Here is a 72,089-nt window from a genome sequence, read left to right as displayed (position 1 = left end):
ACTGACTTATGCTGTATTATGCGATGGAAAAGAAAACCAAGCACATGTCTTTTTTGTGTTTTCTATAAGCTACAGAAAGATTTTGTAAGAGCAATGCTAGTGATAAGTAGTTTTCTCTATTTGACATATTAGAAACTCATTCTCATCCACAGGGATGTTTACCATGAGTAGAATACAGGGTAATAGATGACATGATAATGTGGAAGGATTTTAGCAAGTCTGCAGACAGTCTAGAAAATGTGAATGCTGCACATCACAATTTAGACTGCAAATCAGTTCAACAAAGCAATTGTTATTCAGGTTCTTCCTTGTATGAGTCAATGATTTGTACTGTGACTATTAGTACTGAATGTACCATCTAAAATTCATTTTGAAAGATTACTGAAGCATTAATGATTTTAAAATGGGTTCTACAAGTATTTTTTTTTTTATCAATGAGAATCCCAAACACTATCAAGGCTAAAGAGGATTTTCACAAGGATTTTCAACATTGCAGCATTAAGGGGTTTTTTTATGTGCTTTTACCTTGTTTTTTACTTCCTAGTGAACAATGACTATATAATATTTCGGAAATCAGGGTCAGTAGAGTAAACGTTTCTGTAGCAATGTGGCAGACACACCTTTCATAACTCATAAAGTCACTACTGGAAAGGCACAACTGGGTCACAGAAGTGCATGGTGGGATGCTGCTTTCCAGTTATGCAACCAGGGTAACTAAAGGTTAGAGCAAGCACTTGAATAACGAGCTTTTTGCCAGAAAGAGTGGAACAGAAAAACACAGTGTTTTTAAATGCTGGCTTCTGAGCAGCAGCCGCCTAACGTGTCTAGTTGGGAGTCATCAAACCGAAATAGAACCGGATGCGTCAGAACTTTGAAGAATGGCAGTTCAACATCCCAAAAGAAAAATACATCTGCTCGTATTCCAAAAGCAGATCCTACCGGTTCTCTCGTTCCCACAGATGATACTAGAGACATTTGCAGCGTGCTGCTCTGCTTTTTCTCCTGCCTCACTGCAACTGGCTTTATCACTCTTCTCATCCTTTTGCTTTCCCCATCATCCAGCAACATCTTAAACTTTAAGGAATTCCAGTTTGCCTCTGTTCCCTTCCTCCTTCTATTCGTATGTTGCTGGATTACTTATAATAACCATAATTATTGCAGAATTCTTACCTAACTTCTGACAGAGGAAAGAAGAGAGAAAGGAATCACTACAATGATTTTCCAAGGTTTGGAGGGCTTGGACATAGCCCAGGGCACAAATTATGACATAGCTAACAACTCACTCCCATCAGGTTCGGGGATATTAGTTACAAAAACTGAAGGCTATGGCAAAGAGACTAAATAAATGGTGTTCTTTTAATCACAATCACATCTCCTGTTACAGCTGCACACCAGATAAATATATTAATCAAAATGACCTCATTTTAGGCATGCGTAGCAGTGTGTTATGTAACCATGTTAAGTATGCTATTTTATTTTCCTCCCGCCGAGGAGAAAGGGTGTTTGTCTTACAGGAGTTCCAAATAAGTCTGGGTTTAAAGTGATGGGGAAAAGAACAGGAGGGAGAGACGAAAGTGAGAGCATTAATAAGCAAAATGACTCATTCCCCAAGTGCAGAGGTGATGTTACACTCTGCTTCTATCTCAGGGGCTCTGTAGGAAACTAATGTTGTCACCAGCAGTCTCAGCATTCCTAACGTGCCCAGTATTTCTCAGGATGGGAAAAACAGATGTGTGACAAAGATGGAAAGTACGTCTTTTCAGACCTCATTGGTTCACAGCACTCTTGGTTTATTTTCAAAGCTGTTTGTGAACGCTGCTTCCATAAACAAGGAGTTTGCAGAATCTCTGTCACTCTTTTTGTTCTGCACTTCTTTGGTGAAAAGTGGCATTGAATTAATTCTTTTCTAGTGCTACTAATGATGCTTTAAACAAGCTCAAAAGCACCCTTAAAAGTAGAATACATCCCCCCACACACATATAACAAGGCTGAGGCTCGTCTAGATTTATACTGCACTACAGAAAAAAGGACCAAGAGGCGTACATTTTTGCAATATAAGATCACTCAGCCAGAGAACTCTGATAAGTGCTGAAAATGTGAAAAACAAATGGCAGGGTATGCATTTCCCATTTGCTCAATACACACACATAAAAGAAACACTGTGTAGGCTTCTCTGCAGCATACCAGTGCGTCCAAAACTCAAAGGTTAGTTACATAAATGATAAGGCGTGGGCTTAAATGCTTCATTCAGCTTGTTAATTACTTGCTTTGTGGCCTGAGCCAATGTTCTGAAGCAGGTTCATCCAATATTGTGTTGCTTCCTCTGAATTTTCATTTATTGTATAAGGCTGAAGTGCTGGGAACAATTTGTTGCAATACCTAGGAAGAGCCTGTTTTCTTTTCAAGCCATTCACAGAACAAACTTACTCAGACTAATCTACAGATGCACTTTAAATGTCCTTGCTATTTCAGAAAATTGTGAGATTTAATTCTTAGAGCATTCTCTTTAAACAAGGGAGCTGCTGGCTGCATAAATATGCATGTGTTATTGGTGTACATTTTGAGGGTTCCTTTTTTTGTGTGCTTTTTAATCTACACAATCCAATGCGGGGAAATGAATGGCAATGTGTTAGAAAACTCTGAAAATACTTGGTATGTCTCTGGCAGAATACAAGTAGATTTACTTTTTAGTAGCAGATGGAAATATTTCCACCTTTGATTCACTTCACTGGGACTCCTCATTGATGAGGCTCTTTAATGCCTCATTGACCAGCCCATCCCAAGCCAGACAGACCAACCAACTATCCATTTCATGAGATGTGCAGGCAGAAACTGGAGGTTTAGAATTCCTTACCTTTGTGAAAATAAATCATATTGTATTTGGAGCAAACTGTAGTTTTACTTCAAGATCTCTCATCGAGATCGTACCTGGGAACCCCAAGATTTACATCAAGCAACAGAATTTGTTTTAAAATTAAAACTTCATACCTTGTTCTGTTCTCAGCTGTGCACACTTGCAGACATCTTGATTTGCAACTCAGACAGGGACTAAGAAGCCTATGGAGACCTTGAATTTAAAGGCAACAATAATGTAGCAGCAAACTGAATGCAAACATCTCAGAAGCTCTTGACTACATTTTAAAAGATTAAGAAACATCCTTCAAACCTCACCTTTCTATTTCTACATGAAGGTTACATCTTTTTTTTTCCCTTTTGTAAGGATGTCACTTAGAGATTTCTGAGTCACAAATGCAGATTAGCATTTGGATTTGATTTACAAGTCAAAAAAAAGGAGGTTGACTGAAACAGAAACCTCATCTGGTCCATTATACGGACCCACTGCAAAATACAGATTGCAGCTGCCAATCTGGACTGAAAGGTGATAACATTTTCACATTTGTATTTCTACATCACGCTCCAGTATTTTCAGGAGTATTACTTCTAAGGTTACTCATTCCCTTTGGTTCTGCATTTCATGTTATTTTCCCTACTTGTACCAGCTTGCTTTACTTCACACATTTCGTTATTTCCTGCCCATGGGCCATATCACATCATTTCATTAATATTTCATCAGAATTACTTCCTACTGGAATCAGTACGGATTTCTGCTTAAAAATTGATGCTGCAATATGGCCCCACATTTCTATCCTCATGCACCTGTTCCTCTTGAGTTACAGTCCCTCTGTGTCTTAATACTTCCACTCTTCACATTGCTTAGAACATCAGAGTATTCTAACTGTATTAAACCATCAAATGAATAACATTTCTAAGTTAGAACATGTATAAAAATGCATTTTCTGTTAGCAAGTGAGACTCAGCCATGCTATTTAGCTGATTTCACTACATAGCTCACTTTTGTCTTCAGGCTAAACATTGTTTCTTCAAATTGAAGATAAAACCTACAATTAAATATAGGCCACAGATGTTCAGGATGCAGAGGACAAAAATATAGGTTTCATAACTCGACAGTTATGCAACCAGTTGCTTTTCACAAATGAAAATGAACATTTAATTTTATGATCTTATTTACCGTTAATCTAAACACGAATAAACCTGTAAGAGATTCTGAAAATGGTGAGACTTAAAGAAAGATTTTTCTGATCTCCTGTAATCTTAAATAATACTTTCCTCAAGATGTTCATTGTTTTCTAATTTAACTTCAGATCCCCAAATACTCAGACATCCAGTTCTCCACTGCATTAATGAGACACCTAAATAACTTTGAGGATATCAGTCTTAATTTTGTCACAGATCTGGCAAAGGCTAGACTATTTTAAAGTCATTATCTATAAATGTTATTTAACATACCTACTGCATCTTATTTAAAGTGTCTACCCTGATAGTCAAAGTCCTCTCTGGGCCTGGCTGCATGACACTCTGCAGCCTGAAACTCTCATCTAGTAGAGCACAGTCATACATGCAAGAGACATCATTTTTATAGCAGCTGAATCTAGACTATGGAATTTAAACCCATAGCAGATAAAAATGATCAGGGGAATAAGCACTTTCTGTACTTACATAAAAATCCTTTTCTTCAACTTAGCTTCCCTCTAGTAAATCACACATATTAATTCTCTCACTCAAAAATAAAGCAACAAACGAGTTGTTTTGTTTGCTGATTGTAAATGGAAAAGGAATGTATAAGTGAGGGAATGTTCTTCTTACAACTATTTATACTTTTAGCCTGGCTTTCTAGGGAATCTTCACTGACAGTGTGATCCTGCCCATCCATCACCTCTGAAAAGTTTTCAACCAGGTGGCTGATTTTTAACCAATTTATTTGCCACTTCTACCATCTCCTTTCAAATCTGAACCTGCCAGCCAGTCACTCAACATGCAGGTGCACACACACAGAGAAGGTGGTGAGCTTCCAGGTGGCTCTGGACTATCAGCAACGTGGAGTGGAGAACACAAGGAATTGGGGACAAATGTGGTAGGAAATACGGAAGAGAAGGTGCACAACTCTGGATGAGAGCAAAGTCCTTCAGCTTCAGTATTCACAGAATTAACTTCTTAAATACTCAGGAGACACTGGAATACTTTGGCAGTACAAACACAGTTCAGAGAATGAGAAATACAAACCGAAAGTCTTGCTTGGTATTTCATCATTTTTTCAAACTAAGGCCACAAAGGATTATCTTAGTAATAAAAACAGTAACAACCAAAAGCAGGATAGGAAGACAACAGGTTTGCCCAGAGTCAATAAAGGCAATCATTCCCACAATAAGTCTTTTTTTGTGATCAATTTGAGATGTAGATGTGTCAATTTGTATTTTACGCCACAGTGTGGATATGCAGAACTGTTATGCTTTTATTTTTAAGGTAAAAAAAGCTTAATTCAGACACAGAGCCTCACAATACCATTTTGCAGCCATTTTAGAAGCAAAACTGCACTTTGGAGAATGCCAATCAGAAGAACTAAGAGCCTAAGGTTTCTTAGAAAAAAAATCCATGTAAACATCTAGGAGAGCTCTTGACCCTTTTGCAATGTGTGAGGAACTGGAAGGCCACACAAACAAAACACAATAAATTTGAATTGCAGCTCCTGGTATAAAATCCCAATGTGTGTGTCTGTTCATTCTGGATCCCTACAGCCTTGGAAAGGCAGAATCAGCTGTTCCCAACTTCTGAAGAAAATCTTCAATAATCTTTTCTAAGAATCTGACACAAGTCTGTTGGGTTTGTCAGGTTCAGCCAAGCTGCATGAGTCGGGCCACACGAGTCAAGAATAGAGTTTTACTGGTAACTCAGAAAGAGAGACAGAGAGATGGTTGTTTTAAACCCCCTATAATAGCCAGTCTGAATCTGGCAGGCCAGTTCCTCTCCACAGCACAAAGCAAGCTTCTCACAGTTTCTAAATGAAGCACAAAGTCCTTAATGCAGTTACTAAATGAGAAGTGGCATCTCAGTGGGCTGCCTCAGTGGATTAATTTTAAATGCATAATTCAATATAGACCCACATAAACCTTTATGAATAGAAATAGAGGTTATGTAAGCATGTTCTTACAGCATATATTGCAAATTTAAAGGCCAGTTTGAGTATAAACCAACTATCTTTTATTAATATTTTCACCTTCCCATTGGTTCATTTCTCTAGCAAATGTGCTAATCAGATTACTTCCTCACTCATACATTGAGATACCTAAAATAAAAATGGCATTTCATTGCCAGAGACCAACTTTTTTCCTCGATCCTCTAAGAGAAGTTTGCATGGGGTTTGTTCTGTGGAGGCAGTTTGCATCAGTGGCAGTTCAGCAAAGGCACTGAACCATCATTTCACATGGTGAGAGTTAACCATCCACAAAGCCTTGTCTCACCAGAGCATAAAAGGCGCTGCACGAACTTCTACAGAGAACTGGTGCTCAAAGGCAAACTTGCAGAACTTCCACATTCCAGGAAACATCTTTGGACAAGGTAAAAGGTAAGAGCAAAGTGGGATGTCGTCTAAAAAACAAGGCAAAAGCTCTGTGTCTACTCCCTGCCCTCCTTGGAGCCATAACACACACTCCTCTGGGAGACCAGAATGGAAACCAACTTCCTATTTTCAGCCCTTCCCAGCTGGACAAAGCTGACCTGTCAGCTTTAGACACACAGGCATTTTGCTGCTTCTGTGGCAATAAAAGGTCACAGGTCTGCCAGTTTAGCTATCATTTCTGTGCTTTAAGCACTCAGCTCTTAACTGATCAAAGACTTCAGAGAGCCAAAATAAATCAAGACCTATCTCAAAACTATTTTTCATACGGTAGATGAACCATTCCCCATAAATTATTTTCTTTCAAAGGAAGAATAATATACTAAAAAAAAAAAAAAGGAGTTAATTTGACTATTCCAGAAATACAAAGACAGTAAAGATGGTCATCTTTTTAGTCAGGGATTAATATTGCCTTCAAGCAAGGTAAATCCCTTGCCCAGTGAATGCCAATTTTGCAAAACTGATTAGCAGCCTCACCACTTAAAAAATATGTCCAAAGCATTACTACAATTTATGATTAAACATAATCAGATTAATTAAGTCAGAATGTCAGGCTTGGGCTACTAGCAGCAATATTTATGATTATGTGTTGATAGCTGCTGCTATTAGGCTGTATATTAACAGAGTGAGTCCAAAATGAACACTGCTTATAAGAATGAGAAGATTGCTTGGATTTAAAACCAAAAACAGTCCTCCAAATATCCCCAAGCCTTGGGGGAGTTCAGATCCAGATTTGGACCAGAGCAGAGCATCGAACTTAAAGTTCCACAACACACAGAACCACAACCTCAATTCTTGCTGAACTCTGGACAGCTTTCTATCTAACTCAAAATGTCCCTTTCTACTTGGGGTCCACCATCCCTGCAAACAGAACTGAAGGGGTGGGCTGTGGATGCCCATGGAAAAGCCTCCACTCTGTCTGGCAGGGAGATGGGAGTTTGCTGTCCTTGCTCTCGGAGTCAGGTGGATGTTGGTCAGTTCTGACCTAGAAGCCATTACACCACAGGCACCACATCCCATCAGCAAAGCTGCAGGGCAGGTGACATGTGGGGGTGCCCAGCCTGGTGCCACCACACTGATTTAATTGCGATTGGTCTTTGAAATCTCCCACCTGGGGAAATTTCAGGGAAGAAATGTCTGCAGTGACATACAGGGAGTCAAGGAAGTCAATAAAATAGTATTTGTAGTAAGACACAGCTGTAAATTACAAGTCAAGTTCTGAAAGGCCTACCTAGGAAACACAGGTAGTTATTCAACAACTTTTCACTGTGGACTATTATCAGGCAGTGTGAATTTGGGGAAATTTCCTCCCGCTTCAGCACATTTCTGGCATAGCTAGGAGGAGACTTGGCCTGAAGTTGTTTACTGAAATTTATTTTTGAGCAATGCAGAAACAGAATGGCTGAATTATAATCTTATTTAGACCAAACTAATTCCACTGGCTGTAGCAGATTTGTTCCTGTCTGACAGAGATGTTCCTAAGATCTGAAAGAAAGTCCGAAGTGTCACTTAGCACTGAAATCCTTCTTGTTATTTTACATTTCTTTGGAAAATTGCATAAATCAGTTGTTGAAGTTCAAGTCACTCCCTGAAATAAAAAATCTCTGCTGCAGTACTGTGGTTACAGACTCACACTGTTAATAAAAACAAATGCAAAAGTTCAGTAAAAGTATGAGTTCTGTCTGGAAAACGTTTTTGTGTGTTCACTCAATACAGAAGTGGGTGCACACACTTCTGAAATTGCCGTTATTAAACAGAGGGAGCAGAGTGACAAGCTGCCTCTTGGAGGAGAAGGAATCAGATGTTCCAGCAGCTCTGGCTCTGGACACCGCCAGCATTGCTGGCTCCACTTCTTTCACATGGTAAAAGCTATGAGAAAGTAATTTTGAAGACTGGGTTATTATGCAATGGCCTCGGTTACGTCAGCACGGCAAGGGAAACACTAGGGGAGAGTAAATAAATGTCAAGGCTCTGTGCCTGCGAGACGCAGCCGCCTGCAGGGAGTCTGCAGGAAGCCGAGCCACCGATCCTGGCTGGGAAGAGCACGAGTGGCTCCCGCTCAGCACAGGCACTGCTGGTTCCCGCAGCAGGAGCTCGAGCCTGGCTCAGGCCGTGGGACTCCAGGGCTGGACACACCACCCTCCTGGGTCACCCCATTGCACCCAACACAGGTTTCAGATTCCTGGCCAGGGCAGAGAAGGGGAAGCAGGGAGGGGAACAGGCTCTGGCACACCTGAAGTCCCCACAGAGGGGTCCAGGCATCCCACCCGTCCACCCCAGCCCCTATGCTATGCCATCAGTTTTCCAGAGATACAAACTGTCCTTCTAAAGGATTGGAGTGCTCTAAAAATGAATTAGTCATGGCAGTGTGTCTGTATGCTCTCACTTTTGAGATACTGCCTTCAGAGGAGAAATCCATAAGAAAAAGGATGAAATAAGATACAAACCAGCAAAATCAAATTACATTTCCACCCAATTCCTGTCAATTCCAGTGACTTTGGTGAAATTGCAGATGAGACTTTTGCTACATATGAACTGAACACCTTGGGCCATACCAGAGTAAGTGGTAAGACCCAACTTTCCCCCCATCCAAGGGTAGTTGGATCTGAGATTGCAACATTACACTTTGTCACATCAGCCCATGCCATTTCAACCCCAAGTTATGTTGCTTGAGTTTGCATGACATGGTTGACTATCAAAAAACCCCCATACTTTTCTGAAAGTTTTTGTTTCACTTTGCTTCAACAACTCAAAAGGAGCCAAATCCAATTTCCAGTGTGTCCAGTCAAGAGCAGGACTAGACCTGCAGTTTACCTTTCTACAGGTTCCATGGGGTCAGTCCAAGCCCTGATACTGATCCATGATAGAGGATTTTGCAGAATTTGTGCTTTAGTAGCCAGTCATGCCCTGAAACTATTAAATAAATAGCAAATAAGAAGTGATGTTGATCCTTCTAGCATTTTACATGCAATGTGCATATTCCCCATAATTATTCCACCACAATATGTAGCACTTCTAGTGGCCAAAGCTCTTATTTTATAAACAGTGCAAAGTAAGGAGACAATTATTTTTTATAAGGGATCGTAACACTAAGGATGCTTAAGTAACAAATTGTTCTGTCAAAATGGAAATTAAAACATAAAATGAGATGCTGTTCTGATTCTTTTTCGTGCAACTACAGATCAGGTCACTCATCTTTGGGTAGGACTCCCTTTACGAATTAAATGCTCTACTAAAACAGATATTTATTCATCCTCTTTGAAATATGTATGACTCAGGATCCAAACTGAGTAAATGCTTCTTGTGTTTAAAACACAGCTCTAGTTTAATGTAGATATATCCTAGTTTGTACATCTAGCTGTGACAGAAATGTCACTTTATTTACTCCTGTATGAATAAAACATACCTCCACAGCTCACAAAGTCCAGAGAAGTTACTTCATCCCACAGGCACAACTGGTAAAATGCAGCACCTTTGGGGTGCACGTCACCCTTCCACCTCTTCTCCGTGACTGTCACTTTAGCCCTCTGCCCACGTCAGCAGCGATGCTGGCATTTAGCACAGCCTGAAAGACACACAGAGCCAGCCAGCAACATCTCCTCCTGCTTTGTCAGCTCTCAGCAGTGCCAATGACACCATTAGGGAAGGCTGCTGCATGGAATTTAAACTCTATGGAAACACAACACAGCCCCAGGACTTCAACCCTTTCCCATACATTGCTGCAGTTGCTACGGTGAACTTATTGTGTAACTTGGAAAAAGTTACCTCAGTGGCACAGAAACATATTCCTGAGCACCCTGTACAGGTTCTAATTTTAAAGCAGCCAACCTCATCCTTCTGTGATGGAAAAATACCTGCAAATCAAAACTAATTTGGAGTCAGAATGGTATAACAGGGAAAATGAGGCTTAACCACGTAGGTTGGGATGAACTTTGAACAAGACAGTGTTGTCAGTATTGACAGATATGTGATCATGGGCTTGTCAGCTTTTCATCCAAATTCTGTAAAATATGGCTGACTAAAAAACAGGTTAAGTTAAAATGGGTTTTGATGCCACAAATTAAAAGTAAGAATGCTTAGAGAAGTGAAATATTCTGAGGCAGAGAGAAGAAAGGCTGGAATGAGAGTTTCAGATACCAAACAACCTTTTCCATGTGAGTTATTTACATCAATCAATCCTTTCCTGCTGCCTTTTCATTTATACATCATACAAAATTATATAAATAAAATACTCCACACTTCAGCCATTTCCATACCCGTTTCTTGTTTAGCGACTAACTTGGTTTAGATCGGTCTAAGAATTGACAGTTAATAATCCTGTTTAGATACTCTGCCTCTAGATTTTTCTTCTTTGAACTGCCTCTAAAAAATAAACAGCTATTAAAATAGCTTCTTTTTAAATCACTCCTAGCACAATAAGAATAAAAATAGCATCCCACATTTTCCAGTCAATAATCTGCCCCTCAAGACAGAGGAAGCTGCTAAACTTTGGCTTAGCTCACTCCTGAGAAGCTGCAATTTTAACACACAGATTACACAGAAATTCCATTTAAAGTGTGGACTTGACCAGCAGGTCAAAACCAGTTTTGATTTGCAGTGCAGTCATGGTGCTCACCTGCTTAATGTGGTTCAGAGCAAGGAACAAGGTCTGGTAAAGAAGTGTTACCTCTCCTGGACCGAATTAAGTGGAATTATATGGACTGCATCAAATGAAAGGAGAAAAAAAAAAAAAAACAGGCTGTGGATGGTAGTGGGCACCTCTGATGTATTTCCACTCATTTACAAGAACACTTCACATTGCTCCCTCACGTGCAGAGAGAAGAGATGTATGAAGAGCCATTACTTAAAAGCCTCTTTCAGTACCTTTCCTTGGGCTCAGACCTGCCCCACTATGGAAGAATAACTTGAATTGCAGCTTCCCACTCTCAGCCTTTTGTTTCTCAACTTGGACCGTCATTCACTGTCATCCAGCCATGCCCCTTCAACCATCCAGCTGGAAATACCTGAACAACCTTTTTGTTCTGGGCAGATGAATGTGTTTGTGTTCCAAGGTCAGAATTTACAGTTTATTTCACCTGCATACTTCCACAAAAGACATAAAAATTCATTTTCAATGAAAAACAGAGGTTTAGGGAACCTCCGCATCAAGAACTAACTCAGGCTCTAGCCTGTAACAAATATTGATACTTTGAGTGCAATACTTCCTGACAGCACAGAACAGGCAGAACTCAACAACTACAGCAAGCCAGAAGTCAAGGTCAGAATCCTAAACAGGTGTTCAGATTCCCCAAACACAAGAGGTTCCACATCATTATTAATATTATGGTGATGGTTGATGAGAGAATTCTGTCAAAGTTTATAACCCGAACAGATCTCTAACAAAATTGAAGGTAGGTTAAGACACTCTGGAGGAAAAGACAAAGAGAAATGTTTGCCTTCTTTAGTAGGCTACTAATCACATCTCTCAGTACCTGTATCCTTCAGATGTATCATGTTCCAGGAGCAGTTCTAAAGGACAAAGTATCTCCACAGGCTAATATCTTTCCTGTATTGATCTCAAAAGCACTTAGCAGAGCAGGTGGCACGAACTCAGGAGCCACAGCCTTCCTAGGCTTAGAATTTCTGCTGTAATGCTTCAAAACAAATTACATTGGCTATTTTAGACTTCAGCCCTTAAAAAGACATAATGTAATAAGTTTAGGGGGGCCCTCTCTATCCAAACTTTAACATGAGAAGGGCCAGTCTTTAGTGCTCTCCCCTTACTTTAACAGTGCACCTGCAACCACACTGAAATCCGCCTTCTCCAACGCTGAGCAGCTCCTGTGCCGCTCGGGGAAGGCTCCAGCACCCTCTGCTGTCACACAGCAGCACCAAAGCCAAGCCCCAGTCGCCGGACTGTGCACAGGGAATTTCAGGGACAGATTTCTTCATCCTCCGCTACAGATCCCGAGCCACAAAACCTCACAGTGACGTTCGGCAATGAACTCCGCACTTCAACACAGTTTATTTTCAAAGACGGAGACTGTGTCTAGAAATAACCACTCGAAGGGAGCTTGTTATGTTAGTTATTTTTACTGATCAAGCACCTGAAAACTACACTAGGACAACAGGAAATCAAAACCCTGCTGATAGATCTGCCAACTTTTATAAATGCATCAATAAATCCCTGATACTCCAGAGACTCAGTTTTGATGTTTCCTCTACACGTTTTTTGTTCCCTCGGTTGAAGAGAGAAACTTGAAAACATTAATTTCAGAAATCCAGAATGCAAATTAATTTCAAATGTAAAATCACATGATTCTCTTGAGTTCTCCTTCTTTTTTAAAGCACCCCCAAAAAGTTTTAGAGTACCTTGTTTGAACACATTTGAAGAAGTATTTTCAGGGCTTCCTACAACCAGGAGTGCTTGCCTTCAAGCCAACCCTGCACTGGAGGAGCAATAACCCCAGAACAAAAGGAGAGCCATCAGCTCTCCGGTGATATTTTCAAACTGCTAAATAGTTAGATTTAGATAAGTTTCATAGTCTGACCAGCCATGCTGACCAGTTTTAGGTCACACAAAATCACCTCAAAACAAAATCTGTGCAGTATAACTGTGTATAGAGTCTATGTTTAACAAAGACCTCATTTTTTATTTTTTTTCCTCAATGAATGAGGGCCATCCATCCCTCTTTTTTTTCCCAGAAATTATACCATCATCACTGGCAACAGCATTTAATAATAAACCAAATATGGGAACGGAATACAAATGGGGTTCCTTCAAGACAAGGATTACAAAAACATATATACATACCAAACATAAAAGACAGGAACAGTATTAAGATCAAAAGCAAACACAGGGAAGGAGAGATTATAGTATCATTTGCAGTACTTTGGATGAAGGATCACAATCCACATTAATAAAAAGAGAAGAGAGTTTGCTGAGTATAGAAATGCCTGTATTTCCCAGGGTCGGTAAGCTTGGGATGGGATGGCAGCTGTACAAAACTTCAGGAATCAAAGCTGAGTATGTTCATTTACATTACACTCAGAAGTTTCAGAGAAATACAAATGTTTCAGTCCTTTGTAAGAGAAGATATGCTTCCTAAAGCAGAGAAAAACAAGTAATAAAACAGGCATTGATTTCCAAGCCAGTGTGAAACTCCAACTCTTTCTGGTGTTAGAGTTGGTGTCCAGAATAAAGAGTATACCTACTTGGGTAAGTTTCCACCTATATGAAAAAAAAAATTAAAAAATTACTGTCTACCTTCCAATTAATACTGTTTTCAAAAATTGCAGGCCAAGACTGGAAGATTAAAGTCTTGCTTGAGCTGATCTGAATCCAATTTTTTTCATTTTGCAGTTAATACTATCAATAGATAATATTATCCTTAAAAATACCTACCAACTTTCCAGCTAAAAACAGTCCATCAGCCAAGTCAGCCTTCAGATTTTGCACTGACTGTAAGCAAAAGCTCTATAATGTGCAATGCTGCAAGAACTGAAAAGGACCATTAAGTGCTACTTGCCACTTAAGCCACTAATATCATTTTACAAAGCTTCTTTTTCAAATGTCTGTGTCTTTCAAAGTCAACAGCAAAACTTTTGTCAGTTTAAGTGACTGCAAGGCCAGGCCCTGACAGAATAATCCTGCCCCTGTTGCACATTCTCAGACCGATGCTGAGTTACTGGTTAAAGATTGAGGAGACAAGAAGGAAAGCAGATGCCCCTTGTATTAATAATATTAAATACAACTGACTAAATACATATCCATATGAACATGGAGAGTGGCATTTCTTGAAAAGAAGATGCCACCTTCTAAGGAGCAGAGAACTCTCATCCCCAACACACTCTTTAAGAGAGACAATTGGCTGAGGAATCTCTCACACACACAAAAAAAAGCACTATTTGCCACACTTAAAGAAAGGATGGATTCTTTTAGCAGGATGTCTAAATTACCCCAGGTTTCCAAAGGTGGAAGCAAAAGCAGAGTATACTCTACAGCATGATGGTTTTCCAGTGCATAGGAGAGAATAGATGTGTGGCTCTGGGTCATTCCACTGGGTGTCTATGAGCAAAGCACCAAGACCACAGCGTTGGGACTTCAAACCACATAAAAGCCAGAATTGCTCCAAACTCATAATGTGTTTAGATCTTACAGCTATCACAAAGCAGATTCATTAACAATCTGAAGCAAAGTCAGACTGCCCATCCCAAAGCATTAGAGAAAAGAGTGATGACATCAATGCCCATGAGTCATGATGCGTCAGTGCCCAGCATTGTATCTATTTTATAGCATACATTAACTTCTTAGCTCAAAGAAACTGCACAAAATACTGTATGGTCTTTAAAAGAAGGAGTTTCTTTAAAAGAAACTGTAAAAACATTTTGCTAGAGAAATGTTTCAAAAGCCTGCACCATGTCCTCTTAGAACATCACCATTGATGTGTAAGGATATAAAAATTAATCAAGTTCTCCTAGTGTTTGGTAGTAGGAAATGTTCAGCTTCCTAATACATCAAATTAAGCCTGCAATGGCATTTCTTCATTGTATATTTACATACAACAGTCTGATCAAAAGCTTTAAGGCTCTAAATTCTCCCAAAAATGCTCACAGTAAAGAAGGGATTAAACGGAGTTGACGCAGCTATTGGCAATACAAAGAAGGATGCTCCTGTCATCTGCTATTGTACAATCTGGGGCATTTCACTCCATGCTTTGGCTTTCTTCTTGGCCAGGGACAGCCAGGGCGGTTCAGCAGGACTGCAGGGTGTCATTGGCAGGTTAGAGGAGTGCCTCGCTTCCTTTTCAACAGCAGGAATCACAGATGCTTCCTGAGAAAGAGGTTCAACTTTACCTGCCAACAAGAAGATATCCATCACTCATCAGAAGGCTAAAGACTCCATTTCTGCCAGTAATAGTTCCTGGTCTCTAAAGCAACTGTTTTACAGTCCAAAATGCTTGTGAATCACAAATAAGTCAGAAGACTTGTTAAACTGGTTATCTCTGGCACTATCTGGTCTGGCTACTGCAATGGCAAGGAGCAGCTATTGCAATGGGAAAATTGATAGTAAGCTGCTAGTGAGTAATGTGCCTGTATAACGTGACTGCTCTTCAGTCCCAACAGCAAGTGTCTAAGCCCTGATAAATGAAGAAATTCTTCAAAATTCTTCAAGCATGTAGAGACTATAGCACCAGTTATTTTTCTAATTCATATTCTTGGCTAATTAATTTCTTAATCTTTTCAAACACTTGATTTCCATTAAAATGCACAGCAAGGAGTTTCACAGACTAATTCTGCTCTGTGAGTGCAGGAAAATCTAGGAATAAGACTCCTGAGTACACAGGAAAATGGAAGTAAAATATCTTCAGGCCAAGGATCACCCCAGGCTTGCTGTGGAGTTAAAAGTAACTGGTATATATTTTTCAACACTGAGAAGACTTAAATTTTATTTTCCAGTCTTCACTGCTGGCACAAATATTGCTGCAGCAATGTTATTAAATACTAGGTAGAGATCAAACCATTGCTTTATATTCTTGGACTTTTACACCAAAAAGGTGGGACTAGGTGTTCCTCTTGATGCAGCCTAACAGAAGCCTGCCATCCTCACAAAGGAAAGAGGAATACAGATAATGCTCCCTGTATGGCTTTGAGTGCCTGTTTGGAAAAGGCCTCCTGCATTCATTTTGTTTGAAATTTTTCAAAATTAATGTCTTCAGACAGACAGCCCAGAATGGGGCTTCAGGGAATGCAGTTCTCATTCTTGAGATATGGTTCACAAGTCAAACTAAGAAAATTCAGCCTTTTTCTCCTGCTTGACTAGTCTGTGTGTGGTGTGATGAGGCATGATGAGGCTGCTGTGCTCCAGCACAGCAACAGAGGCCACATGGGGACTTAAGCCATGTTAAATACAAGAAGCTTGATCTTGATTGAGCTGAAATAAATGGAAAGTATCCATCAGCTCCATCAGTCACACTCCTGAGCAAAGCCAAAGTAGTTCTCTATTTCCACTCAGGAGGTCTCTGGTCTTTCAGAAATTCTGGCTGGTTGGTAGTTCCTGCAGGAGGCAAACTGTACTTAGGAATACTGGAGGAAGTATACTATCCATTAAAAACAGGCTGCAGCTCTACATACACAGCAAACTTTCAGAAGTATCTAAGAAGATGTAGAAATTTAGGTGTTACTGAAATTTTGATTTTGGAAATTAATTTCCACATTTTGGAAGACTTCCTTCTTCATAATAAGCAAAAGCGAGTCTAAAACTGTTTGTGACTCTAAAACAGTTTGCTTGGTCTCAACAGCACAAGGCAAAACAAAACCCCAAAACAGTGGCTCGTTCCTATTTGCAGGAAGACAGGCTTTGAGATCAACCTCAGAGGGCTTATGGTGAGGTGGGAGAGCAAGAGGAAACTTCCCTTGGTTGTGACATGGGCTGCCAAACAGTAACAACACAGTCCCACTCAGTAAAGTAAGGAATCAAATAAAGGGGAGGTTATATTTGGGATTCCCAGTTTCCTACTCACACATAGACAGTGCGGAACATGTCCTAAACAATAGGGCATGGTTTTCCAAGCAGCAGAGGAGGAGTGTTTTCTGTGAACACCAGCACTAGTCAGAGCTTTTCGTGATGCTCCAGGTGTGGAACACTAGAATACACCTATACATGCGGTCTCTGGAGGCGAGGAAACAGTTATAAAAAGTCAGGAAACTAAGCCAATTCTTAGGAAGGGGTGATGCACAGAATCTTGTAATTCTACTGCAAGGACCACAAAGAGTGCAAGTTCTAGTAAAGGAGTAGCAGAGTTGTTTGTGAAGTTCTGAATTTTGACTGAAGGCTGAGGGGCTTCCAAGGTTTACATGATTCAAGACACAGAAATCCAGTCTGTTTGTGCCAGCCTTTCAAAGGAAGACCTAATCCAAGAAAAATCTTGGCCTGTTTACATTTAATCTCTCATTTTGCACCTAAAAGCATAAGACAGAGCTGGCTTGCGACAGAACCTTTCTGAAAGCTATAGTATGTTAGTCAACCGACATCAGAGCTTCTGTGTTGGTGCAAACATCCTGAGCCAGCCAGATATCTGTTGTAAGGGAGAAAGCCTATTTTGTAGAACCTGTAGATTCAGAAATGGATAACAGTTCTAAAAACAACTACTACAGGGAGCAGCACAGAGTTACTACCTAATATCTCTAACACAGCAATGCTGGATTACAAGGGAAAAGTGGCCAGGTGCATGTGCTCTCTCTAGACAGCATCTCCTACTGTGTCAGCAACAGAAAACTGGAACAGAAAAGCCACAGCTCTGACACAGTGGGGCATTTCTCATCTTCTTAGGCAGTATCTGAAATCAATAGCTTTCAGTTGGCACAATGTGCTTTTACAGCTGAAGAACCAGCTTATCTATATCTAGCTGGAGGTTTGGCACCACACTGAGTAAGCGGGGAGGGATAAGCGGCAGCCCAGCAGAAGCCTTGGAAGAGGTAATGTGAGTCACGATGTCTGAGTCACACTCTTCCCCTGCATCTTTATTATCCACAAACACAGCTAACAGATCAGGAGAGGGGCCATCGAGCCTCTGTTCACCTGAGGGTGAAACTGACTCTGCCTAAATTATTCTCTGTACGTGTTTATCTCTTCAACACATCCAGCAATGGAAACTGCACACACTCTGTATGCAAGCCACGCTTTTCTGCACTTCACCACTCTTATTATTAGATGGTATTTCCTAACATCCAAGTTAAACATCCCCTGGTGCATTTTAAGCTCAAACAGTTCATAAAGACTAGTCTTGGTCTCTACAGAAAATTGAATTGTCTTTTCTAGACTAAACAAATCCACTTCCATCAGTATTTCCTGGTTGACTGGAGGTCTAAAAGTCCTGACCTGTTTTTGCTGCTTTCTTCTGGACACTCTCCAACTTCAGCTGCTATTCTTTAGTACTGACCTTGGCTGGTAATAAATCATCAGACTGTTTATATGACATTCCGTGAACTGGTAGTGGAGATAAAAGTTCCTCACTTGCTTTCTCTGCTGAACGAGCAAACCATTATGTTGATTTATACACAAACTATAGTCTGAACAGGCCTTATATAAAGTGTGCTGATTATAAAAATGGATCTATCTTCCCCCATCACCTGCCACCCACACCACTTACTGGTATAAACTGTAGCCACTTTGTGAAGATGTAAAGAAAAAGAATACCTGCTGCTGCAGACACGCTGGTCTTCGTTTGAATTTTCTTGTCCTGAGAGCTCAAGCTGGAAGGCAGATTCTTCTTCATTATGTTCTCACTAGCACAGATCCCTTGCTATAGCATGAGGAGAGAAGAAAAGAATGCAACTAACCACTAGCCACTGGCACTCATAAAGCTCACCCTGGCAACATCTCAAACCTGACTGTGGAAAAGCAACAAAAGCCAGACAAGGATGGCTGGGGACATCCTGTGGGAGGGAGGGAGAAGGCAGTGAGGAAGCCAGTACAGCTCAGAGCAGCTCTTGGGCTACAGGAATGCATTCTGGGCAATAAGCAAGCACTGAAAAGGTTCAGGTTTGAGTAGTGCAAAGATACGTACAGGAGCTCTGAAACTAATCCCTGTGACAGTGTAGTCACATACGTGTTTGCTCACTCATCTCAGTTGTCTGTCTCAGTGTTTTTAGAGGTTGGTCCTGCAAACCTTTCTTTGGGTAGCACTCACAACACACCTCCCATGAAGATGATGTTGAACAGTTTACAAAAGTACCCGGGTAACCAAGGGCAGGAATCACACCCATGGAACATTACTTGATACTCTACCTCCTCCTGATCCACTTTGGTCAAAGCTTTGTCTTCAGCTTTGTGTTCTTTGGCAAGAGGGTGGTCCTGGAAACCCTTTTGTTTTAGCTTTGCCATGGAGACCCAAGCTGGTTCAGAGGAAGCAGTTTCCAAATATGGAGTGACTTTTTCTACAAAATAAGCGTTTTTGAAGTAAAGAAGGGATTTAGGTCAAGTCAGCCTAAAGTGAGAGTTTCATGTTTTAAATCCTTCAGCATCTGCAATACTCTTTGAACACTGTGGAGATGAAATTACCTTCCCTGATGATTTGTCCTTTGCAATAACTGGTTTTTTATGTTTATTCTGGAGTTTTTGACCTGACACTGCTTCCGTTTAAGTCAATGGCAGAACTCCCACTGAGGTCGTTGTGAACCGGATTTTGCCTTTGAAAAAACATCCTTACATTGCAGACTAAATGAATACGATAAACATGATTTTTTCATGTAGGCAGTAAAATACAGGCTGCCTTGTCACTTTTTAAATATTTTAAGTTAAGTCATTGTAGAAAAAAAATAATCACACCTAATGCAACTCCTAGTTAAGGTTTGAGCAGCTGCAGTCTGAATTATTAACTACCAAACAGAAGCAAGTTTTAAAAAACTGTGTTAAAACTCTGACTATATGGACAAGTCCCTCATACCCGAAATGTTTCAGATACAGCCCTCAAGCTATTGTCGTTATTCTTGCTGGAACACACCCCTCATTAAGATAAGCCAAGAATTCTCTTAACTGGCCAAATCATCAAGCCAATTAAATTATGGTGCTGATTAACTCAAGGCTGAATTTGGTCCTCATCAAGAGGATTTTTCTCTTTTGTTTGCCAGTCTGCCAAACCTCTTACATAACCACTGTTTTCTGCAACGTTTGGATAAAAATACAGCATAAATACCTGAAGGTTTATGACTATTTTGCTTCTTTGCCACTTCTCCTGATCTTGTCTTGAGGGGATTTTTGTCATCTAGGAGATCAGGCTTTTTAACAACTGATTTTGTGCTGACAGGAAGGCCTGGAGGTGGCTTCCCAGTTCCCATCAATTTCTGATCCTCCTTGGTTGAAGCAGAAGCAGCAATGGGAACAGCTGAGGGGATCGGCTTTGGAGACTCTACTCGGCTTTCACTCTGGTATTTTAGTAAAGAAGATGTTCTCCTTAGTCTGATCCCAAATGGGTTCTCAGCATTTTGTGTTTCATGGTCAGCCCACTCCATAAAAGAATTCAAATGCAGATCTCTGTCCTTACCATCTCGATCAAATCTGTCTGCATTGGTGTTTGCTGATTCCTGGATGACTGCATCAAAGCGTGTCTGCTCTTTTGTCATTCCTTCAAAGAACTCTGGTCTTATAGGGGATGTTGGGGAACTTCTGGAATAGGAATCTTCCTTTGAATTTGAACCCCCTGAGAGAGATCTTTGCCATGCTGGTGCAATGGTAAACCGGACTGGTTTAGCAGAGGCAGTCTTCAGTGGGGTTTTTACATTTTCATCTGGAGACTGATTGCCTTCCACTGTTTTTCTGCGAGAATCTGTACTGCTTATCTGGTACTCCTTACTGTCATCATCAGAAGATATATTACTCTTCAAGCCAGCCAAACTCGAAGAGGCAAGACACCCAATGGAAAGCTTTTCAGAAGTGCATAATGTGTTGGCCTGTTTGTTAGCCTTTGAAACAGGAACAGTTTCTGCTTTAGAACATACTTCCAATTTACTGCAAGGCAGCACGCAACCTGCTTCCGAGACAGATGCAGCAGTGTCTACTTTTTTTTCTGTATTGCCTTTGAGTGACTGAGATTCCACAATTTCACAAGTTTCTTTCTCATTTCTTGTTACTGAACTGTTTTCAGGCTTCAAAACAGCGACTGTGTCAATGCCAGAACAAGACTCTGAATCAGCTACCGCAACCTGTGAAGTGCTTAGTGCAGTACCTGGGACGGCACGGTTGGAATGATTCTCAGCAGTACCCACGCAGGTTTCTACTTTGCCGGTAAACAGTGGATCCCCCTTTTCCTGGGCTTTCGTGTTTGGATCCACAGAATTTAGTGAGAACCTTTGGGCAACACTTGCCAATATATCTGTGCCCTCTGTTTCCACATCACTGCTAAACAAGTCAGCAGCTGGTACGTCTGGAGGCACAACAGCTTCTCCTTCAAGTTGTTGCAGCTCTGGAAATGCAGGTACTTCAGTCCCGGTACTTTGCTGGTGTTCTTTCAATTCATCAGCAGACTCATCTGAAGGGTGCAACACTTTTGCACTGTGGTGGTGTTCCTCCAGGTTCACTGGAGAATGCTCAGGCCTCAGAAGGAGTGTGGTTGCTCTATGGTGATGATCCCTGTAGGGAAGGCGTGCATCCTCCTGCAGCAAAGCACAGGAGTCTCCTGCCACAGCTGTGGAATCGCAAGAGTCACAGGCAGCATCAGTGGGAGTTTTTAATCCTGGTGTCTCCACAGAACTGCCTCCCTTTGCAAATTGTTCCACCTGGGCTGACAATCCTGTATTAAACAGAGAAGAGTGTACACTTAAAGGTTACAATTCAAACTCCATCTGTATGACTAATTCATTCCAGACAGCTCAGCCATTTAACATGAGTGTCCCACATCTGGGCACCACTGACTGATAAATGAGGCTGTCCAAGTGACAGACTAATAAAGTTTTTAGTCTGAACATACCTTTCACCTCATGTATTTTTTAATGCTGCCCTCAAAGTTCACCACTTCAGCACCACTGTGTTGAATGTACAGGACTTTTTCCATCATAACACTTTAGCAGCCAGGATTGATTTTATGATATAAAACCAGAAGATAAATAGTTTGAAAGGACTTAAAATTCAAATAGGTCCTGTCAGAATTCAAGCACCTAAAGTAGCTACAATTAAGTCTTCATTACCTTCCAAATCACTTTTATATTTGTCACTCTCAAGTAATTCTGTTGAATTTTCCTTCTTTTCTGGAGTTGCAGGAACATATGCTTCATTTTCCAGCTGTTCCACCTAAAGAAGCACAGTAAGATCTTTTAAATAAAGAATCATGCACAAAGATTGTATTTTATACACATGAACTTTTATGAATACTCAAAACATAAGACACAAAACCTCCACCCTGTGGTTAATGTGCTACTCCAGTTAAGAGCTGGACTTATAGAAATAGACTTAAGCCTCTTTCAAACTGACAGCTAGCTTTTCAAACAACACGAATGTTTTTAGAAAGGAATCATAATCCCCAGTTTTTTGGCTAATTAATGAAAACCAAAACTTGCACTTTCTTCAGTTTCCATAATACTGAAATTTTCTGAGGCTTTTTTGGTTGGTTGGTGCAAAATAGATGGTTTCCCTTCCTCCAACAGAAGAAGTAAATGAACATGGATAAGAAAGGAAAAAAACCTTAAAACTATTTAAAATAGTAATTAAAAATTCCCACTGATTTCCTTCTGCTGAGCAATTCTCTTCCAGAAAACACTTACCTGGAGGGGTTGCTGATTCTTGTTGGTAAAGCCCTTCTGTTTCCGAGGGTTTATGGCAATCCTGTGCCTGGCTGCTGAGGTGTCCAGGCAGCCAAGGGGACTGGCAGGGGTGGTGAAGTCAACAGGAAGGAAGCTGCTGCCTCGAGAGATGGGGGTCCCCAGAGTGGCGGGGGAGGAAGGACTGATGGGCCTGGAGGAAGCTCCAGAAGGTATCTGTAAAAAACAAGCACAATGCTCTACATTCTGCTTGGCTTCCCCACATCTCTGGAACAGCTCCTTTGCTACCTCCTTCCACTTCAGAAGTCTAAATTATCTGTATTTTGAGGCTTAAAACCTCTTTTTAAAATACTTGCCTAAACTCATCTTTGCATAGAGATGACTCAGTTTGGTGTGTTCAGCTGTATGTCACACAGAGTGAGAAATATCTGTGTCTTTCTTTCTTACAGTAAGAGCCTCAGCTTGTCTCCTTCCCATTTCTTATCTGAAAACCCGTTTGCAGTATATGCACACACCAGCAGGAGACACTGGTGCCGTTTGTATTGCTGCATTCCCATACCAGTAATGTGACAGTACGGGAATACAGTATTAAAAACCAGTACAATAAAACCCAAAAGTGGCCTGGATGCTTGTTCCTTTTTATCTCTAAGAAATTTTTCATAGCCACGTTTCTCTTTTTATATCTGCTTTCAGGAGAATCAAATGCTTCAGTCCAACAAGTATCCCAGAACCATCTTCCAGTCAGTGATGTGGATCTCACAGCCTTGCAGCAACGCTGCTCTGGGGAACTAAAGAGCAGTAACCTTAGATTAGGCTATCAAAACAAAGGATTTACACAAGGGTTCATAGAAAACCCCCTAAACGTGCAGTTTGACTGGTTTTGCTACTGTTTTGAAACATAGACCAAACTTTCTGGAATGTCTGCAAAATGTCACAGACATGCCAAACAAGCTTCTTCATAAAGCAAGGTGACACACAGCCTTTGCACCATGCCTGGCATTCAGGGTTTAGTTTTGTTTCGGCTTGGGATATAACACAGCTTTCAAAACAAGTGTGCTGATGAAGTTTTAGAGATAATGAAAACATCTTTCCATCTGATTTACAGAAATTGTCAAGGTACATTTTTTTGTGTTAAGGTAGCTAAAGTTGACTTCCTTATTCTTCTCTGATTTTTTTAGTTCCTAGATGTGTGTTATGGTGTGTATTATGACAGACACAGATTTTTCTCATGAAAAATTTACACATTGTGAAACAGAGGAAGAAGAACACAGCTAGTAAATAAGCTAACTCTTGTTATAATTCTACAAGATTAATGATAAACCTGTAAGGATCATTAGAACTTAAAAAAATAATAATATTGTTATTCATTTCTACATACAAGTTCTTCTGTTTTCCATTTATAAAATTACAGTTGTGTTTATGTCATATAAAAACATCTGAAGTCAGTGTTTGAGCTATTGCTATACATAAATGTCAAATTCCTTAATCCATTGAGGATTCAGGATATCTTTGTCTCAGATCACTGACAGTTTGTATATTCTCTCAAAAACAGTGGAGCAGACACTTCTGATTTCCACATCAGTATTTAAGTGTAAGATCAGTTTAGTGTTTGTTGCTTAGTGGGCAGATGCAGGAGCCAGGAGGCTGCTGCAGCTCTGAGACCCATCTCCTAAAGAGTGTTTGTGCCAAAACCCACCTCAGTCCCACAGGCTGAGACCCTGTTTTGCTTTTAATCAGTCTGGGTTGAAGATGCCAACAAGGAAGTCAGATTTCCATAAAAGCTACCTTGGCAAAGGCTGGGTAATGCTGGTGAATATCTCTGTGAAGCCACTTGCTGCTCTCTTCAAGCGACAGCCTCATATCCAGCTTTAGGTCAATCAGAAAGTGGGTCTTTGTATAGGTAGGAGGCCCTGAGAAGTTACATGGGTGGCACATCTGCAGAGGGGCCAGCAGCGTGAAGCTCCTGGAAATCCCAGTGAGGCAACACATGGCAAAGATATGAAGTAACTATTACATGCAGCAAGATCAATACAACTGCAGAATGTAAAGCACTATACCTTGTGTAACTTCAGATTGCTTAGGCTGAAATCCTGTTTCTCATTTACCAAGTATTTCCTTTACAGTGTTCTCTCTGGTGAGGTTCTCAAACAGGATTCTGTGTGGAGGACTGCAAAGTTTGGGCCAAAGTGGTCTGTAGCTGTTCTGGACCCATAAACATTCCCCTCTTCAGCTAAATGGCAGATTGCTTTGCTTTTATACTTGCTATCCCATGAGTTGAATCAGCTCTGTTGGACTGGAGCTGCCTTTGGCATTGGCATAACTGTGGTCTGACTGGTCTTTCAAGCATTATTTTAACACTGGAGAAAGGCAATACAGCAAACTGTGGCTTTGCTTTGAAAGCATGAGATGGGCAGGAATTCAACTCAGCTTCATGCACCAGGGACAGTCAAGGGGAAGGTCCTCCAAGCTCCACTCCAAAAACACAACCTCTGTAAATTTTTCCAAGCTGATCAAGGAATAGACTGTGTTGTTCTGACAGCAGAACCTGCTGCTACTGATGGTCATTTATGATACAAAGAAAACTGCACATTAAAACACACCTTTTCCTGTGGAATACCTGGCATCAGGAAGGGTTGATCCTGCAATCATTTCCCACGATAAGGGAAATGCAGGGCATTGCTCACAAGCCACTGCTGATGGGCAGGTGTAATTTAACTATTACTGCTGTTGGGTATTAGAGCCCTGGGACATTGAAGTGGACATCACACATGCCGTCTCAGGAAAGTTCATTAGCAGGAAAAGTAGCTATTTACCTGTTCATCTTCACTGTCTGTCCCACCTAAACTCAAAGAGCTATGACGCTGGACAGGGTTGGAGGACTGTGGGATAAAATAAGGAAGAGGGTAAGTCAAGGGAAATATCACACTGAATTATCTGGGACTGGATATCCAGTGCTAATTATGAGAAAACACAAGAGGAAAGATAAAGGAAGGGGCACCGAGTTCCTGCCTTACACAGTACCTTTCATTTCTTCACTGGGATCAAACAAAGTAGGGGAGCTTTCTCCTGCTATGAGATATGCCATGAAGGTTGACCACATGAGGCAACATATTTTATAAAGTTATTTTGGCTTATTGTTTTAAAATCTTCACATTTACAAATGTTCTCCTGTTCTCCGAAGTCCAAAATCATTCATTTGCTAATTATATAGGTCACAACTGTCCCAGTACTGGTCTGCACAAAAACATGGAAAATTGTACCAGAAAGGACATTTGTAAGGTCATTTTCTAGATACCCCTCAGAGTGACAAGTCCACAATCCACCTAGGTAATTTGTTCTGGTTCTGACTGATCCATACCATCACAATTCATCACAAGCAAGCAAAAAGGTCTTCCCCTTCTCCAGGCAGATTTTCTCTGTTCTGTGCAGGTGGTCATCAAGGTGACCTGACAATTATACCTTGTTTGGTGAATCTATCAGAACTTCACGAAGGGTTGAAATTTCAGGAGGGCTTCTAGGTAAACCATCATCCTCAGAAACAGCACCTGCATCTTCCAGTTTCTTTCCAGTTATGACAAGAGGTGGTGATCCAAGTCTGACATTCTGCTGCAGCTGAAGCTGTGGTTGAAATTTAGAATATAGACTTTCAGTGGCATTATTTATAGGGAACATTTTGGACACTTTTAACGCAGTTGCTCCTATTACCAGCAAGAATGATAACAGCAGCCAGGAACAACTTTGTTTGCAAAGGGGAATGGGGATTCTTTTCCAAGATTCCATAAAAAAATGCAGACCCTGACCCTAGAAAAATAAAACAAAGTCTGCAAACTCACAAGCAGCCAGATGTTCCCTCAAAATAAAAATGTTCAGATCTCAGGAAACACCATTACTAAAATTCTTGGCTTAATTCTGTCAGCCATGTCAAAGCTGGAATAGAAACAAGGTCTGAACAGAAACTTTGTCCTTCAACTGAAGACATCTCTACAGAATATTCCCAAGATAAACAGGCAGACTTGGGGTTTTTCCATTTCTTTACTTACTAAACCATATTGTGAAATTCTAGGCCTAATTCTGTGTTTTCTTGCAAGATAGGAATTCATTTATATCTCTGTAAAATAGATCTAAATAGCTGCCATTCTTATTTAACAAGATTAATATGCAGTGTAATTCCTGAAGCTCCAACAGCCGCACAGGGTAGCACAATGTCACCCTTTAATGCACCAGTCCTCCAGTTCAAACAGATTTCTAGCCATTATTGCAATACGTGGGCAACAGAAGACATACAACACACCTGTGCACTTAATGGGAAGGAAAAGGCAGAAAGTCAGTTTTGCTTTGGTGTCTTTGCACAACTTCCTGTGCTAGATTTATTAAACTTACTACATGCAGACAGCAAAGTGGTGTGGGGGAAACTCTGAATTTGCAGTCTGTCTCCTACTGGTAGAAGTTAATTTAGATTGCTAAGAAAGTAACAGCTTTTATTAGTGCTTGGCTTTTATTCTGACAAGAGTCAAGCTCAGAAAAAGGCTGTCTTTTACTGCTACAAAAATAGTGCTGGCAGTATTAGATTACCATGCAGGATGAGGGATGGATGAGGAGAGGGTACAGTGGACTGGAGGCAGCATGAAAAGAGCTTTTTTTCCCCACAACAAAGCTCTGTCATATATAAACATGATTCTTCCTGCTACTCCTATTGTTATACAAAAAATGTCTTAGCCTATTTCGCAGTCTTATGGATGAACAAGTCCCTCCGTGCATCTTCTGTTACTTACCATGTGATGCAATTGTGCTTGCAACATGAAGCTCACACTGAGCAAAAGAAGAATTTCAATGGCCTTTGGCTGCTTTATCAACCATTTGTATTCAGCCTCTGGAAAAACCTTAAACTCTTATCTCAGTGTTCCGAGCTGGGCAGTTACTTACATGCATTTAAAATAACCAACAGTTCATAAGGGAGCTGTCAAGGAGGGTTCAGTATAGCCTTGGCAGAAGGAAATGACCTAGCAGAATACAGAATCCTTTGCTGGCAAAGACCAGAAGAATAATCATATAAATAAAGCTGTCAGAGCACCCTGACATATCCATCATCCCACACACTTACACAGTCATTGCTGATGGCATGTACAGTGAAAACACGAGAGCCACAATTGCCAAAAAAAGCAACATAAATAATATTTAAAGAATAACAGTGTAAGGGACACACTACAGTATAAATAAATGGCCTTAACCCAAAAGCAGTAGCAATGAAGTAAACAATATAAATCCCACTGAGAGGACACGCTCAATAAGGAAAGTTTCCAAGAGTCCATGAACTGGATTCATGTCACTCCAGCACTGTGAGATCTGGGCAAGGCTGAAAGCACCAGCACTGCTTAAAGATGCAGCTTCCAAGAGGCAGAACAGATCCAAAAGTAGTAAATCTGCCTTTGGACACTTTAGTCAGCAAAATCTTAAAGCACACAGCAAAGGAATCAAGAAACAGAGTTTCCTAGGAGACAGCTCACACAAAGCAGCACCATGAATGAGGGGATGATGTTCTCACCTGCAAAGTTTTCACTCTTCCAGATATGTTTTCCTGAGACAACACATCACCTGCCACATTTCCTGGTGCAGATTCAAAAATGAAGACACTGTCATGGGACAAGGCTTTGTTTCCCATGCTTCCTTTGGGCCTGGGAAGGAAGGAAGGAAGAGTGGTCAGTGTACTGGGTACATTGCCCACACTATTTCACCAGGGCAGAAGGATCATAAAGAGTTCCAGGGCAGGATGCATCTCACTGCTAGCTTCTTTTATACTCAGAAGGGAGGAGAAACACTTTTTAGAATGCTGATTGAATGCAGATGTCTGTTTTCAGGCATACTCAGCATCTGCATTGAACACACAGATCAGTCTCTGTGAACTAGAGGGGGAACCCAGGGTGATTATCTGATGTTGGGATTTAGGTGGATTCACACCACCCTCAGAAATGTCTGCAGTGCAGAGGGGGGGCAACAGAAATCCCTTGCCTTCCTTGAGTGGCAATGTGCCAAGCGTGAGACATTCAGGATACAACCTTTGCATCCTGATGTGTGCCATACCTACCAAAGATGGTCGATTACTTTTCAGCTTCTCGCAAATGTGGGCAGGAAATTAAATTTTGTTACAGTAACAAACCTGATTCAAAACCTTTCATGTCCAGCAATAAACCCATTGTGTTCACCTGTATCCTGAACATCTTCCTTCTATCTCACTGGGAGTTCAGGCCAGTGAAGCAATGATGAGTTCCCACAGCTGTTAACTGAGCTGTAACAAGTGAGATTGATCCAGTTTGAGCTATAAAGTTGTGCAGGGAAAATTTTGCACTTGGCTGGCACAACAAGGAAGACTCCATATCATTTATTCACCCAGTTCCATCAGCATTGACAAGCACTATCTGTACATTACTTTGTTCAGAAGACCATAAGGATGGCCTCTACCAGGATTTCATCCTAATTTTTAACCAATGTTCTCTCATTTTAGACCAAGAGACCATTGACTCAAGTTACAAGGATTCCTTGGCTCAGCTGCCATGAAAGAAATGCTCATTGCCTCTGGAAATTTCATTTTGGGTAACAGAGGACAATTAGGAACACAACTCCGACAAGAAAAATCCAGGATGTCAAAACTCTTCTGCAAGAAAATCAAATATTTCTCTGCTATTTGCCTAACCACAGACTCTCTATTTAGAAGAAAGCCCTGAAGGACTGTGAGCTTTCATAAAGTAAATACACTATGCAAAAAAACCCCCAAGATTACTCTTTTTCCTCCCACATCTCCCTTCTTTACATCTCCAGAGACATCTCCTTTAGCTGCTTGACTAACCCTCCTGTTGCCCCAAAGGTGTAGTCAATCAGTTTACAGTTATATCGGGTCTCACAGTAGGGTAAAATAATTTTGCTCCATGTTTATGTTGTGTCAAAGGCAATCTGAGCTCCTTCTCCCACAGCACAGGTCAGAGTTTGTGCTTCCTCCCATTATAAGTCATGGTTAATGTCTGTGTTAGTCTACAGGACAGCAGGTCTGCACACAAGCAAGGCACTTGCCTTACTTCATCATTAAGAGTTAATGAACCCATCCCATCCTTTTGTGTGCTTCATTTTATAGTCCTTTTCAGCACAAACGATACTCCATAAGAGCAAGAGATAATTTTACTGCATTCAGAGAAACAGTCATGCAACTTTTATTTACTGTAATGTATAATCCTTATTACTTAGCATATTCTGTTTACGGCAAAGAATGCATGTGCATTAGGATGTATGAACCTTTCCAGCTGGGGATTTCCTTACTTGCTTTACTTGGAGTTCCTCAGCAATTGGAGCTAAGGTTTCCTTGTTCTCTAGACTGCCAGTTCAAGATCTGTTTCTTTGTTCCTCTCTCTGCATGTGTTTGCAAGAGAATTACTGTGTTTTCTTCTGGCAGTCACAAAAAGAGCATTGGATTAAACACAGAATTAACTACAGCTTTAGTACAGATGAGTCGCTTATGTGCAAATCTGCATTCCTGTGTAATTCCAGGCAGCGTATTTATATTTCCACTGACACTAAAGATGCACTACCTAAAGCCCAGATGTTTTAACCACTGTATCTCCACACTGATTTCCCCATACAAATGCTCAGTTCATTCATGTGCATCAACATTTGAGCTGCCATGACTGATGGGACTCTGCAGGCAGCGATAAAGCAGCTCCTAAACCCATCATGGCCTGTGCTATCTTCCTTTTCTTGTTGCTGCAACCCCACTCCTTTTACTCATGTTTGAAGAAGGGGGATGAAAAGTGGTGGTAATTGCTGAGTGATCTCTCCCTGTCCATATCTTGACCCACAAGGCTTTAATTATATTTCCTCTCCCATGTCCAACTGACGAGGGGAGTGACAGAGCAGCTTTGGTGGGCAGCTGTTTTAAAACAATGCTTTAAAAAAAAAAAAAGAAAGAAAGAAAAAAAGAAAACCAATGCTTCTGCCTCAAGAACAAGGAAAGAGTAGCATTGTTCTAGAACCGGGTTTTAAATTCTGCATGCCAGAAATTGCAAAGCTGAGGGTCCTGTTATAAACCCTCCCTCCACAAGCTGTATTGCCACTGGCTTTCAGGATCAGGTTTTCCCATAGGATTATGTAGTTCAGTCTGTCTAGGTACTTATAAAGTGTGCTTATGCCATGCACAGTCTGGACGTGATAGGGTTTTCAAGTAGCATAAACACATTCCTAAGTTTTTCGATAGTTCATCTAACCCTTTCTCTAAGGGAAAAAAACAGAAGAGTTTTGCTCATTTCCTCATCTCTCATCTTGCAAAACAGTTCATAATCACTGGAGGACAACACTGAGGTAAACAGCAATTGGCCTTGAAATACTTGGTTAAGGGCGAGAGAAAGAGTTTGCACCCGTTGTGCCTCTGGAGCAGGCAGCTAATTTTAAGGCAGATCCCTCCTATGGGTTGATGGGGTAAGCTCAGCTCTCTCTAAGCTTTTTGGACTGGGCTGAGTCACTCTAATTCCCCTTACCCCAGGAGACTGGTTGTGTGGTCACTTACTCTGTTGTTGTTATGCTAATAAACAAAATAAAGAGATTGTTGTTTCATTCCCAGATCATTTTCATGATGCAGTTGCATAAACAAAACAGAATGAGTGGGGAAAGGTAGGGCAAGAAGGAGCCAGCACCCATGAGAAAGTAGCAACTGTAAGATTTCCACCAGAAGAAATGCAGTGTCCAGCTCCACCCAATGCCCTATTTGATGATACAAAGCATCTGGCAGCACTGCTGATTTCAGTCATATCCCACTCCAGTCACCTGCTCATGCCCTCGGCCGGTGTCACATCCATCCAGTGCCCCCTCCAACAAAACACTGCAAACCATTGGACGTGGCCGGTGTTTTGTCACATTTTGTTAGTCTGCAGCTCCTCAACCTGAGGTGCAGAGTAATCCAAAGAGAGGCCTGGTTTAGTGGCTAACAGGGGAGGATGAGGAGGGTGGGAGCTGGAAAACAGCCAAATTTACAGGTTCCCTGACACTGTTCCATGACACGCCTGGCAAGAGGCATGACCATGCTCAGAGGGTTGTCCCAGCCCAGATTCAGACAGAGATTTGCAATGTAAGTGTTGTGTAGTTTGGTGGTCTAACATCAGTGAAGCAGTGTTAGCAGTGCTGATAGCTTGTACAACACTGACTGAAAAAGGACAAAGTTTTGAACTAACATCACTCAGGGGTCTGGGAACTGCTCTGGATACACCTCATGGACTTGTAAACCTCAGTCATATGCACAGCCCTCTAGGGGTGGTGACACAAAACCAGTGTCACTTCAATTGTTATCTATGCCTAAATGGCTCAGTAAGAAAGTAAAAAAGCCATCATATACTGATAATATACCAGAAGAACTTCTTTCTCTTTAATGCAGCCATGACAGAGGGCACCACTGCTGCTAAAAAAGCAACTCAACTTCACACGGATTCTCTGTAGTTACACTACTCAAACATCATCTTCTTGTAAAGCTGCTGCTGATCAGGCCTTCCAAGACAAATTTCAAACACTTAACCCAATCAAAACAATCTGGGCTATCTGCAGTTTTAGACTAAGAGGTTGGATCACCCCTGTCGCTGGCTGCCCTCCCCCTCCTCTCCAGTCTGACTTTTCAAGCTCTAGCAAAGAAAGAGGAAATTCCTGGAATTCCTTCATCAGCATTAGGGCTTGTTTTGCACAAACTTGGACAGAGGTTGCTCCTATGGGGCCAACTCATGCTTTCATCCCGCTGCTGAGAGAGGTCTGCTTTTATTTATTTATTTTCCTTCCTTGCCAGCTTACCCAGCCTCCTTCGGTGAATGAAGTGCAGCAGCGTTGAGCAGAGCGATGCTGACATCGCTGCTGGACTGGCAAGGTTTTAAATTACTTTCCCCCCTGGGAGGTGGAGGTTCTTTCCTTTTCTTCTTGGAAAAGAAGTTCTTGAAAGTCTGAAATTTGGATTTTTTCTTTCCTGCAAGATGAGAAAAATGAAAATTTATGAGAGTCGGTGGTATTGCTTAGATTGGAGAATGTTATCTCTTAAATTCTGCAGCAAGCCTTAAAGCTAGAGCAGCCCATTTGTTTTAGTCAGCTTCTTTTAAATTATTCAGTGCTGGAGTCCAGTGAAAGATGAAGCTGCAGTTCTTACATCTGCTGCCTCTAAAGCAACACTAGCATTAAGCTGACAATAGTGGTACCTACTTAGGTTCTAGTTTATGCAAAAATACTCTTATATAGAAAATGTATCTACCTACAACTGAACACTGATCATAATTGCTGTATTTTCAATTTAAAAATGCTGTCAGTATCTAACTCCTAATGTTCTTAGCTTGGTCTAGTTATGCTTTCTCTTTACTCAGTGCAGTAAGGAGACAACACTGTAGCACATTCAAATTTGGGAAAAAGATTGAAACTGGCAAAATAAGTTATTAACTCTAAAACCAAAATATCTGTTTCCACATTAAACCACTGTCCCAAAATAAAAGCAACTCCTTCAAGGACAATGGAGCAAACTTAAATTAAGACACTGCCCCGCAGGACACCAAAGTCCCAAACAAACCATCACTAAGAACACAAATAGAAAACTGTTAATCTGGTTTCAAATTTTCCATTGTCTAAATGAAAATACAAAAATAACAAAATAAACCATATGAAGCTTCACTGACATTTCCTTTTTAATAATCTAAGATACTTTAACATTCTCAGGTCTACTTGCTTTCAGCACACAAGTACTGCATTTTGTCGCTGACCCTTACATTGAGGGGTCACATTGGAGTGGTTTGGGCCAAACTATTGTACTAAGACCCCTGTGATTGACTAAAATACATAGGCAGAGCAATAACATCATTGCACATCTGAGCCAAATTCTTCGTTCAATAATACTTTACAGCAGCTGGCACAATAAATGCCCACAGCTGGAGGATTCTTTCATAAGCAAGGCATTATTTCAACACAATTATTGTCTTCTCCCAGTAATGATTTAGTTGTCGATGCTCTGTCTCAGCGTGTGCCCTGTACGTGTAGGGACCTCTGCCAACGGGCCTTATCTGGGCTGAAACTGTGCCACTGCACAGCTGCATCAGACAGTGGCCACTTTGAGAAATAAACAATGATACTGAGATCTACTCACCCTGTCTCCTCCCTGCTCTCCAGACCAGTGCCAGCACACACGTCAGGACATGCAGGACACTGCTGCACTGTCCGGCACGGACTGGTGACGCTGCAGAGCAGCAGCAGCCAGCAAAGACCTGCACGGTGCTTTCCAAGTGACTTGGGCTGTCTCTGAGATCAAACTATCTTTCAAACCATCTGGAGCAAAACTATCATTGGAGTTCCACTCATTCAAATAATAATGTGATGTGGCACTCTCATGGAGGGTTTGCCAGTGGAAGATCTTTCCATCTTCCACAGCTGCTCATCAGTGATTGAGACAGTCACAGCAAACTTGCAGGTTACATTGCCTGGACCAGACCACAGAGCTGATCCCAAGGCTTTTGGATTTTTTAAGACTCTCATGGGTCTCAGTGAGCTCCATACTGCACCCATAGCAAGAACAGGTAAGAGAAGAGAGGTCACACAGCAAGAATAGACCACAGGGCCTCTCAAAGAAAGCAAGAATGTTGAGTGGGCTTTACAGAGTCTTCAGAAACGCCTCCTGACTGTTCCTGTCTTTCATACCAGGAATTGGAAAATGTGCATGGTATTCCTCCAGAAAACCTGTCAAAGCTGACCTGGTTTATTTTAGATAGGCAAAACAAAAGTTTAAAAAAATTTCATGAAAGCAGTTCCCCAATACTATCAATTCAGCAATGTCTGCTAACACAGTCCAATGACTCAAAGAACAAAATGGCAAACTTTGATACAGACAAAGAGCTCTGCAACTCAAAAGCTGTCTAAATGAAAAACAAGGACATTGTCACTGTCAGATGACAGTGGTACGGACAGAAAGCAAGTTGGATTTTAGTGCAAGTATTACTGATGGGCTTAATTAGATGCTGGTATTTCCAGAGAACCAGGGGAGTGTTAAAAAAGTAAACCAAAAAAAACCACAACACAATAACAAAAAAGAAGTGAATCTATGGACATTTAAGAGAAACAGACAATAAGTCTTACCACAAAGGCTAAGATTGCCAAAGGACTACTCCAGATTCTTGTCTACATCAGAAGTGGTGCTAACTTTAGAGTGGAACCCAGGGAAAGGATTTGCAAACACTGCCAAGGAGCAAACCTCAGCTGGCACAGGACAAGACCCGGGTATCATTGTGCAACAGAGAGGCCTCTGATGCAGACACATCAGTTACTTCAGTGCCTTCTCTAAGCCTCTAATTTATGTGATGTGCAGGGTACATCATCCCCTCCAGCAATAACTTCTCTTCAACCACGCTCTGCTCAGCCACAAGCCTGCAGCTGTCTCAGATGAGTAAGAAAGCAGTAAGTTTCCCTGGAGTTCCAGAGACTGGCACTTGCCATACTATTACGTTAAAAAAAAAAAAAAAAAATATATAAAAGATAAAATCATTACTAGACACTTAGTGCTGGAGGAAAACTGTGGGGCTGCTCTCTGTGAGAGCGTTTGGCAGCAAAGGCACGGTTCAGAAGGACAGCACTCATGTCTGCTTCCTGCTGTGAACAGCTGGGCACTGGTTTTGCACACCATTAAAAGGATGCTACATTTAAGTTACATTTCAGTGCACTGTGAAGTAGCTCAATATATCACTAAATTGGTAGAGTGCTCTATGATACTTGAACTAATAATATAGAAGGATCTTATTACTTAATATGGAAAAATTTCATTGCATAACAAAAATCCAATCCCAGAGAACTACATCTGTGTCCCCTTCACCCACTGATGAACAATGACTCATGATTTTTGAATTCTTATGGTTACCAATCTTAAATTTCATGGTATTAAAAATAAAATATTAAATTTAAAGGTTACTGCCCAAAAAAGTAAAAACCTTCCCAAATATTAGTTGCTTATGTTAACTATGATTTAGCCAACTATAACAGAAAAGGAGTAGGAAAAACCATTTTGCTTTCTCTATAGAGTTTGTATATTCTTATTTTTTACTGTTTGTATACTGCCTATTTCATTGTGTATTCTGTGCACAGAGAATTAACACATGACTTTCTGCTCTTTGAATCATTCTTTCCTATAACAAGATAGAAAAGACAGATGCTTCTTCCAGTGCCAAAATGAGACTGTAAAAAGCATAGGGAGGATCTGATTTGGAAGTTCAATGATCACATTTAAATTAGACAGTTAATTTAGGGATCTTCTATGGTCTCTGACTTCCTAAGGTATGGACAGGATAGATTTTTAATTTTTTTTCCCCTCAAATTCAAGGACTGGATACTCTCAACAATAAAAACACATGAAAACAAAAACCCCAACCCACAGACAAAATTCTCAGAAAATACCATTATTCTAACTCCATAAAAAAAAAAAAACAAAACCTGATATTGCCAGACAGGCATTAAAATCATGGAATTCAGCAAGGGTAACATTGGGTGCTGACAGGTTTTTGGTCAGTGACCTTGTTACTGCCATCAAGAAGGAACAGCATGCACTAGAAGCCCTCTGCTACTAGTCAGAGAATAAGGCAAACCTCAAGAAATCTATTTAATTGACAAGACTGTGAAGGCTGAGGATTTTAGGCTCCTGGAACCTTTAGATCACAAAGCAATTAAAGTTATGAAGAGGTGAGGCAATCCTTCATTATACTGGAAGTAAACAAAAGATCCTGAAATGGCTTTATCGAGGTCCAGTTAAGAGTCTCTTGAATACCCTGGCAATAGTGCAGCAGCCTCTGAGTGTTTCACATGTTTGTTCCTTTAGAGACAGAAGTATTCCTGGTGGTTTTAGAGCCAACACTTCTAGAGATTGTGAGCCATCTCCTGCTTTCACTGCCACACAGGTCAGAATTTGATTCATTTTGTGAATTTTCTAGTGAACCTGAATACAGAATTTTCATGCATGGGTTTCACACAAGCTCCTCAGTTTGACAGGGTGACAAACTAGATTACAAATTTCAGAAGCCAGCCACTGCTGGGCATCCATCATTACACTTTTTTCACCTCTATCCATCTGCCATGCAGAGTTCGACAGTCACTTTGCCATTTGCTTCTCTGTTCTAATAATATTTTGATGGTGGTAAATATTAGGGGGTACTAATACAGCTGCCACAGACAGAGGCTGGCTAACAGGCTCAGCTTCCACCTCTGCAGGATCTACCAAAGCAGGCAACATAATCAGCTCTTCAAGTTATAACATCCTGTTTTTAAAAATCCAACTCAGAATCAAAAAGAATATTCTCCATCAGGATATGTTGCTCCATTACTGCACATTAAAAAACCTTTCCCATAATACTGGCAGCTGACAAAGCCATAGAGAGATTTTTTTACACTACAAAAAACAAAACAACACTGCAAAATAAGTCACTGCAGACCCCTCTGCCTGAAGAAAGTAAATTTTGACTTCTAAATCAGCTATACATTCTGGGAACAACTGCTTACCTGTGCACTCTTCAACTGTCTCTCCTGTTTCAGGTGACTGTGTGACATCTGTGGCCATGATATAGTCACTGAAATAGAAATAAAAGCACCAGTTAAATTTTAGTCCATTGCCCTGGCAGAATATGGTCCCAACTTGCATAAAAGAAACCACATGCCCAAATGGTTATAAAAAATGTGGCTTGCACACTTTTTTGTACTTTGGCCGCAGAATTTTTCCTTATTTTCAATAAGACTTATTTCTCCAGCCACAACCAACAAACCAGTCTAATTATTGCCAGTACCTCTCTCTTTTTAGGAGACTGTAATCAAAGTTTGCTTTCATGAGAGATGTCACTACACTTGCTCAACAAACACTGTATTGCTTCCCAGTCTTAGAATAATGAACCTTTGCCAGAGAGTGACAGCTCCATGCTACTGTAAAAAATGTAAGTAAGTGTTCTGCTGCCCAGGGTTCATGTTTAACAGTGTCCTCACAGCAGGCACCAGGCTAGTCTGTCAGCATTATTAAAACCAGTTAAGCATCAGCACTGAAACATCATTCTGGGCTATGCTACATTTGTGGAAACCAATAGATCAAATTTATTTTGGATCCAGTGCAATCAGCTTTTAGCCACAAGCTCTGAAACCTTATCGCCAGCAGGGCTATTGATCAACCAAATTAGCTGATGGCATCATCTTCCTCCCCGATGAAAACAAAAGTTCAGCCTAGTTTTAAGATCATTCAATGTTAACTGGCTCCACTTTGTATTTTCCAAGACTCCTAAATGAGCGTCTGTCAGAGACAAAGGAACGAAGCGGCAGAGCACAAGAGTTACAGTACAAATGTCAAGCAACAATGGAAATGTGACAGTTTAGCAGGGCAGCTCATAAATATTGTCCTTTGTTCTGGAAGATACCTAGGTGGTACTTTTATATCATTAGTAGTTCCAATATTCTGTGTCAGGACTTGAAGAGTAAGAAGTCTTTACAAACAAATGAAATTATCCAGAAACAAATCCTGCTCCCTCTTCTGCATTGATCTCATCTCAGTTTTCTGCCTCAAAGTAGTGTGACAATACTGCCAAGTCAAGTACCTCAGCAGAAAGCAAGACTGGGATTCTATACTGCTTTGGCCAATCACTAAACTATTTCTTCTGTGTCACCCACATATTCTATAATCAGTCACGACCAAAAGCACTGGGACTTTCCTATGAGCCCACATTCTCAGACAACCTTAAAAGATAAGGTGCACAAACTCAGAAGGAGAGGTGATGGGATTGTCTGTCTCAGAAAAGAAAAATGCAGCTCATGGAAGTAAAAGAGACAGGGCTCCTGCAGAAAGGCTGTGGAGTAAACTTTGCCTGTGTGAGCCACGCAGGAGTGCAATCTGCCACGCTGCTGAACTGTGAGTAGGAAAGGGGGAGATATAAAGGAGAGGGAAAGTGCAGTCTAACATCACGTGCTAGCTCTGAACACAAGATAGCATCAACACACTGTAGTTACAAATAATCTCACCCCAACTTGCTAAAAGGTAATGAAAAAGTCATTGCAGCAGCCAGGACTGATTATACCTTTCCTAACTAAGATGCACTGAGGTTGTTTTTGAAACAATTGTCAGACAATATTGAGAAGCAATGAAAAATAAGACTTCTAAGATTTTTTCCTCTTGGATGATCATAACCATTCAACTCTCATCCCTTTTCCCCCATGTCTCATCATCTACCCATAAAAAAGTTTGCATTTCCTGCATATTTTCATTAAAGCAGTCATCAGTAGACTTTCTCATAGACTCTTTCTCTGTATGACTCTTTCTCATGCACCATGCATATTGTGTTAGATTTTTCTTGAGAGAAAGGGAAATGCACTTGAAATAAAACATCAAGAAAGCATTCAACAAATTTAAAAGAACAAACTGGCAAGTTTCCAGACTTGAGCTTATTTCCACAGAGTGTGAGTGGACCTGGAATTTGGCTCATTTAGACCTCTAACTCCTGCTTTACCCACCTTAAACCAAAGCAAGAGAAAATTGCTGCTTTCAGATCCAACTTTGTTTGCACCAGTTCAACATTTATTTAAATCAGTCATCTCAGTTGCTCACTCAGAATCCTTCCAGGCATTGAAGATATTTTGACTGCAGTGCTTATTGTAACTGCAAGCATATATTTCCAATTGGTATATCTTTTATACAAGTAGAATTGTACCTGCAAAGCAGCTCAGCTCTGGGGCAGTTCCTCAAGTCAAATCAGCGCCAGCATAAACTCAGTTTTAAAGATCTTTGGGGCACATAGAGCTCAAGTGTCAATTGCAAAGGTGTCCCATTTAGGATCTAATGGTTTGGTGCCTTCCTCCTCACAGTATCATCTTTTTTTTCCAGTGAACTGAACATGACGGATTTTCCCAAGCTGTAAGTTAGCAAGTATTTGAATTATAAGGAAAAAAATAAAACAAACCACATATATTTACAGCAAAGTGGAAGTTCCATCATTAAAAACCTGATTACATACATGGAGGAAAGTTAGCAATTAGATGACACATAGACTTCCAATTTCTGGTGGCAGTGAGTAGCACTTTACAGAGAACAGCTAGCAAATGTTCTGAGCCACAAACCCTACCCTGGGGGTCAGTGTAATGGAGAAAAAGAGGACAAAACCCAGTCAATACAAATACATGTGAGTGCACAGGCATTAAACAATTGAACCTCCAGACATTCACCACTTCCAGGCCTTAATGACAGCAGACAGATGCAGTGTCAGGATGTATCAATACCATGCACATCCAGTTCAATCAGCTGGCACCCTGTGAGCTCTCCCAGAGCATTACACCATTAGAGACAAAGTTTTAAAGAAATACTGTATGTGTATTGATTTTCAGTGATAAAAATATCAGGTTAAACAAATGGCCTTTTAGAGCAGTATTTCAGGTACTCTTCAGGTGCTACAGGACTGCTGGGAGAAGGAGCTTGCAGAGGGATGGAGGAGACTCCTCAGTGCAACAGGTAGGGCCAGCCAAGACAGCAGAGTTGTCAGGTCACACCTACTGATTGCTTCTCACTAGAAGTGGAACAAGGGGCACATTTCCCCATTCTACAACTTTCTAACCATGTTCTTAATCCTCTAACAGCATTTGCTACCCCTATATATGCACAGGCCTCTTGCTGCAGAGGTAAAGGGCAAACAAGACACTGAATCTCTGCTGGACCCCTCAAAAGCCAGACTTGGCATTGCCCAGTAAATCCACAGCATCAATTCCTGCACAGGGCCATGGAAAAGACTGAAATCTTACTGAAAGCACAGTATTTGCCTCTCCTTGCACTGGATGATGAGATGGATTATCACCACTATGAATTAATTAATTACTTGCAAACAATGGCTTCCTACACAGATGCAATCACAAAAATAAAACCGACATTATTGTACCTTATTTGCACTGCTAGGGTGTACTTTAAAGCAATAAAACCCCTACAAAGTTGCAGGGCTTGCTGTACTTTCAAAGCAGACATCAGGACTTAGCAATCTTCACTACCCTTGCTTGGTTTGATGGTTTAGATCTAGGTTTCCTGCTATCCCATACAAAGTTTCCATTGATAACCCTACTGTGTTGCATTCACTTGGAGCTCTTCAACTCATTACAGGAACTAAGGAGCCTGAAGAGAAAAAAGAAAACTCCAGGAACAGGAGAAATGTCCTTCTGTCCCCTTTACAAACTGAGGCAACTGGACAAATATTTGGAGTGCTCTATAGGAGGGCAGTGATGGGGCAAAAGAAATAAAGTTCCAGAATGGTGTTCTGACCGCTCGCTTTTCCCAGCTGAACACATGAGTTAACATGTACATGGGGGGGGCAGGAAAATGCTAAATGAAGGAAAGACAATCCCTTTCACTGCTTGGTTTGTGTATTTAATGCCTCCTGGGAAGTTAACATTGTACAGGACTCAAGTTTCCTGCATTTAACAAAGGCCCAAGACAAATGCTTTCTGCTCTGCCTCAGAAAAGGGACACAGACTCCTTGCTGTCTCCAAAGGAGCAGGAGACTTGGAGACTGCACAGCAAGCAAGATCCTACCCCACCTTTAGTGTTTCTTCAGCTTCAGTCCCATGGTTCTGTCTAAGCATTCCGGAAGGCCTTATGACAGAGAGATCAAAGGAGATGCTGAGCCCTGAACAGCCTCTTTCCTGCTAAATAAATGCTTGAGGAAATAAAGACTCAAGAATGTGAGGCACTGTGTTCAGTTAGCATCTTCATAGCCTGTAGAAGATAGGCAATGGCAAGCAGCCAAGACAAAGAGGTGAAATTTTTGCCTGGAGCTATTATAGACCAATTTCCTTCATGCTACAAAAATTATTTGAAATCAAGCTTATGCTCCAGATTTCAGGGGACACACACTTTTTATGGCAAGATGGATCAGCATGGGGAAATGCATGACCCCCATCTGGTCCTCTAGGCCACCACCTTGCAGCCAGTCTCCCCTAGAACATGCTTCAAGCTTCTGCAGGACCTCAGAGAAAGCCCCTCTATTTCTTCTGAGAACCAAAGGGTCAAAAAACCACAGACTTCAGTATGGTTTAGTATTCAAATTATAGTCTTCAGCAAAAGGTGACTGATTAAATTTTATTCTCTCTTATTAAAGCACATTAGAGGACTTTGTTCTGACAAAATAATGGCTTTCCTCTCTGGGCACCCAACAAGGTAACTATCAATGAACTTATTAATTCAACAACTGAAGAATAAGTTTACCCCCTGTAACTCCACAGAATTTCAGAGTCAATCACTGAGCAATAGTAAAGCCAGCAAGATTTCACACCCCTTGAGCATATCAGAAACACAACAACCAAACATCCCTTTGCTCCCCATGCAATGAGATGAGTGACCTGCACTTCAAGGTCCACGGTCATGGAACATGCTGAACAGTGTGAGATTCCACACACAACTCTATTGAAACGGGATAAGATCCAACCTGACAGCAGGAACCAGGACCTGACCTTGCACAGCTGATCCCATTGTGCTCTTCTGGAGTGTAGTGTTTCTGGGATGAAGTTCCCAGGGTTTTTGCCAGCCTCTAGCTGGTATCTCCCATGGGGTCCCTCCCATGACTGCTTTATGTAGGCATAAGAGAACAGCACAAACAACAGTTTACATTAAGATTCTTGCTACTGCCTCAACTGATAACAGGGAGGGGAAGAGTTTACAAAGTTAACGAATATTGCTCATCTAATTTTCATTGCGGGAGGGATAGTTTAAGAAAGTTTAAGGTCCTTTTTCAGTGATCACAAATAACACAGCAACAGTATCCATCAGAAAGTCTGGTAAGTATCTAGATAATATTTAATATCAATAAAATACTCTCCCAGAATCAAGCAGGGGGTCATAATTCCCCATGGCAACAGACAACATTCAGCTTCTGCCCTTAATGAGATATCCAGAGCCAACAACTGGTCACACAGAGAGATCTGTTCACAGCTTTCACACTTCGCACTCAGACAACACCCCCTCACCCTCCTCTGTCCCCACACCTTGACTTATCCAGGAAGGCTCACCAGAAGACAGGTCCCAATGTGCTGAACTCTTTTTACCTACAATCTACTTTGAGAAGCCTCTGTCTGACAGCAATTCTGAAGGATTTCTGCTGTTCAGCAGTGCCTGAAGCATTATGTGCTGCCCTCCTAGTGAGTGTGTGTGTAACACTAATGGAAAGCAGCTGGTGGGCTGAAGCCGACTTTAAAAAAAAAAAAGTAAGAGGAGGAAATGCCTTTCATACAGTCACACAGGCTCAGTCTGTAATTGTGTGAGAAGCCAAGAGGATAAGAAGGGGGAAGGGTAAATAAGACAAATTCATAAGCACTGTTACAAGTCTAGGAATCGAGAGAGTCAGTGCCTGTGTTCCCTGAATGCCACCCCACCTCCACAGACTCCCTCCCTCCCAGCACTCATGGCATTTGTTGACTTGGCACTGCAGAACGGTCTCCCTGCACACGGGGACACACCTGTAGGACACATACCCGGACCTGTGCCAGCTTAAACCTGAGGCAGGTACCAGTACCAGGGCAGCTGTTAGTCTGTACTCAGCTTGAGAGGCCAAACTGAAGTCCCACCTACCAGAGCGTTGCAACACTTGGCACCCACACAAGACAGATTAACCTGGTTTGGACACGGCATTTCAGGCTGCCCTCAACACCTAATTACTCCACAGTGCTTATTAGCATGATCTTGTCTAGCTGCTGTCAGTGCGAGGATCTCAGCTGCAAGTTTGTATCTGCTCAGACAGCAGAGCAAATATCTACCTATTTCCCAAAAGCCAAGGAAAATGTTTCTGGATAGCCCGTCCTTGATAATAATTTGTGACACAGTTTTTCCAGAGCATTTTCTGGTCAGCACCAATAAGGGGAAGTGTGACAGAACTTTACCCAAATCAAGACTGGCACTAACACAGTCATGCTCTAAAGAATGCAAGAGCTCAGCCAAGATTTTGGGTCCAGACTGCCTCCATTTTAAAGGAATGTACATTAAATAACACAGTTGAATTCCACCATTTGGCATTAGCATAGGAGTAGGTCAGTGCCTTTCCCATGTAGTAACTCTTTTTCTTCACACTGCCACACTGAGGAAATGTCAGGAAGCAGCTGGAATGAGGATCTTCTTCCACTCTTCCTAAAACGAAGTAAAAGAAGCAGGAGAGTCTTCCAGCAACTGCGCTAAGGAGCCAGCAGCAGGAGACACTCTCAGACCTACTTGACATGGATACATTTGAAGTAGTTTGGAAAGAGAGGGAACACGCAGTTAAAAATCAACAACCTTGTAACCAAAGGCTGCCTTTGGCAGTTCAGGAGCTACGCCCAGTATGTGCTACTGCCTCTGGAAATGGTTTCAAGAGCAAAGCAACAGGAAATGTCAAGCCCCTATCTCTGAATGCCTCATGCTAGCAGAGGCAAGATGTCAGAGAGTCAAGTATGGGAATAAAAGTCAAGTTACTGTCTTCTGCCGCTTCAAGTGGTAAATTCAACAAGGAAGTGTCATCTTCCCTCCCAGATCTGGTGGTGGGCATATTTGGCCATAGTTTTCTAGCTTGTGTGTGTGCTTTTTACCCCCTCTCCAAAGTCCTAATTAATTTTGTTTCACCTGTGGCCTTCAAGCATAAAGCAGACTGGGATGTGAGCTGTGGTGTGCAGAGTCCTGGGAGTCCATGGGCTGCTTTTCAGGGATCAGCAAAAGGCAGCCAAGGAAAGGAGTGTGCCATCAGCTGGCTTCTGCATGCTCTACAAGGGCCTGAAAGACTGTGTGCCTGAGAAAACTTCCTGGAAAATGCCAATATCTGCAAACCATGAAGGTGACAATTACTAGTTTAGACAGTAAATCTATGAGACAGAGCTTGTCTTTCAAGGATATTCTAGCAGATGCAGACTACAGGGCTGGGACTTGGGTAGATTCACTGATTTTCCTGGCTCTATCACTAGATAACAGGGCAAAGGACTGGATTTCTGACAGGAGCCAAGTTATTTATTACTCAGCCTTGAGTTTCTCTACCTGTGGAATCAAAATGGTCACACTAAATGCCTGAAAAACTTGATGAGCCTTGTGGAAGAGCTAAGAACTACAGGAGACCAGCATGCCAGAACCATACCCACTGACACTGCTAACAAGTGCTACCACTACACAGAAGATAAATAACAAAAAAAAAACCATAAAATTTCACAAGAGTAGCCTGCATATCTGCCATGCCCCTGTATTTGAGTCACTGATTTCTAAGATGTTATTCTCACAAAATGTGAAGAATCATTACATCCTGGGCCTGAAAGAAAGAGTCTGGAGGCACTTTTACCAAATTAAGCTGTCTGACTATTGCAGGGGAAATGAAGCTGAAACAATAGAGAACTGAACGCCAGAACTGAAATATGGAACTTTAGGCTATGTCTAAAGCTTTCTTTTGTGAAGGATTTTTCAAAACAGTCACTTATCCCTCAATTTGGGGGTAAAGAGCAGCTTAAGGATGGGAAAAAATTTAAAAAAAAAAAATCTTCAGATAGATCAAATGTCCCAGGACATGTCTCTTGGAAGAGATAATAAAGACATTTAATGGCCAAGAATTCAAAGTGCACTGTAAAAAAAAGGAGAGGCTAACAGAAATTTCCAGGATGAACTGTGTTACAAATTTTCACTCTGAAGATCAAAACATCAGAAAACCAGTCAGCCATCTTTTGGCTATAAGAAAGCAAATAAAACACAGGCTTTGTGGTCTCAAAAGCTGCCTTTGGCAGGAAGCTCAGCAAATCTCCCTTCATGTGAAGTCCCAAAACCTATTTGGGGCATTATCTACTGCCTGTACACACACAAAAATAAAAACAAGGCCAGCTCCTTCCTATGTTGGAACATACTGTGTCTGGCTGGCTAAATCCCCTGGGTTCCCATTGCCCGTGGGTATCTCTGTAATTCAGCCCCTATTTTGGCTCCTCATCAAGGAAAGCCTGAGGCAGCCTTTGTGCTTGCAGAGGAGCTTCTCTGCAGCTGTGTGTGAAGTTTGATGGTCTCCCTTCTTTTATTCTAAAGGAAACCTCCTGCTGTCCCTGCTCTGCTTTCTTGGCTGCTCTCTCTAGAGCCTCAAATTAGGCAGCTCCTGAAGTACAATCGGTCTTGAAGCTCAGGGAGAACTGCTGGAGCCAAGGGAGATCACCCGTGTGCTCAGTGCAGTTCCTGAGCCATTTCTGTCTCGAGGGCAACTACCGACCTTTCACTTTAGTATGAGCAACTGCTAAAAAGGGATCTTACTTCTCCGGGATTCCAAACACAAATACCTCTCTAAAACAGGATCATCTAAAATAAGATTATCTCAGCTAATGCTGTTTTGCACCAATGGAGTATCAAGCTGTATTGGACTGTGTTTTGAAGGCAGTGGCACAGCAGCATCAGGGAGCAGAGATGGTACATGACAGTAGGAAAACCCAGGAGGGTGACACCAAAGACAACAAGGACTGCAGGATGGGGTAGTGAAAAGTAGGCAGTGAGGGGGAAGCAGGGAGGGAATCAGGTTGGGACAGACACTCTGTAAGGTCTTCATAGGCCAAGGCTGCAAGGAAGAAAGCAATAAGAGAATTTGAAGTTTCTGAAGGAAAGCAATGAAATTTCAACTTCGGAAACATTCTTTCCACTAAACTGAGATGCTGGAAAGCAGTTTGACTGTTAGAGTGAACGAACAAACAATTCCTCTGCACCCCTGTCAGGTCTGTATCTTCCCACATACACAGGTAGTTTAATGATTACCATGATGTCTCCATCCTAAATCTGAGCTGGAACATTCAAACACAATCCATTTGCATCAGAACTACTGTGTGGATCAGAACTGCGTTGTTAGATGAGGGATACCTGGAAGACCCAGCAGAAATGCACAATTACATTTTTCTGAGAATGAATAAGCATAAATTAATTAATCATGAATAAAAGTCTAACATTTAGTTCACTAATTAGCACCAGATCCTTGAATCTTAGAGGCCAAAAGAAACAACCACCACAAGACTTTGAAGATGGAATGCTGCCCTAGCTCTGGCTAGATGGTTAAAAGGCAAGATGAGTGGCATTGTCTGCACAGCCAAGTTTCCCTGCTCTGACCAAGAGTGCTACAGTCCCCTCTAAGGGCATGCTGATCTGGGCTGAAGCAGAGCTCATTTTCATCACAGCAGCTGGTATTGGGCTGGCACCTGCACACTTGTACGAATGCAGCAGCACACACTGGTATAACAATGCAGTTAAAGAACGAATAATGATGTGTGGCCCAGGTCTCAGCTTTTTCACATACGCTGTGTTGAAAATGTTGAGCTGTTGGCACAACCCTGACCATTAACACAGTGACAAACAGCATCTACAAGCAAAATCAGACAGGATATCAACTGACTGGGGGTTTTCTTTGTTTATACAGTGATTCCCACAGTGGGGCTTTGGAGGGCCACCTGCTATCTTGATACAAATAATTACAAATAAAATAACAAGATAGATAAAATGAGTCTGCAGTTAGTATTTGATGTATCCAAAACAGTTTTACCCAGCCTTAAGACTCTAACAGATTTAATGCAGAACTATAAACTTGAATTGCATTAGTGTGGAGCACCTTGTGCTCAACTGTTTTCTTACATCAGCAATCCCTAGGAGAAATGGGGGGGAATCAACCTTGGAATTACCTTGCTGGTTTTTTTTTGTTTCCCCATGGACAGACTTATCTGAGATTTTCCGAAGTCTGTCTGGTAATCAGCTCTAGCTGCCCTACAAGAGCTCAGGTTATCTACTGGAAGTACAGTTTGAACCTACTACATTTTTGTTCCACATATCAAATTGCAGCTTCTAAAGCCAAATTCTAGGCCTTTACATCACAGCTATTAAACTTTCTATACCTCTGCACAAGGAGGAAATGACAAATTAATCCCTCAAGTTGGCTGTAAGGGTACAAAGCTAGACACCTTGAGCAGCAGAAGTTTCTGTGTAAGAGACAAAGGCCAGTGTCTACAGAAGGCAAAATGATGACAGGATGTTTTCATGGCTCAGTCTGGCAAAATAATGTGCACAAACAACCTGGCAGTCAAATGATGCAGAAGAGTGAGAATCACATTCAGCAGACTGTCCCAAACCAAGAAGCTTCTGCTCCAGTGCAAGTGATGTAGGACAAGCAGCATTAGAGGTCCATTTGACAGCATGTCTGTCAAATACCCAGAACCTGGGTGATAGGGAAAGGGTTGAAACCAAACAAACTGGCATGCCTGCTTGGAATTCCTCTGCCTACAGCCAGCAAACACACTGCATCACTGTGGCTGCTAAAACAAACACCATCCAGAGAGAAGCACGAACAGAATGAGGAGGACTGGGAGATGTGGAGTGACTCACTGGTGTATTAAGCCAGAACTGAACTTCTTGCACAGAGATGAGTCAAATGGAATGAATCAACAAATAGTTGATTTTTTTGTTACTAATATAGCACTATTGTACTAACTGTGCCCAACTGCCTGCAGTGCCATGGCTCTGACACCTCCTGCCTGCTTTTGTTTACCCTCTCTACCATGCTTGAATAAGAAAACAGGACTTAAGACACATTTCATATCAGGCACAGCACTGAATGATCCCTGTGGGCCAAAAACAACATGCTCACAAATGTCCACTCTGTAGAATTGCCAAGTACAGAAACATGCTCACAGGTTGCGTAGTGAAAGATTCCCTTGAGAGACTCACAAGGAGTCCTTTCACCTCAGCTCATCCTCTCTGACTTGGCCCCAGCTGGGAAAGCTCTCCACTTTCCACAAAAGCTGTTTCTTGAAAACCTAATATTGTCACCCCTATCCAAGGATTGTCTCTGCACAGGTGAACTTGCTTTGCCGGGCAGAAACCACTCAGACATTTCCACCTCAAAAAAACCAACACTGAAAAGCTGTTAATGAGTGATTCTTGCCCTTGTTGGGAAACACTGTGTTAATGTGATGTACAATAGAGACGTGTAAACAGACATATTTATGAATACCAAAGTGTTTGTGGAAAGCATTTCACCACAATTCATCAGACACACAGACAGACCCCCAGATCCCCACAGGACCACTAGCTCTGCCACAACTCCCAGAAAGCACCAGCTCCAAAGCTGCACAGCCTTCTGGCAGGTGCCAGTGGCACCGAGCCCACGGAGCACTGCTGAGTCGAGATGCGCCCAGATATGCTGGGGCATACACAGGCAGGGATGGCCAGGGAACTCAGTGTCTGCTTTAAACAGCCTTTGAGCCTTGGAGAGATGCTGCATATATAAAACCACGCCAAAGAGCACGGCATCATGTCCTGCAGGCAGTACACACAGCCTCTGAGACCCCGTGGTGATCACAGGCCTCCAACAAGGGAGAGAGGCCACAGGAGGCGAATGAGCTGCTGACAGAGAAGAGCCAACAGTTTTAAACTGCCCCGTTCCCCACGTGCCAAGTTGCTACTTCAGTAGCAGTTGGTGGAGCTTTAAACCACTTCCAATTCACTTGCTGGTGTCCAAGCTAAAACAGCAGCTGCTTGCTGTAGATAGGGAGCAAAAGGCTCGAAGGACCCTGCACACATATAAAAGCTGTAATAAAAGAGTGATTAGCCCCAAGGACAAAGGGATTTGGGGCACTCCTTCCACTGTCCCCTATGAGCTTCTCCAGCACGAGGGTTTGGGCTGAAGGTGCAGGAGGCAGTGAACAGACATCTTGTTTATCTGTCAGGTGGATATGACAGCATTATACCATCTATGAAATAAACCCAGCAAACATCAAAATCTCTTCCTGACACTCGTTTGAACAGGCAACATAAACTACAGCAGCAGCATCTAACCTAGAAAACATATTTTACTCAATTTCATGGTCATAACATTGTTCTACATTTGCAATTACTTTCATCTCAAACAATCTAAAAATATATCAAAAATTCTACTGATGCATTCCTTGATAGAGTTGCTTTACCCAAATGCTAAACTTCTTTGCAGGACAAAAGTGCACATCAGCATTTTTGACAATTTTGGACTATAGGAAAAGAACACAGTACCCTACTGGAAGTGCAGAGCTTGGCATAGCAGAAGACATTCAAATTGAAATGTCCATAATTCTAGGATTGTTTGTGGAAGGCACCGTGAAATCCTGAGTGACCACATTAAATGCAGACCAGTTACATATATTTTCTTATAGCCTGCTATACAAACCAGTTCTGAGCTGGCACACTAAACCTTCAGCCAACTATTTTATATAGCTTCTAACACACCATTTTTGTCTTTGGAAATTGGCAGTTTGTGTTGACCATCAGTGAACCTTACTATTCAAGCAACCACATTTTCAGCTTATAACAACATACTTGGCTATTACCAGAAAACTGAGGAACACATGAAAAGATTCCTCCACAGGTTTTAGAAAACTTCATCCTATCTGTCCAGATTTAATTTTTTTTTTTTCTGACACCTCACTTGGACCAAGAAAAACAGAACTTTGCAACAAGGGCGATGAGCTATAAACTTACCAGAAGAACAATTTGAGGTTATTCAGCTGCCTAAAGAGAAATATGAAAGCAGTCCATGAGTTTTACTTCAGTGCCATAGCAGCCAAGATTAGAACTGTGATGATGAATTACCTGGATTAGGCTTTGGCTTTTTTTTTTATGTCATAAAAGGACATTAAAAAAACACAGGTACAAGACTGTGCACAAAGATCAGATTCAGCCACACATTAATGGACCAAGGCAGAGCCTTTGCTTCTCTTGCAAAACGTGGGGAAGGTGAATGTGACAGCAGCACAAGGAGAGCACTACCCGAAGCTTCTTTTAAAGCAGCCCAGGTGCTTCAGCTGGACTCGGACGCTCAAAGCCCTGGAGGGAACCCTCTCCCAGTGTCCCTGCACTGAGCTCTAATGCCACTTTGGCCAAACTCCTGCTGGTGCCCAAACCAACTGCTTAGCACATAAAAGTCACTTCATTCCAAAAGAGTTTTCATCCAGAAAGCAAACTAACTCCTACAGGTCAGATGACCACGTGAGAACTTGGGGAAGCCATTCCAATGACGCATTTGTCCAGAAAGGCAAACACTTCACTTCAAACTCAAAACAAATTTCATCCAAAATTAATCTCAGGCTAAAAGCATCACTATTATTGCAACGAGTGTCTTGGACTTATTTGAACTGCCAATAACCACAGCCAAAGCAGCATATAAAATTTGCAAAGACTGCAAAGTATTAATAGTTGCACTAATTCACTTGGGAACACATCACAGGGCTGAAATAACAGGTTGAGGAATATAATCTGTATATTATCAAGTGTAGAGACCCAACTGAAGAGTATCAAAAAAAAAAATCTGTTGAAAAAAAGCCCTGTTCCTAATAAATCAGGTGAAGATCCACCAGGAAAGAAGAGATGCTATACTACATGTAAAAACCTTCATCTGCCCAGCCTTTATTGCCTCTCAGACTTTCAATTTTGTTTTAAATGCATTAGATGCTGGAGAATTTGGGGGAGAAAAAAAACCTCCTAACATAAATCAAACAATGTAAACAGATTTTTTGTCAATTCAAGGGCCAATCTACCTATCTTCATCCGGACTCACTCTTAGACTTTTTGCTAGTTATGATGGCATACTCTTCCTTTACTTAAAGCAAACTTGGATTCCAAATCTTGATTCCCTGTTACAAATTTCAGAGGAGGAAAAGAGTCAATATGGGAAGGAAATGCTAACTGAAACCCAAGAGAGTTGTGTGCCTTTGAAAATGCACATTTCCACCAGAGTACCATGAAACAATCTGTTAGTGTGAGGGATACAACCTTTAGGAGAGGGAAAAGGAAAAAGAATCCATCACCACTTTTGAACTGTTTTCCCCTCTGCTAACTAGGACTTATCCACACATTCAACTATCAGCATTCACATCCTAAGCCTCAAGACACGGCTTCACTTGCCCTCCACTGTGCATGTTCCCTGTCTGTAATCCCACACTGGGTGCAAGAATAGAGCCCTCTGCAGTCTGCTGGAGCAAAACATGATCAAACCACTGCTCGGGTTTGGCAGCAGGAAATTTTGTTCCATTCCTTAGCAGGGAGAATGTCAAAGCAAAAACAGAATGCATCTTTATGGCAGTTTAAAGAACAAACACCAACATACATTGTCTCATTCTCTTCTCCCTTTATAGTCTACTCCAACAGAACATGTCAGTGAAGAAATAAAAAAATATTTCTTTTAAATACAATCGAATCTCTCAACAGGGAGCAATTACAGAAACAAACCTCAGATTGCTTATAGAAAAACTGAGCACATCAAATTCTTAAAAAGCATTTAGTGCCAGACTTCTAGCTGAATGGTTTTATAAAAGCCAATGTACATTTCTGTATTTCTCATTGTTATGTGTTAATATATAAACAATATAGCTAATCACTAAGGAAGACCACATTTTTCCTCTTGCTGTAATTAAACAGGAAAAGGTTCTTAATTCCTTTTTCAATATTTCATGACTACACCTCTGAAGGAAATAAACATGCCCAGTTTTCACCACACTAATATTTTACCCAGGACTGAATTTTTTTGCACTTCTACACTCAGAATGGTGCTTCAGTCCCAAGGCATAAGCACTTTGCTCAGTGCTGCAGCTGCAATACAACAAAGGCAGGTTTTCAAAGTACTCGCTCGACTCGGCTCACTTTGGAAAGGTGGAGGGGAGGGCTCAGCATGGCACTTACTTTTTACTTTTCAGGCACCCGTAGAATCCAGCCATGGTGCTCCCCGGGAGGCGTGTGTGCATTTAATTCAGCCCTGTGTGTGGATGCCAGCCAGGGGTTCTGCAGCCTTGTGTCGAGCTCACCACTTGCCCACACGCGCGCACAAGGCAGCCGGCATGCCGACGCAATTACTGGCCAGATAAAGTTCCTGATCTGAGGCCCTCAGACTCTGCTGAACTGGGTCCAAGGAGGGCTGTGCCTGCTCCATAAATGGTTATGAATTGTTAACTCCCCCTTTTCCTGTCTCCTTCCAGCTCTTGGTACGCACAGCATCCTAAGTGTAAAATACCATATGGCATTTGATTCTGCCTCCCTGTGGGACTAATGAGAGGCTTGGTTGTAATTAGGATGTGAAGAAGCCCTGAGGAGATTAATTGTTATTGTTATTTTTTTAGACAGAGAAAAGCTGCAGAAAATACTTGCAACATCTTAGGAATAACCAGTAAAAACTGTAATTATTCTCCAGCACATAAGGGGTGCACAGGACCTTCCAAAACAGGCATTATCCCAATTCACTGTAAATCATAAGCTATTCTAACAACACGTTAACGGGAGAAAAAAACCCCAACTACATCCCTGCAATATTGCAAGGTCAGGCAAAAAGCTCTAGAGCCTAAATTAGCCAGCAGACCCATATGACAAAATTACTGCCTGGTGATGACCTCTGACAATACATTAACAGTTATTACTCACTATCACAACTCAGGATGCCCTCACTGGGTGTGGAAGGAGGCAAATGCTGAGGAACATAAACCTCAAGCAGCTTCATTCACAGGGGTGACCCAAACCCTGAGGACAACACAGTTGTGCACATTTCTGACATTATATTGCATTAAAATCATGTGGAAATGGATTTGCATCATGGTTGTTCATGGTCTCTGTTGAGGTAAAAACAGAGATACGAGGCAAGATATTTGTTTGTGCTGCCTGCACACAGCGAGGGAGCAGCAGCAGCCAGTAACACATCAGTCTGTTCCTAGTGGCATGTCTTGCTAAGAATGTCAGCTCCTGATTTAAAACATGCACATATATTTGAAAGTAGGAAGTTCATAACTCTCATAATAGCAAAGGAAAGATCTACAGTAATTCCTAGAAGATCAGAAGAAAACCACATTCTTTTGTATTTCTCAGCTAGTACACAATATTTGAATACTTGGCTCTGGTAAGCCAGTAAGAGGCACTATTATAATTTCTATATGAGTTCCTCTTAAAGGCACTGAGAAGCAAGACCAGATCTAAGGTAGAGCAGTTCTTCTGGAACACTAGGAAAAAAAGTATTTTGTTTTAAAACCTTTCCCCTAACAGAAACATGACGTTTGAGAAATAAACCTCTGGTGAGGAGTTGCATAAATGACTCAGCTACAGCAGTTTTCAAACAGTACAGAACTTTGAAATCTATGAACAGACAACTCCATTTCTCTATTTTATATTAAGGCCCCTACACAAAGAAAAGCCATGACACAAATAATAGATGACAGCAAGTGCAAGAGCCATTACAAAGAGGAAACAAATCATATTCTAGTCTAGTTTCCCACTTAGCAGGAAAGCAAAAGCCTCTCCAAGCAGCCAACTTCAATGCCACCCACACAAGAACTGCAAATCAACCTGACCTCGAGCAGATACACTTTCTATCTCTTGAGAAAAGACAAAGAAGCAAAAGTACAGTAACACTAGTTGAAGTTTTACCCAAGCAAATTTCATCATAGTCCTAAATTACTGCATTTGTCATGATGACTTCATGCTGAACTCCTAATCCCAGCAGAAAAAGGCTCACTATAGACCATTAACCTCCCTCCACCCATCAGAGAAAGCCCACAGGAAAAAAAAAAAGCAAAAGCAAGACTTCAGTTATTGGGTAAAAACCACTAGGAAGGAATTCCTGGAGGTTACTGGAGAAACCTTCTGTCTGGCTTAATGTTCAAAACCTTGGATGTAGGATTGCATCTGAAATTCGCCTGGCATTTAGTTCAGAAAATGCTGCCAACAGAAACATTTGTAGTACAGTAAGAAATGAAGGAGACCTCATGAAAAATTCACATTTGTATTTAAAAGCTGGAAAGATCAAATGGCCTTCCAGTGAGAAGGGACAGTCTCCAAAGCCAGTGGAAGGGTGCAATCTTGATGGCTTTGGAAGAATTTCATCACTCCACCTGATGTAGAATACAGCCCACAAGCTTCAAAAGATCAGAGTTTTTGCTAACATGAAGCAGATTCCCTGTCCCCAAACCTCCTCAGATGGTTTGCCTTCCTTTCATTATTCTTTTTTTCTTTCATGCATTTTTGTCTTGAAGTTACTTACCTGAACATGCAAATCTTCATCTATTGGGTTCTGTTTAGGTCATAGTCCTGTTCCCAACAACTGGCAGTTTAGCAAGACACATTGCACCATCTCAAACCCCCCTTTACTTTCCAAGAAGCAAAGACTAGTAAACAGTCATTAAAAATAATTACCCTACCTCAGGATTGAATCCTTTTTGATTCTCTATCTTCATATCACTCTCCAAACCACTTCATGTTAGATTTATTATTTACTGCTCTGCTTCTTTATCACCAGCACAGCTCCAAATGGCTACACACTGAGCTTTTTGGGTACAGATCTCTAATCTTAGATGTTGATAAATATCATGGCTCCTCATCCACAGGTAAATCAGTGCAAGTAAGCAGTTATGTGTTGCACACTGGGTTTGAGAGCCAAACATTGCTGCACTTACATTAGCTCTTCACTTAAGTGCTAAAGTGAACAGGCTGCTCTACTGCCAGTTAATTAATTAAAGGTGTTTTCAGCTTGGAAACTTAGTGAACACCAAATAACCACAAATACAGACTTTGGCAAAGTAAAGATGGTTATTTAAAGATAGGGAAGACAGCAAGTTCAAACACCTGGAAGTTCAGATCTGGATTTCCTCTAAAGTTTGTGGCTTGACTTAATTAAAATAGCCCAGTCTAGACCTACTTTCACTTGAAAATTATGGCCTTCCCTATTTCAACTCACTGTCAAACTCACTGTCACTGCTTTCCCTCAACAGCCCAACATTGCACAACCCCCTGTGATCACAGCACGTCCAAATCCACCTTGCTTCCCCTCCTGGGAGAACAAGCAGTCCTGGTGGGAGGCTGCCTTCCTGCAGTGGTAACAGCGGCGATGAAGGAGCAGCAGCAGAGATCCAAGTGCCTGGTAAACTTCCCAATAAGTTTCTTAATTTCTCCAAAGGGAAGGAGGGAGGCAAGTCTGAGCAAGGCCCAGGAACCCAGTTCTGAAAAATATTTGCACCAAAATACAGCTCCTAAAATCAGCAAGCTATTTGTTTCTCAGGCACTGTCACCTGTGTCATGGCAAAAAAAAGGCCTCTTTAACATAAGTAATCAACAGCAACTACTAATCCAATGGAGGAAACTCAAATATATACATACTACAGATACACAGGGTACATGCCAGCAGCCTGACAGCAGAGGTGTCAGGAACTACACACACAGCCAGCAATTCTAAACATGTTCCACGTCTGACAGAGCTCCTGCTTTTCTTGTAGCCTCTTGCAACTGGGTCTCTAAGGGCTGACCATGTCCTTGCCTGCCCGGCTCCCAGACTGCAAACACTTCCAACTTCACAAATTGGCCATCCAAAGCTGGCTTGCTCTGTCCATCAGGACACAGATGCAGTGCACAGCAGCAGGGATGGACCAGATGTCACACAGTTAGGAAATCCCACGATTCACAAACTGTGTTTAAACATGGACGTTTGGTTTACGTTTTCTTCTTCCCTAGGCACTATAACATTTTGACTGCATTCCTCTGGTAAGTTTTGCTGTTGTGAAAACAGTGTCTATCAGATGAGAATTCACTGAAAGAGGTTTGCATCTCCCCTGTCACCACTGTGACAGGGTGAGCCGTCACATACTCATCTATGGGCACTTGGATTTTATGCCATGAAGATTCCATGCATTTGTTACACTCATGTTGCATCTGTACCCCTAACAACGCTTTGCAACTGTGTGCCAGCATAAACGTGACTCTCAGAAAACACTTTCTGAAAGAAAAATGGATTCAGTGTTCTTACAAGTGAGATTCCCAGGCTGGTAAATCAGCCTGGCTTAGAAATTTTCTGTGAAAGCCCTTCAATTCTAAAGAAACAACTAAACATGCACTGCTGTTAAAAGCTGCAGTATCAGAGCTTTAAACAAACAGGGTTAGAATCACACACAGTACTCTGCAGACAACAAAGAAGTGGAGATAAGAGGATTTCTGCCTTGCAGAGTTTATACATCCATCTGTGATTAATATTAGGAGGAAAATGAGGGTCAAAGCCTATTTCTGAAACTGAAAGTAGATAGCATAGAGACCTCCAACTATGCACTATTAATGGTTTATTATTCATGCATATAAGCCAGAAGAATTTGCCATGGTACTTTATCTGGAGTCTAATTACTGTATGTTGCTCTAATTATGTCTATTTTTACAATTTGTGTACAATGTGTGGGATTTGGGGGATTTTTGTTGTTGTTATTCCCTGTTAGAGGACTTCCTGCAATCTCCTTCAATAAAAAGAATATTTCAAAGAAAGCAGCAATACACATAACCTCTTCGATTCCAGTGTTTGGTAACTCTGAGTCTGAATTGTTTCTTGCAGTTTGCCACAAACACACTGTCTTCACCTCTGAGGAAGGAGTGAAGATAGACTTCAGTATGGGATATCCAGTGCATTACTGAATTCTAAAATACAGCCAAAAAAACTGGTATTCTAAATCTATCCTTTGTGTCCCCACAGCCAAATGTGAACTCTTCCTGGATTATCTGGAGATGAAGGGCAGACCATGTGTCATTCAAAAGGTAATTTCCTCTAGATTTGCAACGGGATCACAGATGTAACTGCAGACTTCGATGACAGAAAATACCAATTGACAAACAAGTAATACAGATCCAGGGATAGAATTGTTTGTTTGACATTTTACAAATCTACAAGGATTTATTTGCGTATAAATACACAATTTACTAATAGAGAAGTGACAGCATCCCTCTATACACAGACAATATAGCCAGGATGTGCTGCCTCTCACATCTCTGCTTTCTTCATCCAAGATCATAAATCTAAAGTCTAAGATTTTAAAGAGTCTGAATGAAAAGCAGATTATTTTTGATACAGTGGAAGAGCTGGTATTTCCTGTGAAAATACTAGCATGGTCAATATTTTATACACTGGGAAACTGTGGTTCTTTTGTCTAAGGGGGGTTAGTGCAGCAGCTGAACAAAGGAGCTCTATTTCTGCACATTCTGACTTAAGAAAATACCATGTTAAAAAATATTAAGTTCTAACAACACAACTTTTCCGTCTCGGTGTCCAGGCAGGCACCAGTATACAAGACCATCTGGAAAGAAATGTGAGAACACAGTATGTAGCTACAGGCACATGGACCAGTGCCTAGTCTAGATGTCAAACATCAGAGGTAACAGTTACTGAGTCTAAACAAATATCCTGAGATGATGTGAATAATGAATTGAGTTTTCAACGCCCCATTCTTCCCAAACTCCCCTCTAGGGATAGATCCAGTTAATGTCCTTCCAACACTCTCGCCAAGCTCCCTTGGAGACAGATCAGACTGACATTGCCACTAATGCCTGTGCTGTGAACAGCAACCAAGTTTAATGACTTCCCCTGTATATTAGTTTTGCACTAATGTAGACCCACCTCCTCAACAGAATTACTTCTGATTCGTTTGTACAGGTATGAGCAAGAGCAGAATCAGGGACTCCCACATCTGGAATATTATTCCTAAAGCCATCAACATCCTGGATTTCAACCGCAACTGAAATAAAAATTCAAAAGCGAAGGTCATCTGTGATACCATCTCAGTGGCTGTCGGCTGAGGCAATAATACGGGAAATCAGGGAAGTGCAGCTCTGGGGAAAAGGCTGTCTGGCTCCAGTGCCTGCCAACACAAGACTAAAGATAAGGTGACCATTAACCTTCAGAAAAGGGCAATGAAGTCCCAGAATGTCCTGCCTGCAGGCTTTATTGCTCCGAGGGGAAGCAAACAGAAAAATAAAAAGTCAAAACTGCATACTCTTGACATTTAACTCAAATTAGTAGGCAATGATAACATTGTGTTTTCTTTGTTATCTTTCCTCTGTATAAAGGCATGAATACTGTACCTGGTTCATTCCACAAAATGCAAAATAACTGAAAATATTGAGAAATAATAAATTCGTTCCTACCACTTGATATCTGTGATACAGATGTATTACTCCATACTGCAGATACAGTGGGGAGAACTGAGGACAAGTAATTCAGTGAATGAGGACAAGTAATTCCAGAATCCATAAACTGCAACTGAACTCAAAAATTCCTGGTGCTTGGAACTGTGTTTTGGAGACTTTCCCCATCCTCCCTTGCCCAATTAGGACAGCCAGAAAGACCCTACAAGAATAGTCACCCTATAAATACCCAAGATAACTAAGTTCACTAGCCAGCCTTGAGCCGTGGGAACTCCTACAGGAGCACTGGCATCAAAATGCTGAGTTAAATTAGAAATCAGTGACTGCATTACATTATTCAGACTTGCATGTCCAGAGTTTTAAATTCATCACATAATAAAAAATACCTCATACTGAGGCAGTTCCTCCAGAACAGACCCATATCACAGCAGAGTCCTTACACAGCAGCCTAACACGTTATTTAGATTCAAGTTCTGGCAATATTGAAGTATCCCAGTGTGCTTTCAATTATCTCTTAAATATGCTGGAGCTGTTCCACCATAATGGGAAGGGAAAATATCTAATAAATATACAGAGGCAGGAAATAAGCTAATTGCAGAAGAATTTTACCTAAAACTGTTGAATAAACCACAGTTCTGGGTCACTAAGTCACATAATCACATGCTTAAACTGGAGCTCTGTTTGGTCCTTCCCAACCACAGAGCTTGGCACACACTTTCAGCAGAGCCAATGGGTCTGTCACCCCAGGATCAGTGGCATCCAAAAAAACTGCAGTTAAGAGCCATGACAAACTTAAGTCCGTTGTTTTAGTATCTTTCTCCCTTACCATGGAGTTTAGGGGATACCAACAGTTTTCCTAGGATAAATGCCACTCTCAGCCTCACCACTCCCACTGCTACCCTTTAAACAGAACATACTTGAGATCCACTGGTATCGGCATCAGGCCTTGAATCCTTGAATCCTTGCTACTAAGTGGATCCACTTAGTAAAGCCTTACCAGGATCCACTACCATCCAGGTAGTTTTCAAATACTGAAATGCCAGCGACACTGTGGATCCAAACAGAAAGAGGAGCAGTTGTCACCACGCACCTGAAAAGTCACCTACCCCTTCTACAGGTTTTATCAGCACTTACCCACGAAGACAAACTCAGATCCTCTCATGAAACAGCTCCTTTGGATATAACACAGGCTAATATAACTGATACTGCCTGGCATGGTACTGATTGAGTCCTCAAGGGACTCAGTATATTGCCTGGAGATAAGTTAGAGTGAAGCCTAAAGATTAGCTCTGCTCATTCTGCACTCAGAGAGCTCCCACTGGTCATGGGGATACTGAGCCAGCCCTCCTTCTGCTGAGCACTGTTTGTACATAGTGTGTGTAAGACCAGATAGCATTTAAAAACCACTAAAGATTGATGGACCAAGTTATAACACGGCTTTGCAGATTTGCACTGCCTTCCTGATTACACAAAACCAATATTGTTATATTTTCTCACCACAGATGAAATTTAATATTTCTTAAAGGTAAATGCAACCAAGCAAAAATGCTAAGTGCTAATGAGGTGTCTGGATATTTTTCTTAGTTTAAGAAAAGTTTTCTCACCATGAATTCAGATGTATTTGCTAAATGTAATGGGATGTTAGTCATAACAATCCAAAGGAAATGCCATTGAATGCTGCAGAATTACTACTGGTCATCAGTAAAAATTATATTAATGATGATATGAGCAAACTTGTATTTTTATTAGAATCAATTACAAATCCAGCAAAAACCTTATGTCTGAAGAGTCCTATACACCTTTCCACCAAAATGAAAACCTATTCCAAATATGAAATATGTCTCCTTTGGAGGAATGAGGGTACATGATTGTGCTGATGCTGAGTAATGTATGATAGAATAAAATCTAAGTCACACCCTATGACTGTTTTTACTCCTCTTGTAGCTGCAGAATGAAAAGCAGATGCAAAGGCCCTAGTCTGAGGAGTAGATCAGAAGAAATGTGATCACCAGAATCAGAGCATATAAATTGTTTGTATTCCTTTCACAAAAGTTGTGGTGATATTGTTGTAACATAGTTTATTCAGACTCATCACAATACTAATGGTTTGTTTGCTTGTTTTTTTTCCTCTTTCCTGTATTTAACATGATTTTATGTTTTGATGCATTAAAAAGATAATACAAATACTTTTGCAGAGTCTGGAAGCTTTACAAATCAACTAAAGCAAGAACTGAGATAAATGATAGTCTTTCCTTGACTCAGCTTTCTTGCTTTAAGCTGATTTATTGTAAGAACCTTTCCATTTTAATGTATTTTCTTATACAATAAGATATCGCTTTTAATTATTGCAGAGCCCACAGCTTTAGGAGTTCAACTCATCATATCCACTCTTCTGTCAGCACAGTAATAGTGCACAAAAGATAGAGTCAGGAAAAGAAAATAAGCAATAAAAAACCCAAATGCTTAAAGAAGTACATGCTGGTAGTTAACAACAGGTACATAAACAATCTTGTGTTCTGTTCACTGTACTGCTCTTGAACCTTTAAGAGCACACAAATGTTGCACTGTGGCTTTGAAATTTACTTTGATGTGCTGCCTGCTATGTCTCTTTCAAAGGACAAAAATCTTTAAAAAATTAAAGCTTTATGCATCTGTAAATAAGGTCTTCCTTAACACATCTACAAACAAAGAACTAGGGATTTTGGAAAAAATTGTCATTACTATTGTACACAAGGCAATTCTTAAATGGTATCACCAGCTGAGTTTAGTCTCCTAATACATAGGAGGTTTTCTATGCCCCATTCTCTATAAAATTGTGTTGACATCTCCCCCTTTTTAATTCAGATTTAAAGCCAGTGACATAAATCCACAAGTTCCCTACAAGGTGTTATATCATTTGAAGGCACACTCGAATACAACATATAGGTTGAAAAAGCAAGAAAATCAACCAAGCACCATTCATAAACACTCCCTGCTTCTAGCGTGTTTCTGGGTAATTATATTAAGGGTTTATGGTTTAAATTTGTAGAGAAGCTCTTAGATCATTTCTCAAATGTCAAGTAAACCACACTGCCTGCCTCTCCTGCTTTCTTTCACACATCCTTTTGCTTCCTCTTGCTGAGATAATGAAATGTATCATGTTAAAAAAAGGGTAAATTCAGAAAAGCTCAGAAATCCTGACACTGCTTTGAAAAACAGGATCAGAGGATGCATCTTCTCTAAACCTTCCCTCTCTTGTCATTACCAGTGCTTAGAAATACACAAACAGCTTCTTGAACAATGGGATAAATGGCACAATCCTGACACTGTGAGGAAGCGCCTTAGACCCCTTTTATCTGCCTGCAGTCACGTGCCACTGGACTGGGAAAAGATGCTGGTTTGCCAGATACCAAGATCCAGGGAGAAACAAATGTCCCCACATCACACCACAAGGGTGCAAAAAAGCAAAAAAGAGTCTTGGCACTCAAAATAGCAAAGACCCAGCCAAATACATAAGCATTAACCCCTTTTGTGCTGGCAGGTATCCTTCCCTTGTAACCTAGTGGAATACAAAACAGTCTTATAAAGTATTAACTGGGAGAAAGGAAATTACACACTTGACCACAAGCTACTATAACATTTTCTGGCAAATGGTAGCAATAATATTTAACAGACTCCTATGAATAATGGTAGCCTCTTTTACTGGAAAATGTCATTTGAATTTAAGAAATGCATGTTCAGCAGAAAGATTAAAGGGTGGAACAGCAGATGAAAACCAAAGAGTGGCAGTGAAAGCAGGATGGGCTGTGTGACTCCTTGACATTCCATTTTGCTCAGGTCAGCCCTAAGGCAGTGTCAAAGTTGTAAGCAAAACAAGTATGTACACTAACTTCCATTTTTCCTGACAGGCTTTTAAGCAGAAATTTCAACAGAAGCTTTGAAATAAGATCCTCATTGCTTCCTACAGTTTTAAGAGCTTAGAATAGTGCAGCCACCCAAAATTCCGCATTCCTGAGTCAGCAAAACTATGTGATGGCTTAAACAAGCAGGTGTATTGGAAATGATATTTGATGTTCTCCTCATTTTCAGTTTCTGAATCATTAAAGATCCTGCTTTCAAGCCTTGTGGCTGGGCATGTATTTTGACAGTTTTGCCTGGTTTTGTTTGCTCGGAAGAATGTTCAGTCTTGCACGATCACTTGGCTGTGTGAGCTATGACCTGATGAGATCTCACGGGATTTGGGGGGAACTGCAACAGTCAGCAGGAGTGAGGGAAGAATAGTAGTTAAACCAATCCTTGTTAATAACATCAGCTGCAAATCTCAGTGCTGCTCGCCAAAGAGGTGGTTACAAGTTCTAACCTGTAGCACTCCTTCCATTGCACATATAAGCTGTCAACTGAAGATATGGAGATAAACCTCTCCACATGGAGAGAAATCTAGGTAGCTTTATGCTGAAACTACACAATAGACTGACCTTAAACAGGCAGAACTGTCACAGAAACACGTCTGAGGGAATGATGAGGGGACAGAACTGCATTTCCACTAAATCCAATGTCAAGTACCAAAATCTCATGCAGTGTGTCTGAATTCATTTAGAAGAAAATGATGAAATACAAATGGTATCTTTGCTTGTGGCACTGGCACTCCTTTGGAAAGCTATTTTAAACTTTAAGAGGATGTATATGTATCTGTGCACGCGTGACTCAACGTGATGCTGGTGGCATTCCAATGAAGCCAAGCCACCGATTCCTGAGTTTGGGTCATATCCAGAGCTCATTAAAATCAATGACAGTCTTTCCACTGAACTCAACTCTTCCCATCATCGTGTCAGCCTGCAGTCTGATGTACCACAGAGACTACAGTCACACTGCTTTGTCCCCTGTTTGACTTACAGCTCAGCTTGATGTTTACGTTACATAACTAAAGATATTGAGACCAACCACACCACGCACACTGTCCACAGTACAAACATAAGGATTACTGAAAATCCTCAGAGGAAAAAAAAAAATCAACTCCCCAGTTTGCTAAACCATGTGTACTTCGTTTTCATTTACACAGAGAGAGACTTCATATAAATAAATAAATACATATGAATGAATGTCTGACACACGTCAACAGCATCAGATACAGTAAGCATTCTGGTCAAAGTCATAGTGGGTTTTAGCAGAGATTAAGCAGGAACAACTAAAAATGTGTTTGTTTGTATTAAATGTTTCAGACTGCCACATACACAAAATACTGTTCCTGAGTGTTCATTTTCACAGCTGCTCAAAATTGAGTAACATCTTAGCCCTTTACTTAAGGCTTATGCATGATCCCAATATTTACACTTGCAGCGAGTGCTTTCTTGTGAAATACTCTAAGTAACCATTGATCTCTAAATAAATTTATTTAAAATATAAATTAATGGCCCTGTATTAAGCAAGTCTTTGGACCAAGTACAATTTCTTGTTTCTTCTCTGACTGCCATACATCTTCTGATAAAAGAAAACATAGCTGTGCATTTGCCTGTAGCAAATTCTCTGACTGGTAACTTAAGAAACATTACAAGTGGACACAAATACTAACTTTGAAACAGAAGCCAATGTCAGTAAACCTTCTGAAGTGGTAAAATTTAACTTTTACTGGTTAAGTCTGCACTTACTGGATCCCAGGAAAACTGAAAAGAAGCCTAAGAGGGGATTTAGTTCCCAAATGTCTGAATATAGAAAAAAAAAAACCCTGTGCTGTGGGTTCCAAAGGACAAAGAAGTTTGAGTCATCAAATCTGCACTGGGCATGTCGCCATCACTGTGGTCACAGGAATCTGTGACATTTCATTTTCAGGAAACTTCCACCAAATCTTTGACAAAAACATAAATAAACATCTTAAGTGGAAAAATCTTCCAACTCACAATGATCTAAACCAAAAGAAGGAGTTTACTTTCGGTTCATGTAACATCCAAGCAACTTGTTTTTGCATGCTAGAAAAAGCATTTTTATACATACCTAAATGCATACATCTACATATAACCTAAACTCGAGTCAATCATAAAGACCAAGGTAAGAAAAAGTGCTTTGCACTTTCTTATACTATAATGATTAAGAACCGAGTCAATTTTTAGTTTTGCAGATATGGACCAAAGTTCTGATCTGGACTGGACAGTACTGGAATCCCTGTAAACCTCACACCCTACCTGGGCAACAGGGCTGCATTTTCTTATGATATGTAGGAACTCAGCTAGAGAATTGCAGCTGTGTTCATCTTGTGATAAGTCATCTGCTGACATTGATTAGAAACAGATGAGCAATTTCACTAAGTCAGTGTAAATTTCCAGGTGCAGTGGTCTTCAGGAATTGGCCTGAAGCACTAGCAATGTAGCCTGTATATTATATAGCTAAAAGTCCAAACTATAAACAAGTGATCAACCAAACAGTTCAAAAAGTAATTCCATGCTCATGAAATCACTGGATTAATTTTTCACTGTATTGGAGTCCTATTTTCTATTATATAGTGTGAGAGAAAGAGGAAACTCACAATGGTGAAGCTGTTAATAAAAGATGATGCCACCAAACTTGCTTTTCTGTTTTGAAGGTTCCTAACAGTATACTTCAAATTGCCTGGGAAAAGGGACATTTTAAATGAGAAACTTTTCAGTTTTCAAGAGAGGAGTTGAACTACACTATGGATAGACGGGAAGTATTTTGCTGGGGGTTTTGGATATTTTGTGCTCATACTCTGCTGCAGATTGTTACCTGGATGAAAGCACTTGCCCTTACATGAGTCACACTGACTTGTACAAGGATAGTTATCATAGGAAATTCATCAGTCATTAAGGCTATACTCCTGCATACAGCTGTTTCTAAGATCAAGCTATGGAACGTCTCAGCAAAATAATCATGAAAGAAATTACACAGTGGGTGTCTTTTCATCTACTACAGCTCATGGATCTGACCCTTTACTACTTCTCTCACGTCACTCCTGCATACTAGCTTTGAGATCACATGAATTCTCCCAGTGCCCACACCAATGTTAAGACTTCACTCCTGGGAGACAGCCGCCAATTCCAGCAATTCCACTAACGCTGCAAGAGACATACTCCAGATCGTATTAACAACCATGACTACTGCAGCTAACTAACGTAGAGTTAAAAACCTGGTTTGGAGCATAAAGTGTAGAGATCCGACACTGGAAGCCTGCGAGTCTGTAAGTTCGGGACGAGGATGCCCGTGGAGCGTTCGCAGCCGCAGGGAGCCGGTAGCCGGTGGATACAGCATCGGAACAAAGAATACCTCTCGGAGATCTCACGCCGCTCGCCTCCGCCACGGAACACCCGCCAGGGTTATCCCAAAGCTGCCGAGCGCCCAGAGCTCCTGGTGTGCAATGCCCGGCGCAACTGAGGAGCTCCCCAGGCACCGAGCGGGCGGGAGCGGCGCAGGAGCCCTTCCCGTGCCGGGGGCCGGGGCCGTGCCCCTCCCGGTGACCGCCCGCCTGCCTGCCCGTCCTCCCGGTGCCGGTCCCCGCCGCCACTCACCGCCCGCGCTCCCCGCGCCGCTCCGCGCCCGCCGCCCCGGGCGGCCCCGCCCCGCGGGCACCGGGCACCGGCCCCACCTCCCCACACCGTCTTACCGCCGGGGGGGCCCCGTGGGAGCAGCACGGACACCCCTGTGGACGGTCCGACCCCCGCCTCTGCCCGACACCTGCGCGGGGCGTCGGAGACCACCTGACGCATTCACTGCAGGAATTTTGGCTCTTTCTCACGCCTTTGTGGGATGGGAAGACTGTGGTACCTTCAAGGTTTCCTGGGCTTCCAGCGTCTTTGTTGCCCATGAAATCTTACAGACTCCGGCCTGAGAGACCTGTAATAATTCAGCTGTGAAGGCAAGGCCACAGCACGATCATAGAGTTGTAGAATCAGAATATCCTGGGTTGGAAGGGACCAATTTAGGACCATCAAGTCCAACTCCTGGCCCTATACAAGACACCTCAATGTCTGAGAGCATTGTCCAAACACTTCTTGAACTCAGATAGGTTTGGTGACCACTTCCCTGAGGAGCCTGTTCTGGTGCTTAATCACGCTCTGGGTGGAAAACCTTTTCCTGATACCCAACATAAACCTCCCCTGAGTCAGCTTCATGTGATGGTAGTGGCAGTTCTGGGGCCCAGCTTCTGAGACACAATGGCTTGGGAAAACATTAAGCTTGACCTAAGATGCCATTCAGGACATTGCCTGGAGGGCTCAGGGCGTGGGTGCAAGCATCTTCTCAGCAAAGTGACACAGGTAACACTGCTCAGGCTGTGGGGTGACTTAGAGGGTCTGAAAGATGTCCAGAGTCTGAAAGACTCTATTAATGTTGAAGCTGATTGCCAGTTCCCACTGAAACAGGCTGATCTGCTCTGCAGCAGAACTGGTACTGCATCCCAGGGGCAGAAAAGTAACAGGCCCTACTTCAGGGATACAGCGACACGAGTGAAGATGGCTCATGTATTCCAAAGTGAAAAGTAAATGTCTCCAGTGTAAGTAAAAATTGGTCGTTGTGAACAACCCATGTATAAGCAATGGATACCATTTCCCTATCCAAAACTAACAGAGCAGAGGTAACATTTCCTACTCCCTCTAACAGTGCTGCTGGTTTGACTTGATCTGGGAATACACAAAGTTTCCTTCATGTCGTCCAGTTATTTCTGATACATAAAATACTTCTGGCTCATCAGATATGTAAGCAAATCCAAGTTGCTATTTTCAGGAAGTCCGGGATTTTATTTACTCTTTCAGTGTAAATCAGTGTGCTTTCTAGGGATACTGAACCTCTTACTTTGCAAGAATCACACACAGATTTGTGTTTTCTCTTTTCCTTGCCTCTTCCAGAAGTATCTGCAGCTTGTGCAGATTGTTTTTGACATCTGCTGCCTTTCAAAAAAAGAGCCAATACTGAGAATTCACACCTAGATTTTCATCTACAGTTAAAAGACATCTCTAAAACTTCCTAGTGTACTTGCTGTACATACTGACCAAGCAAGCTTTCTTGTCACAGTGACTGTCAGTCCTGTTTGACATGACTGAATCAACGCCCATAGTCCTGGTAGCCTAAAAGACAAGTAAGCAAGGGGGAAGATAAGGCTGGTGGGGAAAAGATTTTAGGTGCAAGCTCACAACAGTGTATTTCTGAGGAAAGCAATCCTCCAGCATGAGCAGTCTCAGCATTTCCAATCCCCTCCTCCAACACCTTTTCTAAAACTTGGTAAAAATTCCCATCTGGAGCTGTTTTATGCTGTGGATGTGCACACATATATCTGCAGGAATGACAGGGTCTTGATAGGCTTCAGCATAGTGTCATCTTCACATTGCACAGTTCTTTCTTCTTGCACTTAGCTGGATGGAGAGCACAGCTAGAAGAAGATGCAACTGAAAAAAGAAACAGAAATGTGGTGGAGATGGAAATAAAAACTAAAAAAAAAAAAAAAAAGTCCATCAGAAAGATGTTCACTGCTTTTGATCTGAGGACAAGAAGCAATTCAGGGCGTTCCTAGGTCAGGTAGCTGCTCTGCACCTGGAACAGACCCACTTCATATATAACGCCTGCTGCCTGCATTAGTACATTTGACCTACAGGACCTCTGCAGTTGAGGGAGGGGTTCTGCTTCTTTGGCATAGGTAGTCCCCCATCTCATCTTGCCTTTCTTTTTCCTTGTTGGTAAGTTAAATTATTCCTGAGGGCAGGGAACAGAGAGGGAAAAAAGAGGGAGATGTAATATCTGTATTACACCAAACATGATAGAGCTTGCCTATGTAAAAATGTCGAATAGTCTCATATAAGATGTTGTCTCCCTAGAAGGTTTGATTTCCTGGTGTCTTTGTAAGGCACATTTAATCTTGTTTTTTAATTTCTTCACTTAGAGAAGTCTACAGGTTCCAAGAGGCCATCAGACCACAAGGTAAAAACTGCCTCTCCTGGTGACTGACTACTTGGTGTCACGAGCTGTTTGTGCTGCAATCCTACAGCACGTTCTTGAAGTCTCTCAAATTCTCAAGTGGGAGCTACAAATCAGCCTTTAGTCTGGGCAGCAAAGATCTAACTTGGCAGTGGTTTTATTTGTCACCAGTTCTCAGTAATTTCAAAGACTAAGATCTCTACTTCAGAAACCTTGGGTCCTTGCAGGTCGAGTGAAAGCCAGCAATAGTTCCAGATGACCAGCGGCTCTGGGAATCAGCTCACAAATAATGCAGATTAGGCATTGGTATCTTTGCAAACTTCAGGAAACTTTCTTGCAGTCATAGTTTAAATTAAGATGGTCAATCAGGTAATTCAGAGAAAGGAATTTCTGTGAAGGGCTTCCAAAGGAACAACGAGAGAACGTGAGGCCCAAAACCAGCTTGGCAACAATGGTCCCCAGGTACTTTGCCAAGATAAAATGTACCATGGGCAACCTAGGCAAAGCACACTTTGTTTAGAAGCATTACATACGCTCTAAAAGATGCATTACATCTACCAGACAAGTTCCAAAGTGGAAATAGAGCAGTAAGAAGAATTCTGAGGTGTAGTAGAGCTAATTTTCCTTCATCTCTAGTAGATTTATGCAAGGATATGAAAGTTGTCTGAGTTCCAGGGTTTTCTTCAAACACTTCAGCATTTTACTAGAACTGCTGTATCATAGGTGTTAACAGAATGGTTTCAAGAAGGAAGTTATTGTTGTCTGTTGAATGCAGAGGAAAACCTGTGTGGGAACACAGCTAACGCCTATGGTATTTAACTAGAGCTGGGGCCAACTCTTCTCTGACTAGGAACTGTTTAAAGGAATTGACACATAAGCTTGCTAGAGAGAACTCTACAGCGAAGAGTTAATGAATTTAGATAATTCTGACTGATGTATCATAATTTTGATTCATATCCACTTATTTCTAAATGTCTGTTCCTATTTTTTTTTTAAGATGCATTCTTAGGCATATGAATTTTTTTTATATGCTGCAAGGCAAAAAAAGAGCTGGAAGTTGGGCCACTGTAACTTGCAGTAACAGTGCTCGTGTGGCAGATAACTTGAGATTCTATCAATCTTGGCAATGTTTCCTGGCCCTTCTTTATCTAAGAATGAACTGTTCTTGGATGGTTTCTCTAGGATACTAGGCATAAACAAAGCTTCTTTTTCCCTGACTTCAGTGCCTGGTTCAAGGTCAGATTCAGGGCTGGGGTTGTTTTGGAGTTTGGGGGTTTTTCCTTGCTTTTGATCAAAATGTGTTGTAAAAAAAATGAAAGAAAAATCTTCCACCAAAATTTCTGGGGTTTCTCTACATCTATTCCTATAACTCAATTTCATGTCTACACTGAGCAGAATTAACTAGGTAACACAGCTCCCAGTTTGAATAATTCTGATGTTTCTGAGATTTCTTTAGTATACAAAATAGGGCCAAAATGCAGAGCTACTTTATTAACAAGAACAAATCTCAGTCATCAGATCAATGAAACAAGGAGTTTTTCAAGTTACACAGCAGGTGGAAGCAAAAGTCAGTGTATACCATGAAAGGACAGATTAAAGCTCAAGTGCTGATCAATAAAACAAGGAGCTTCCCAAAGGAGACAGCAGATGGAACCAAACACCCTCCTTTGCAAGAGCTAATGTGTTTAAATGCCTTAGTGCTCAGAGGTTTTAAGTGTATCCCAAAAGGTAAAACTTTGTCAGTATCTCCTTTGGCCCACAAAGTTAAAATGTTCCTAACACTGAGAATTAGAAAATGCACTGCTTTTGGTTTTCTATAAACAAATACCCCAATGCTAGGTTCAGTAAATCTGCCTCCTCCCACTGAAGCAGTGATATGAGCCACCTGCCAAGCTATAACGCAAGATCAGGTTAAAAGCTGGACTCGACAATTTTAGAGGTATTTCCCAACGTTAATGATTCTGTGATTAAGGTCAGTATGCTACAAGTCTTCTCTGCATGTACCCTGAGTGATGTTACTGACTTGTGTAGAGGGAATAACAATATTCTGGCAGGGTATTTGTTTGTGTTCTTTTTGAAGGATAGTGAGGATACAGTTTGCAGAGACCCAAGACATAATTTCTGGTTTCTGACGGCAGATACCAAGGAGCAGATAACACCAGGGGTACATAAATGTATTCAGGGCTCCAGTTGCTCCACCTGAACACCACATCAGGTAGACACATCCAGTTAGTGCTTCCTTCAGCTTAAGTTTTACCTCACCAAAACCTACACTGAGAAGAAGCCTGAATAAAGAAATCCACAGCAGGACACTCTTCTTTTCCATGTTACAATAAAACATCGTGGCTGCTGCTTCTGTAGTTTTGGGTGGGGTGAGGTTATTACCTGAATGACAAAACCCAAGAAGTTTGGTATTTTCCTCTCTTTTCTCCTACCTTGATTTTGGCACCATTCCTAGAGAGCACTTCAAAAAGTCACTGCTCTGCCAGGGATGTGAAGATGTGCCCTGGCACCGGTGGAATGACTGTAGGGAATCACAGAATCGCTGAACGGGACAGGTTGGAAGGGACCACAGTGGGTCATCTGCTCCAACCTCTCTGCTCAAGCAGGGTCATCCCAGAGCACATTGCACAGGACTGTGTCCAGACAGTTCTCCAGAGAGGGGGACTCGACACCCTCTCTGGGCAATCTGTTCCAGCGTGTGGTCACACGCATGGTAAAGTTCTTCCTCACATTCAGGTGGAACTTCCTGTGCCTCTGTTTCTGTCTACTGCCTCTTGTCCTACTGTTGGGCACCACCGAGCAGACCCTGATCCAACCACCATCCTTCATCCTCCGTCCTCCACCCCGAAGGGCCCGGCGGCTCCCAGAGCCCAGCTCGGCAGCTCTGAGGCGGGTCTAACGCAACCCAGAGGGGTCTTTTTTTGGAATTTCTGTGGAAGCGTGAGCCGTGGAACCACGTTCCACGGAGCCGCCACCGCGGCGGCCTGGCCTGACCCGCCGCCTCAGGGGGGACCAGCGGCCGGCGGGGCCGCCCCGGGCTCAGCTGCGCGGCGTCCCCGGCCAGTGCTCGCCATCCCGGCCCCGCACCACCACCTAGTGCCGGCGAGGGCCGAGCACCAAGCCCGCCGAGCCCGCCCGGCTCTCGCGGCCCGGGGGCGGCACCGCCCCGCCCGCCGCTCCTCCCTCCTCTCCCCTCACACCGCCCCTCGGCCCCGCCGGGCCGGCTGCGCTCGGAGCCGCCGCCCCGCGCTCCCAGAGCCGCCGAACCGCAGCGTACCCGGCGCCATGGCCCGCGAGGAGGCGGCGGTAGCCGGCGAGGAGGCGGCAGGCGAGGCCGGCGGGCTCCTGCTGGAGATCGTGGGCTCCCCGCTCAACCTGAGCCTGCTGGGCCTCTGCCTTTTCCTGCTCTACCAGATCCTGCGGGGCGAGCGGCCCGCGGCACCCGCGGGCGAGGCGGAGCCGCCGCCGCTGCCCAAGATGAAGCGCCGCGACTTCACCCTGGCGCAGCTGCGGCCCTTCGACGGCGTGAGCGACCCGCGCATCCTCATGGCCGTCAACGGCAAA

General features: G+C 41.8%; 2 protein-coding genes and 1 long non-coding RNA gene across 9 annotated transcripts in view; 1 reads left to right on the top strand and 2 right to left on the bottom strand.

Annotated features, from left to right (window-relative positions):
• Nucleotides 1–13,170: 13,170 nt before the first annotated feature.
• On the bottom strand, nucleotides 13,171–52,576 carry KIAA1210 (KIAA1210 ortholog). 7 transcript variants are annotated; one of them, XM_027898748.1, is made up of 13 exons: nucleotides 40,245–40,443; nucleotides 39,712–39,820; nucleotides 37,229–37,296; nucleotides 32,516–32,684; nucleotides 28,248–28,377; nucleotides 26,165–26,323; nucleotides 25,519–25,584; nucleotides 22,709–22,921; nucleotides 22,136–22,238; nucleotides 20,149–21,741; nucleotides 19,242–19,390; nucleotides 18,651–18,756; nucleotides 13,171–15,307 (listed from the first exon to the last, which is right to left on the bottom strand). In XM_027898748.1, exons 3-13 carry the CDS (start codon nucleotides 37,284–37,286, stop codon nucleotides 15,135–15,137), a joined length of 2,919 nt encoding a protein of 972 aa, XP_027754549.1. In that variant the 5' UTR covers nucleotides 37,287–37,296; nucleotides 39,712–39,820; nucleotides 40,245–40,443; the 3' UTR covers nucleotides 13,171–15,134. The 7 variants fall into 7 exon arrangements, with proteins under 7 accessions (XP_027754549.1, XP_027754522.1, XP_027754568.1 ...); XM_027898721.1 differs by lacking the exons at nucleotides 39,712–39,820; nucleotides 40,245–40,443 and adding an exon at nucleotides 52,386–52,576; XM_027898767.1 differs by lacking the exons at nucleotides 39,712–39,820; nucleotides 40,245–40,443 and adding an exon at nucleotides 52,386–52,576 and having other exon boundaries at nucleotides 20,149–21,636.
• Nucleotides 52,577–69,993: 17,417 nt separating this feature from the next.
• Nucleotides 69,994–71,195, bottom strand: LOC114065097. The gene is made up of 2 exons (XR_003572871.1): nucleotides 71,160–71,195; nucleotides 69,994–70,372 (listed from the first exon to the last, which is right to left on the bottom strand). It is a non-coding gene; the product is annotated as an uncharacterized LOC114065097 (long non-coding RNA).
• A 579-nt stretch (nucleotides 71,196–71,774) lies between these two features.
• The window catches only part of PGRMC1 (progesterone receptor membrane component 1), a 5,293-nt gene continuing 4,978 nt past the window's right edge, over nucleotides 71,775–72,089 (top strand). The window contains exon 1 of the mRNA XM_027898699.1: nucleotides 71,775–72,089. This exon is cut by the window's right edge and continues 40 nt beyond it. Coding sequence (XP_027754500.1) covers nucleotides 71,811–72,089 — 279 coding nt within the window. The 5' untranslated portion in view covers nucleotides 71,775–71,810.

This window comes from Empidonax traillii, unplaced genomic scaffold, assembly GCF_003031625.1.
Source record: "Empidonax traillii isolate 1590-97213 ecotype Southwest subspecies unplaced genomic scaffold, ASM303162v1 scaffold20:size5563877, whole genome shotgun sequence".
Taxonomy (NCBI): domain Eukaryota; kingdom Metazoa; phylum Chordata; class Aves; order Passeriformes; family Tyrannidae; genus Empidonax; species Empidonax traillii.
This window is presented reverse-complemented; position numbering and strand designations above follow the sequence as displayed.

Bases quoted from the DNA above. Each gene is read 5' to 3' on its own strand.
- KIAA1210 (XM_027898721.1), bottom strand. From the start codon at position 52,447: ATGCACACACGCCTCCCGGGGAGCACCATGGCTGGATTCTACGGGTGC. The intron at 19,391-20,148 runs GTATTTATGCTG...CTTATTTTGTAG, and splicing joins AAATAGTCATAAACCTTCAG to AAAAAGTCACTCCATATTTG. The intron at 18,757-19,241 runs GTAGAGTATCAA...CTCATGCTATAG, and splicing joins CCAAAGTGGATCAGGAGGAG to CAAGGGATCTGTGCTAGTGA.